We start from the raw sequence: 70,197 nt of genomic DNA, 5'->3' as shown, positions 1-70,197 counted from the left end.
CTTCCTTCCGAGGAGTGGTTGGTGGGTTTGAACTGCCAGCCTTCTGGTTAGCAGTCAAATGCCTTAGGCACTATGCCACCAGAGCTCCCTCCTAGACTCAGGAAAGAAAGAAAGAGACCTGTAACACCAGAGAAGGTGTGAGACAGCAAGCAGCAGCAGCAGCACAGAAATAGTGGCAGCAGAGGCAGCAGAACCAGGAGACGGGCAGGAGACGACACAGTGTACTTCCCAGTCCTTGGAGCAAGAGAACTGAGCACCTCCAGGCAGGAGGCTTGCTGGAGGAGTGGCACTTGTCAAGGGAGCTAGGCACTTATCGGTGGAGCTAAAGAGCTCTGTAAGACTTGTTCAAGAAGGGCAGAGATCAGGTCAACCCAAGAAGTCCAAGGGGTCAGGGAGATGCCTGGCTGTGGACACAGCTGAGAAGCTGTCCTGAACAAAGAATTGTATCCTAAATTGTGCCTGATCCTGAATTGTGGCTTGTTACTTCCCTAATAAGCCCCATAAACCTGAGTGTTGCCTACGAATTCTGTGTGGCCAATGCAACAAATTATCAAACCCAGCAGAGAAGTAGAGAGTGCCCTAGGAGGGACAGCTGGTGTCAGAATTGGTGAAAGGTGGGAGGCTGGAGATATGTTTGACCTCTACCTCACAAGAATCAGCTTTGGGCTGACGCTGATAATGATTCTCCTTCCCTCTTGTGAAGCTAGATGAGGTCAGACATCACCTCCATGCCATTTTTACAACTATGGTAATGTTTTCCCAAACTCTGTTCCACGGGAACATTAGTGTCACAAAAAAAGTTAACTAATGTAAAAAAAGGGGGGAAGGGAAGGTTCTGTGGTTAAGTAAATTTGAAAAATACTGCGTATTTTATCCTTCTCTGCCAGATTATGCACATTAGCAAATTAAGAATTCTGAGATGTCCTGAAGTGTATTCAGCTGTATTTAACAGAGTATTTCCCAAACTTATTTAACTACAGAATTCTCTCCCTATTAATATCTTACGAGACTCAGCAAATGGAACAGAGCTTGGAAAACTCAGCTAGGTTAAACTTCCTCCTACACCCAACCATGCTGGCCTCTCTCCTTCCTGCCTCAGCTAAGGGTACAATGAAAAGAATTTTAGACTCCAGCCCTGCACTCACTCTCACTTGTTATTTACGACCTTGGGCAAGGTACTTAGCCTCTCCGGGCATGTTCCTCAGTTGTAACTTGGGGGTCATAATTTCTATTAGCATGCCTACGGGCTCTCATGACTGAGATAGTAGAGGTTCACATGTTGGGTAAACAGTACAGAGCTGTACACCATTGAAGGGTTCTTGCCATGTCTTTTGTATATGACTATACTCAGTCACCATTACCCATCTGTCAGTTTGTCATACTGCTGCACGTTGCTATGATGCTGGAAGCTAAGCCACCAGTATTTCAAATTCTAGCAGTATTTCAAATACCCAGAGTGGACAGGTTTCAGTGGAGCTTCTGGATGAAGACAGACTAGAAACAAAGGCCTGGCAATCTATTTTTCAGAAATTAGCCAATAAAAACCCTGTGGATCACAGCAGCATATTGTCTGCTATAGTGCTAGAAGATGAGCCCCCTTAGGTTGGAAGGCACTACACTAGGGCCTCAAACATGCCACTGATCACGAAGATGGCACAGGACTGGGCAACATTTTGTCATGTTGCACATGGGGTCGCCATGAGTCAGTGCTGTCTCAAGGGCAACTAACAACACAGTCAGTGGAATGCTGTGTAATATTGTACCTGTTCTTTGCCAAATTTTTCTTGCATGTGTTCTGTTTCCTAAATTACTATGTGAACTTGGGCAACTCAGGACCCTCTCTGGGATTCAGTTTCCTCACCTGTAAAATGAGAGTTTGAACCCTCTCAGCACTGGGATCTAGTAAAAATCATAATAAAAAATCACTGTCATTGAGTCAATTCCAACTCATAGTGACCCCTCCTTGGGTTTCCAAGGCAGTATCTCTATGGAAGTAGATTGCCTAGTCTTCCTTCCATCTAGTGGCTGGTGGGTCACCAGCCTTGAATCACCAGCCTTCTGGTTAGTAGTCAAATGCCTTAGGCACTACACCACAAAAAGTAACACTGTAAAAATAACAGTGTAAAAAGTAACACTCTTATGTACCAAATACTTTACAAGCATCACCTCATTACTATTCATAACAGCTCTATGTGGTAGAGCCTATTATTTGGCCCTACTTCACAGAGGAGGAAACTTCAATTCAGAGACCCAAAATATGCCAAAGGGCTCAAAGCTATTTAAATGGTGGAGCAAAGATTTGAGCCCATGGGAGCTCTGGTAGCATAGTGGCTAAGGCATTTGACTGCTAACCAGAAGGCTGGCGGTTCAAACCCACCAGCCACTCCTCAGAAGGAAGATGGGGCAATCTACTTCCGTAGTGATACTGCCTTGGAAACCCAAGGAGGGGTCGCTATGAGTCAGGTCCGACTCGACGGCACATAACAAAAACAACAACAACTGATTCCAAACTGCACTTAACCAGCACTATTCTGTCACTCAACATAGAATTCTGGCCAAAGAATCACCTTTTTATGGTGTTCTTGGCTAGATCAAGACCGGCTGGCAAGTGGGGAAGAGGTATTTGCAGACCGCCTCAGGTTCTGATCTTAGTTCTGCTGCTCAACTGTGCATTTTCTAGGTTTTACTTTTCTTATGCGTAAATGGAGGTGTAGGACTAAGTCAGTGGTTAAAACAAGCTCACTTGTGGAGCTTGCTAAAACGACAGATTCTCCTCAACATTCTGAAGGTATACGTCTGGAGTGGGTGCGGGAACGTATTTTTATCTAACGCCCAATTTGACAGCGATGGAACCAGTGCTCTAAACGTTCTGATTACCCCGCCCGGGTCCCCCGCGGGTGGATGTAGGGTTCAGGCCAGACCCCGTCTAGATCTGTGGGATCCACTGTACCCAAATCCTTGCGTGCTCGACGTCAGAGGGTGCGCGACGCGACCTCCCAGACGCTCGGCCCTGCGTGACGTTAACAGGCGCGACTGGCCGTCCCTTTTCCTTTCTTTGCCCCGCGAGGTCTCGCTGAAGCGAAACTCAGCGTGGGAAGGGCGAGGAGAAAGAAGGAAAAATAAGACCCAGGAGTTCCGGCAGGGCCTCACAAACTCACCTGCCCGTACGGATAGCTGGACATGGCGACTCTGATGTCACACGTCTGCGAGGGGCGGGGCTTCCTGTTCTCCAACCCACCCGCATCTCACTGGATGTCCGCGACGGTTCCTCCGTGGGGCAGTCGGTTGGCGGATATGACGCTACGGGATGGCTGTCCGGAGCTTCCCTGAGATGCCCGAAGAGCTAATGAGTGCCTGGATGTTTCGGCAGATCTTGTTTGTGGTACTAACGCGCCTGTTCTTCCCGTTCCTAACCTGGAGTAGGCCCGTTGGTCAGGCCCGAGTATTTAGTGAGAAGTTTGGGTGGGGTGTTGCTGCGGCGGCCATGTTATAACCTGGCAAATGAGATGAATCATAGTAGCATAGTTACCGTTGTCACTTCACGTTTCTGCCTGAGGAGGGCCCAGGCGGTTGCCGTGACAACGGGGAACAGACGGAGGCCTCCTGGAAAGGATGGAGGCGGGTGGCGGATGCTGGAAGTCATTTCTAATGTCAAGACACCCCAGTGCTAATTAGTCATGAAGTCGGGTACGACTGCAGACCTGTACTCTCTGGAGAAGAAAATTTAAAACTGGGAGGAAAATTAGATTATCTTGTGCCTTTATTTAATAAATGGAGAAACTGAGGTCCAGAGCAGCAGTGATTTGTCCTAGTTCACAGTGGGTTAGCGGCAGTGTGGTCTTAGTCATCCATGGTCAATGGATGCCCAGTTCTAAACAGCAAAGTCTTCAGTGACGCCCATAACAGGTCAAATCCTGGTTACTAATGGACCTCACCGGAATGAAGATGGGGCAGTCTACTTCCGTAGTGATACTGCCTCGGAAATCCAAGGAGGGATCGCTATGGGTCGGGTCCGACTGACGGCACATAACAACAACAACAGCAATGGACCTCACAGCACCACATACTATGCCTCTTCCAGGAAGACCTGAATCATAATTCAGTCTCTACACTTGTTTGTGTGCTTATTTGGTTAAGTTCTCGCATGTGGGCAAGGATTATGTCTGTTTTGCTTACCTTTATATCTCCAAGTACCTAGCACACAAACAGTGCCTGACACCACTTTTATTTTGTTTTTAATAAGTAAATTATTAGATTCGTGTTTATGAGGTGTTATCCAGTCCAGCCCAAGTATATAACCATCCAGCCAGTGCTGATAATGCTTTCCTGTTCAGCAGCCTAAAATGACTCCTCTTCATCCTAGCCTATAAAATAAGGCCCCATTTCTTCATGCTGGTACCCCACGCCCCTCACAGTCTGGCCCAAGCTCACCTTTCTAATTGTGTGTCTTACAGCTCCTGTCTATCTTCTACTCTGTACCTCCTATGCTCAATCCCACCATTCTGCACTTTTGCTTTGGAGTGAGGATCTTGGTTTCAGCACTTTCTAACCTTATGACTCTTTGTCTCACCTACTTTGGTCGTGTCAGAAGGAACCATTCCCTGGAGAAGGATATCATGCTTGGTAAAGTGGAGGGTCAATGAAGAAGGGGAAGGCCCTCAATGAGATGGGTAGACACAGTGGCTGCAACGATGGGCTCAGGTATAGCAAGGATCGTGAAGCTGGGACAAAACCAGGCAGTGTTTTGTTCTGCTGTGCATGGGGTCGCTATGAGTCAGAGATGGCTCAGTGGCACCTAAGAACAACCACCACCACCACCTTATGACCTTGGGCAAGTTTCATAACCTCCTTGAGTCTCCATTTCCTCACCTGTTGGAAACAAACATGTAAAGAGATTTGAAAAATTAGGTTATTACACCTGCTTATGCTCAGCCCTATGCTCAAAGCACTTCTTTCACACGAACCAACAGTCCTCCCATCTTCCAGTCCCTTCCTCCACATAACCCTCTTGCATTCCCCTCAGTTAGAGAGTTTGTCACTCTCTTGCCTGTCTCCCTTTGTACTTGGTACCATCACTGTGCTATATACCAGCTTACCTGGTATAAGAGTTCTCTTTGATTTTTTCCCCCCAAAACCTGTTTCTCTTCTCCATCTCAAAATTCACCCCAATCCTCAGGTCAGTATTTAGGCTCATTCTTGAGTCCTCTGTTTCCACCCACTTACCCCTTCCATTTGCACTAAATAAACCCATATCTGCCCTGCCCTTTTCCTCTGTTTGCACTATCACCCTAGTCCAAAAAACCACCATCTGTGGCCTGTGTCTCTACAGTACTCTCCTGAGGAATGTCCGTGCTTTCACTCCCCCTCCCACTCTATTCTTCATAAGGCAGCCAGAGTAATTGTCTTAAAATGTAAACCAGACAATGTCCTGGACTTAAAGTCATCCAGCAGCTTCCTGTTACTCTTAAAATAAGATCTAAACTCATCCATGTGACCTTCACAGCCCTACATGACCTGGTAATAAAATCTAAACTCATCCCTTTGACCTTCATGAACGTACATGACTTAGACTGCCTGCATCTCCAGCCTTACTTTCTGCCCCTGCTGTCCTTGGTTCACTCTAGCCATGGTGGCCTGGTCTCTGCCCCTGAAACAGAACAAGCTCATTCTTTGGATTAGCTCTATCCTCTGGTGTGCCCTTCCCTCGATTCATCACTGGTTGGATTCCCTTTGTCATTCAGGTCTCAGTTCAAATATTTCTTCATTGAGATGCATTCCTTGATACCACATCTAAAGTAGCATATGCACACACACACACTCACACTTCAGGCAGCTATCATAGCACTGTGTCATGTTTTTTCATACTTGTCACTATTTGAGTTGTCTTCTTTAAGGTTTACATGTATATCTTAAGGCTCATGAGTATAGTGTAGGATATTTCTTATTCACTCTTCTATCCCCAGCACGTAGAATATTGTCTGGCATGAATTCAATAAATGCTGGTAGTTACTATTATTATCATATATTGAGTGTTTATGGGTTCCAAACACTATCCTAAGTATTATGTGTTCAGTTTTCACCACAATCCTTTGAGATAAGTGCTGTGATCTATTTATAGTGAGAAGCTGAGGCTGAGAGAAGCTAACTGACTTCCTTAATATCAAACAGATAATAAATGAGGAAATCATAATTTGCACCCAGGTCCAAACCCTCTTTACCCAGTGCTTGGAAATCGATAGTCATGTTTCCTTTACCTTCATATCCCTCTGAACAATGACAAGTCCGAAAAATATAGGGGGAATTGAATTATAAAATCTCTGAAAGGAAGTTGTCATGATGTCTAGGCTGAAAGTTAAGAGAACATTTGCTAAAATAGTGATACCTCACCTGCAAACTGGGGTCATGTGACATACACTTATTTATTCCACAAATACATGTACTTACTGAGTTCCCACCACTTGCCAGGTTTTGTTCTAGGCATGAGGATACAATTCCTATGGTTAGATAACTGGGCTAGACTGGATAATATCTCATAACACTAATTTATTCACATGCCCCACCCACTACCCCCAGCTCCCTCTGCCCAGCAAAGGCTTCTGAGGAGAACTTTCTGCTGGAGCTCTGTGTTATTTGGGTGCATGGGTATGTGAGTCATCTCTCAGGCAGGCAGAGACCAGCCAAAGCCAGTGGGTCCAGGGGTATCTCTCTGTGGACTTGGAGCAGGCCCAGGTTGTGCTGATCTTGGACAGGGCTAGGTGAAAGGGAGAGAAGGATCTTCCAAAGACTGAAAAACAAATCAACTCATTTCCAAAACCTCAACTACCTGAGGCAGATAGAGGTGGGTGGGGAAGTTCCTGTTATTATTTCAGCTTCAGCCAAAGGGGAAAACTTGGATTCCAGCCCTTTTTAGAGCACAGAGCAATTTGCTGAGCCCTGTGGTTGACCCATTAGAGGTGAGGCAGAGCTTGGTAATGGAAGGCCCATCCACTGGAAAATATTGCCTCCCCTAGAGACACATCATCCCTGTGGCCTCTTGGCTCAGCTTCAAGCTCTAGTGTTGCTTACTGAGAAGAAATATCAATATCCACCTAATTATTCTGGAATTAATTCTCTCAGATTCCAACTAGATCCAATTTCCAAATTTAAATTCCAGTTGGACTTTGTGGATCAGAGGGTGAGATGCAGCTTTCACTGAACCAACAGAAGAATGAGAACAGCAGACTTGGCAATTTGGCCACATGCCCCCTCCATTATGGCATCACATGGAGACTCTATTTATATATTCTATTCCTGTAAATAAAGACAACAAAAAAAGACCTAGTCTCGTAAGAGGTTAACACACCACGTGTGAAGAAAGTCTAAATTGATTTGAATCCCGATGATGGGCACATGTTATGACAAAAAGATTCAAATTCCAAAAGGCATCAAATTTGGGATTTTTCTCTGCAGAACAAATATGCAGCAGCCTTTCTCGTCTTACAGAGCAGAGGGTCTCTCAAATTAATCTCGCCCCCCCCCCGCATTGCCGTCCAGTTGATTCTAACTCATACAGACTTTATAGGACCAAGTAGAACTACCCCCATAGGGTTTCCAAAGATATCAATCTTTCAGAAGCAGACTGCCTCATCTTTCTCCCACAGGGTGGCTGGTGGGTTCAAACAGCTAACCTTTTGGTTCATAGCCAAATGCTTTAACCACACCACCACCAGAGCTCCTTTAAATTAAGGACCCTCAAGTCCATTCTTCACACTGCTGTCAGTGACTCTGCACATCCTTGCATAAAACTTAATAGTGGCTTCCCACTGTCTCTCCTCTGCTCACGTTCCCAATTCTAACAGTACTGCACTGTCTCCGGTCGCTCTGCATGCTGGGCTCAATCATCTCAGAACCCTAGCACATGCTGTTCCCTCTGCCTGGATCAATCTCTCTGTCTAGACAAGGTTGGGTCCTCCAGCTGGGTGCTCCCCTGGCACCTGATACTGTCTCATCATCCAATTTTATTGTAATTACCTGTTTAACTATATGCTCTCCTTATAGACACTTAGGGGCAGGGATCATATCTATGTCGTTCGCCTCTAAATCCCCTGAGCCTAGTACAGTTTCTGGCACAGAGTAGAAAGAGGAAATAGATTATCAAGTTAGACTTTGCCAATCTGAATGATCTGTGTGTTGCCTTAAAATCCTGAAATAGACTAAGAAATGAAGACAGAAAATAATGGGGGGGGGTGATGAAAAAGCTACCCAAAAGAATTGCAGGCAGGGCACCCCTCCTTCCTTTCTCTTCAGCTTCCCCAGCTCCAGAAGTTATGAGCAGCAGCCACAGATTTTTTGCTGACCATGGCAACAGAAGAGACTATAAAATGCAGCTTTCCATCTGGTTCTTCATGGTCCAAGAAAATACAGCAGTTTCGAACTCCAGGGAGACAAGTACTCAAATCATGAAAGCTTAAACCTAGCCTGTCATAGAATCCCCTAAGAGTAGCATGAATTTGACTCAGGAAGAAAAGTGGAGAAAGCATCATTTAGTCTGTAAGGATTGATTCCGTGGTGGTCCTAGAGGGATAGATTTGATGCTTCCTCATAGTGAATTTCCCCTATGGCCTTCAAAGGCAACCTGCTCAATGCAACAGCTGGTCCTTGCTTCTCTTCCTTTCTACTCCCGCCAACACGCTCCTTATCATGAGGCCCATCATCAGTTAGCACGCTGCAGCCTGGGTGGAAAGTGGAAGCTGGTCTTCCAATGGGAGCGCTTTAACATCTGTCCTCATCCACTATCCAAAACCTGGCTGCAGCTTCAATGCAAAGACGATGTGTTTGCTTTTTAATGATTTATGCTAGGACCAGGGTTAACTGAGAATGGCTGGTGAGGAATGAAAAGCCAGCAATAGGTTGGGCTGATGGTATTTGGGGCCCAATCGGAACAGGAAATTTTCAGAAATGTGCTGGAAATGCTAGCTCTGGAGAGGTTTGACAGCTGGTTTGAAGGCTTCAGGCAGTTTGGATAAGCACAAGAAATTTGGGTGCATTTCAGAGCCTGCTCTGTGATCCTTTTGATGTATATCCAACTCAAATAACTCTGCCAGAAAGCCAGGGCCAGTAAAGAGGCTTTCTTTGGAAGCCTCTCTGGATGCACTGCTGCTTTCTCATAGCCCATCAGGACAAGAGATCTGGAAAGTAGGAAAGGAAGACGCTTGAGACAATGTTTCTATAATATTCTATTTGCTGTCTTGTTTTTCTCTTCTCAGTCTGTATATAGATGGAGGAGACAGCAGATAGATCATCAAACTCCCAGTGGACTTGGAGGGCCAGGAGCTTAGATGTGACTGTGGCCCCGACCCCTCTGCACTAAGGCCACCTGACTGGTTTCTGAAGGCCTAGGCTAAGGTATACAGGAAAATCACCACACAAGTTAGAACAGCAACAAATAACAAAGGTGCCATTTGCAGTCCAGAAAGTCATTGCCTGAAGCACTTCTGGAGAGCTGACAACAGGGCCATGAATTGGTACAGGCAGGAGGTTCCATCTCATTTCCTGGAGAAGCATTCCCTGGTTGCCTCAGCCAGCAGCTGGAGCCTATCTTCCCTCTGTTTGCACAGCCTCTCTAATCAAAGAATTACTGGAGCATCAAGAAGAGACTGTGCTTGGAGGTGCTTCCAGGCAGAGGAGCACACCTCAATATAGGTGGTGCAACCTGGTTTGGCTTTGGGTCGCACATGTAAGAAGTGAAGAGGGTGGGCAGGGCATGAGTGGGGTACCAAACGCCAGTTTATTTAGGGAAGCCAACAGGTAGGGGGCTTTCTGAGCTGGAAGTGGACATCCTCAAACCTGCCTTTGGCTCACTTGCCAGGAGAGGCTAAGTGATGCCCCTTCTTTAACTCAAGAGACGTGTAATGTGAAGGACAGGACACCAGGCCCTGAGGACCAAAGGATGAATCAGAAGTCTCTGGAGAGAAGAGCCGAGCAGCATCCCACAAGTCGACTGGTTGACCACAGAAAATGAGGGAAATGCCTTTGTTGACCCTGGGACCAAAGGACAAAAGAAGAAAGAAAGTAGGGAAATGCAGCCACAGCACCTGAGAACCCCACTGGAAGTGGGACTGAAGATAGTTTTTTGTTTATTTATTGTTAAAAAAAATATTAACAGCAATTAAAAAATAAAAACATTCACAACCCATCACAGAGTCCTGGGAGCTTTGGCCATTTGTTTTCAATGGAGTCCTTCATCTAACAGTGAGTGGTGATTTCAGCCAAAAGGCCCCTTCATGTTTTTCATGGGCGGGTACTGCTGCTCCATTGGCATGGCTCCAAAGCAGTCAGAGGGGTTACAGTGACCAGTCTTGCCTGGCTGGCCCATGGGGCCTGGGGGCCCAGGGATACCTGGGATGCCTTGCTGGCCCATTGGTCCAGTTGGACCTATCTTGCCATATCCTGGAGGACCTTGGGGACCTAGAGAGGGAAGAGTCAGAGAAGGAAAAACAGGAGACACAAATCAGAAGAAATAATCATCATAGTACGTAATGCCTTATAACTGATGACTATCTCTCAGGTTACAATGTGTTTTCAGGAAAACCTGATCTGAGCCTAACATTAACTCAACAATAGCAACAGTACTACCAGCTAGTATTATCCAGAGTATCCATATGCCAGGCACTGGGATAAGTACTTTTTATGCATCATTCACAACAGTTCTCCAAGAAAGGAATTATCATCTCATTCTGTAGATGAGGACACAGGCTCAGAGAGGTCACACATCTGGTAAGTGGGGAAGCTGGGTCTCAGAGCCAAGTGTTCAGGTTTTAGGCTACACAACCAAGTATGCATCTTAGAGAGCCACTCTGAAGGGCTTCATGACCTCCTCAAGGTTACATATCCAGGAGGATGCTGAGCAGGACTTGAACTTGCATTCCCTGGCCCATATCCTGCCCAACTCTCTTCCACTGTGTCATGCTAGCACAACTTAGGACTTGAGGGCAAGGAATGGGCCCTCCACTCTCTTCTTTACCCCACAGTGTTTTGCACACAGCAGTATTACTCTTACTAATTATTATTACTAATGTTGTTGATTGGCCTGTAGTGATTTGGGGTTCTACACAACTGTAAATAGAACATAAAGAAAAATGCCAGCTTTTCTTACCTGGGGGGCCAGGAAGACCACTCTCTCCTGCGATACCAACACCAACGTCTCCCTTTTCACCTTTGGTACCGGGCAATCCTAGGACAAGGGAAATAAAATAAGTTTTATTCCTAGGCAGGAAAATGACACATCCATCTGGATTATTTGGAACACACACACAAATACCATATTCACAACAGACCTTGGGTAATACTCATGACTGTCCCAAAGAGCTACGTGTGCCCCTCAGGGGACCAGGGGGCAGAGATACCTCTCATTCCTGGCAAGCCTTGCCGTCCTTCTCTTCCAATCTGACCAGGGAGCCCAGGTGATCCTGGAGCACCAGGCCGGCCTGGGGCACCGTCCTTCCCTGGGGGCCCTGGTCGTCCGGGAGCTGCTGCCATCTCCACAGGGAACTGCATCCTGGAGGTGTAGTAAGCCATCCTCTCTGTAAGAAAAGACAATGACAGGTCACAGGATCCCAAGGATCCAGAATGACTGAAGATGCTACAGATTGGCCACCAGCATGGAGCCCAAAGCTGTCTTTATTCAGAGGGATGCCAGGGCAACGAGTATGAGAGTCGATCTCCTCAGTGGTCTCCCATGTCCTTGCCTCCGCACTGTTTCCAATGGTGATCTCTGGAGCACCAATCTGATTAAGGCACTTTGATCTCTTTTCTTGAATACCCTTCATTAGTTCACCACTGACTTCAGGATAGTCCAGAATCCTTGCCTGGCATCAGGTGATTCCCAAGCTCGATGGTGAGCCCCTTCAGGACAGGGCCCATGTTATCCCAGTATGGTCTCTAATCCCCAGAACATCAAGGTAGACTCAACAAATGCACAGAATGGTCTTACAAGGAGAACACAGGAAAAAGGCTTTAAAAAGCCACCAACCATCCTACAGTCACTGTTCCTCTTTCAGGGCTTACTTCATGCTGCCTCATGTGATAGTAATTTACCTGCCTGTCTCCTCTGCTTGAGTGGGTACTTGGGAGAGGGCAGGAGGGAATCATTTTATCTCTGAACAGAGCAGGTGATAAAGAAGGTCTGAAGTATAATTGTATGTATACCTGTAATCCCAGGCCTCTAAGTGTTGTTAGGGGTGGGCATTGAGCTTTAAGGAAAAGGAGGTCAGGGCGGGTGGAGAAGCAGCTAGGAAGGGCAAGTGGCACCCACTGCTACCCAGCCAGCTGCCAATTACCATCAAACATTTTAATGATCTCTTGTCTGATGAACCTCTTGATTTCATCGTAATTCACCATGTCTCCCTGAGGAAAGAGAACAAAACCTATCTCAATCAGACTTCCAAGCTTGGTGCCTGCCACCTGGGAACAGACTTCCGTGGAAATAAAGGATGGGGAGGGGACTTCCCAGGAATTCTTAATCCAACATTCTAGCCCCATGAAATGCATCTTTCTGGGGAGTGGGTCCCACGACCACCCACATGCTCACACACAGTTGAGAATCACTGTTATCGGGATCATGCTCCTCCCTGCAGAATGTCAGCAGGAGCTGGACCCATGCTCCACCCCACAGGCCTGTCCTCATAGTCCCATGGCTTCCAGCCTTTCCCCTTACCATGGAGCCAGGTGTACCGGGCAAGCCAGGGCTCCCCACAGGCCCTGGAGATCCAGGGTGGCCTCTCTCTCCAACAGGGCCTGGTGGCCCAATAGGCCCCATGGAGCCACTCTTGCCAGGTCCCCCAGGCATTCCAGCTCTCCCCTTCTCTCCTGCTTGGCCCTTCTGTCCTGAAGGCCCTGGATCACCCTACAATGATAAGAAGTCACAGTCTAGCATTGCCAAGTACTATCAAGTCTACCTCATGATGTCTCAGCAATCTGTCCTTCCTCTCCATCCCCCCACAGGGCCCACAGCATCTCCCTCTGACGACCACAGCATCCTGATGGGCCGTCCTGCCTCACTTCCTTCCTACTATTCACCCTCCAGACCACCCCTAGGGCAGTCCTTCTAGAAGACAGTTCTCATGGTGTTACTGCTGCTTAGAAAGTCTGACGGTTCCCAACTGCCTCAGGATAAAAGCCTAACTCCTTGGTCAGACATTCAGAACCAATCCTGATGTGGCCTTGATCATACCTTCTCCAGCCTCATCTCCCTGTCCTTGCACCTCTAGCCATACCTCACTGGTTATAATTCTCTAACTCTGCCATGATATCTTTGTCCTCACTGCCTTTGTATAAGCAGTTCCCTTGCCTGGAATGTCCTCCCCCACATCTCTACCAGATCATGCCTCCTACTCAGCTGCAATGGTCTATTCTTATGCAGCCTCTCTTGCCTCCCCAAGCTGAGTTGAGTACTTCTCCCCTCTGATCCCACACTGCTGTCTAGTCATCTTCTGTCAAACTTGACAGACTCTAGTATAACTGAGACTGGACAGTAGGGAGCGCCGATTGGTCAGGGGCTTCTGTTTACCCAAAGCCAGGACAGAGGGCCTGCAATGTAAGCTAGATCAGGTGGGTGCTCATAGAATTAATAAATTAATAATCAATCCATTAATTAATGAATAAATGAACTAGAGATTTTCATTCTTCCAACGACAGCTAAAAACCCTCGAAGAGCCTCATGTGAGAAGTTTTCAGACACAAGGTTGCTCCAAGTCCTGCCCACTGCTCCAGGTCTAAAGTCATAGCTTGGAGCTAGACTTAATTCATGAGCTTCCCTCAAACCCAGGCAATGTCCACTCACCTTTGGACCTGGAGGTCCATAGAGTCCTTGTTTTCCAGGGGAGCCCTAAAGGAAAGCAGAAGTCAGGGATCAAGGCAAAATTCAAGGGTCAAGTACAGACAGCATCCCTGAGCCATCCTGGGGAGGAAGGTGCAGCACAAGGACCACCTTCATAGCCCCAAGCTGTGTCTAGCTGGGATGGGACTGTGAGAAAGGACAGCAGCCTTCCTCCAACAGACAGGTTGAAAGCCTGCAAAGGAAAATGATGTCCCCTGGGGCATGGCCTTATTCAGTCATGTTGGTTGGGTCTCTTCTCACAGACAAAGGGAAGTGAGAAGAAGTCAGAAAGAGAGGGCTGGTATATCAGGTCAATAGGGGGCCTTGTAAGAGCTGGTGTCCAGGGAATATTTGTTTGGGCCTTATTATTATAAAAGGAGCCCTGGTGGTATGGTGGTTAAGATATTTAGCTGCTAACCAAAAGGTGGGTGGTTCGAACCTACAAGCTGATCTATAGAAGAAAGATGAAGGAGTTTGCTTCTGTACAGATTTATAGCCTTGGAAACCCAATGGGAGTTGCTATGAGTCAGAACTGACTTGATAGCAGTGAGTTTGGCTTTTAGTTTGGTATCATTATTATAGTCTCTCTTGATCAGGTACACGGTAAATAGAGAGAGAGAAACTGAAAAATAAGTCTTATTCCCATCCTTGCCCCTTAATCTCTAATTCCTCTCCCCAGGGCAACAAGGGCTCTTGGTTGGCTGTATATCTGTCCAGAGATAGTCTGTGCATGCTGAATGAATGATATCTGTGTATACTAAATGCATGAAGAGTGGTCAGGGAAAGGAGAGAAGCAAGAAGCAGTGCCCCCAAGGGAAATAGAGCACAACAGTACCTCTTTGCCAGGTGCACCATCTGTGCCAGGCTCACCCTAGGGAGTGGAGAGAATGGGAGATGCGATGAACTCCAGCTCGCCTTGGGCTCACGTGCCTCACCTTGCCCACTGGGCATGCCCAGTCCCCTGCCCCACAAGGACCCACCATCCTCCAGCTCTCACCCTTTGATATTCTGGGCACAGACTGTGGAAACTTAGCTCCCCAGCTCTAGCCCCACCTCACACCCCAGCCTGATGCCAGAGCCCTAACAGATGGCTCCTAGCTGCCCCCAACTGTGAGCTCTATGAGAGAAGAGCAGGCTGTGACTGCCTGGCTCTTTGCTTGAGACCTTGAAACTTCACACACTTCCTTCTCTGCATATATGTTGTGTTTGCTGAGTGAACACATGAACTGTGAACAGGATGTCTCTGTCTTCCTGTGAGGTCTCAGAGATCGGCCAGAGTGACTCTGAACCTGCTCCTTCCCCAGGATAGGAGAGGCTGCCACTTTTAGTGGGGTGCTGGGAGAGAGGATTCTGTGACTGCGTGGCATGGTGAAGTCATTCTGGGCACTGGAGGCTCCTGAGCCTACTGGCATGGAAAGAGGGAGACTAGAGGACCTGACCAGGGCCCTTAGCAGGAATCAGACTGAGTAGGAGTGATGAGACTGGGACTCCTGGTAGATGGGCTGGCTGACCACCCCCACACCAGCTGGAGCCATCCACCCCATTCAGGCCACCACCCTAGTGTCAGGCAGGGGCCTTAGTCATTGTTACTTCTCCCAGAAGACAGTCTACTTGGGTGAAAGCACCCTGCCCTAGGGGCTAGGAGACGAGATTCTGCCTCAGCTCTCCCAGATACTTCCAGCCCTGAAACTGGCTATCAGTTAGTTCCACCTGATGTGGTTCACCTGTTGGGAACTTTGGAAAAAGGTAGTAGTGCAGAGTGGCTAGGGACACAAGTTCTGGAATCACATAGACTGGGGGTCCAGTCAGAGCTCTTCTGCTCACTAGCTGTGTGACTCTGAGCAAGCCACGTAACCTGGCAGAGCCTCAATTTCCTCATCTGCAAAACAGGGACACTGAGACCCACTAAATAGTCTGTGAGTACAGATTAAATGATAAAATGCATGCCGAGCATTTAGCTCACTTAGGTACAGCACAAGGTCAGTGACCAATATATCATAGCTCTTAGTATTAAACATTAGCTGTGACTGAAGAGTGGTTTCTGGGAAGCTTAGATAGCTACAGCAACAGGTTCCTGGTTCCTGACATTTACAAAGGTTATCTGTGATTACCAATGAGCTTCCCTCAGGAAGGGACAGGGGCAGAACAAGGCCCAAGCTTCCTCTATCCAATGAGGGATTGGCATAAGGCTGAGGCTGGTCCATCACAGAGGCAGTGATCTGTGCAGTAGGCACAAGGCTTGTCTTTTCTTCCCAATAGGATGTGGCCCTCAGCCACAATCTCCATCCTACGCTCTTGCCATGCTGTTGGCCGCTGACTACCTCTCCTTCCCCGGAGACCCCAGATCTGCAGCACTAAACTCAACTGGCAAAGCCAACTGACTCTTTCCCCATGAGGCTGTGGGGCCTTACCGGGGGACCAGGGTGTCCAGGTGGGCCGGGCTGACCCGGAATGCCTGCAAGTCCTCTTTCTCCAGTGGCTCCTCTCTCCCCTTTCAGGCCCTAGAGAGCAGAAAGGGGATAGTGAAGGGGAAGGGTAGACCCCCAGATATCCCCAGGGAGGTACCCCATCATGTGCCTGGGACTGTGTTCCCACCCACACACTCCCAGGCCCCATATGGGGAGGTGGTACTCTCTGAACTAGTGCCAGGGCCCTGGGGTGGCCTCCAGTCCTCTCTGAAGGCCTTCACCACATCTTGGTTGGGGAGATCTTTGGAGGCAGCAGAGGCTGAAGCCAAGGGAGCAGGAGGAAGAGGAGGGGAGAATGTTCTTACTCCTAACCTCACGGGAAAGGAGCCCATAGAAGATGAAGACAAAACAGCTGGGACAGGGGGACAAGAGGAGCATGTCACTCACCATTGCCGAGATCCCAGCTGGCCCTGGCTGGCCCGGAGGACCTGGTGGCCCCTAAAGAAAGATGAGTCAATAGGATGAAAAGAGGTTCCAGGAATAAGGGACCCAGGAAGGCAGAGAGGGGCTGTCAGAAGAAATAAGCCCTAAACTTCAGCAGCTCCATTCTTTTCCCTGAACCCTTCCTTCCCTTCTGGTCTTGCACTTGACTGTTGACAGAAGAAGATTTGTACCCAGAGCACAGGGCTGTAAGGCCCTGAGCACACAGGACCCTCACTCATCCTGCCTTCAGGGACCTGCTGAAGGGATGACCTGGGGAGTGGAGAGAATGGGAGATGTGATGAACTCCAGCCCACCTTGGGCTCATGTGCCTCACCTTGCCCACTGGGCATGCCCAGTCCCCTGCCCCACAAGGACCCACCATCCTCCAGCTCTCACCCTCTGATATTCTGATATGAATCACGTAGACTGATGAATATCAGAGGGTGGGCACAGGCAGAGGCCAAGCACAGCAAAGGCCAGAGGGAGTTAACTAGGTGGGCTTGGTGTCTTCTGGGGACTCCTGCTTCCTAAAGCTTTGTGAGAGGAATAACAGCCAGGAGCTGGGTTGAGTAGCAGTGGAGTAAAGGGCACTGACCCCAATGTCCCCGCAGATCAATGCTGTAGCCTGGCACCAGGCTTTCTTGGCTGGTCTCCTACTGTTCCCCTTACACTTGAGAGCAATGACACGCCTCATAATTTATCAAAAATACCTAGGACTATTCCCACCCTGCCTGGGGCTGGGGCTGTGTCTGAAATGCCACCCCACCATGGTCCACATTGTTGCCTTTGACATACAGCTCAACTTGACCCCTCCCTGGTCAGAGCTGACACCTCTGAACCCCAGGGCATTCAGTTCTCTCTCAGAACACTTTTCTCCATACTCCTAGAATGAAAATTCCTGAGGCCACAGACTTGGTTCTACTCCTCTTGAGTCTTCTGGGTGGAAAGTTTCAGAAATGGGGCAGCCAGTAGGGTGAGGAGGAGCCCTGTGCCCCCTCATCCTAGCCCCTCATGAGCCTCCAATGATGACACAATTCAGAGTATGTGACTCTGGAACATTCCCCCTTATCATCTATAACCTGAAGGGACTAGGCTACATCTGAGGTTACCAATTCAGGGCCTCTGCCCTTTGAAATCCACAGACATAGTGATAGGGATCTGAGAGTAACTTTTTTTAGTTGCAAACTACTTTTAATATTTCAAAAAGCCTCCTGAAAAGAAAGGCAATATACCAAAAGTGAGTGACCAACACAATAACACTAAGGAAAAGGAAGAAACAGAGAGGTGTACAAGAGGTATAGACAACAAAAATAAACCCTTTTACACACACAATACTGCATTATCAGTCCTAAAAAACATTAATCTGTGGTTGGATACACAGGTAGACAGGCTGAATGATCAGGTATGTCTAGGCAAAAGGAAATATACCCAGGATCATATATAAGTAAGTTTGGCAGATGATATTTCTACCTACATATTTGTATATGCTATAAGAATGTCCATATATATATATATATATATATATATATATAATACAGCTAACAAGGAGCAAAGTTATGATAACTTCTTACCCAGAGCCAAACACCTTGAGAGAACAAGATGTTGGACCTGTGGCCTCAGGATTATGGTCGTGAGGGACATCAAGCTCAATTGGCATAATTTACTACACAAAAATATTGTTCTATATCCTACTTTGGTGGGTAGCAATGGGGGTCTTAAAAGCTTACAAGTGGCCATCTAAGATGCAACAATTGGTCTCTTCTAGTCAGGAGCAAAGAAAAGTGAAGAAAACCAAAAACACATGGGAACAATTAGCTCAAGGGGACTAGTGGACCACCTAAACCTCAACATACATGACCTTGAGACCAGAAGAACTAGAAGGTGCCCAGCTACCACTATCAACCACTTAGAAAAGGATATAATAGGACATCCTGGATAGAGTGGGAGAAAAGCGTGGAACAAAACTCTAGTCACCCTTCGGGCCTGGAATTGAACTCATTCTCATGGCTTCCAGCCAAACAACAGACGGGCATAAATGGTGAACATTTACACCAGGTAGGTACACTCCTTAGAACAATCAACCAAGGGAGATCAGAAGGACAGTATTTGCACAGGAAGACAGCTAAGAGGACAGGAATGCATAGGAAGGACGCAGGGGAAAGGTAGCAAGTGAGAAGAGAGCTGTTACTTGATGGGGATTGCAGTCAATGTCATGAAACAGATTGTGTATGAACTATTGTATGGAAAATGAATTTGCTCTATAAATGTTCACCCAAATCACAATTAAAAAAAAAAAAAAAAGCCTCCTGGAAATGGTACAGCTAGCCACATGGGGCTGCAGTAAGATGCCAAGGTATTATTCAGCTGGGTGCGGGTATACTGATCAAAGGCGGTGACTGGCAGTCATCTGTTACTAATGAGTAAAGTAGACAGGAGATTCATTATTGCTTGACAAATGTCCTCCAAGTCGCCTTATCCCACTAAATGACACCACCCACTCACCCAGTTGCGAAAGCCAAATGTAGGAGTCATCCTTGAGTTCTCTCTAACCACCACCACCCCCTATCTAGGTAATTAGCAAGTCCTCTGCCTCTAAATATATCCTGAACCTAACCACTGCTCCCCACTCCACTACAACCAACCATCCACTGAGGCAAAAGCCTCCTAATTCATATCCCTGATTCCAGGTGTGTGACCTCCCAAACTCCTGAGCACAACCCAAAGGCCTCCCACAATCCCCATCATGCCTTTCTCTCTAAGCTCACCTTGCTCCTTCCCACTCTCGCCCTCTCACACTGCACTCCAGCCACACTGGGCTTCTGGGATGCCCAAGTACCCCTAGCTCCTCCCTGCTATAGCCTCTCTATATCAGCTGCTGATACAGGGAACATTCTCCCTCCAAGCTGCTCAATAGCTGGCTTCTTCTCATCTTGCCTCAAATCAAATGTCTCTTCTCCAGTAAGAGTTTCTCTAAAGTTGACTCCTTCTGGGAGTCTCCTTCTGGGGACTCTTGCTTCCCAAAGGATCCCACTTCCTTTCTGCTCCGTGAGAGGAATAACAACCAGGATCTGGGTTGAGTAGCAATGGAGTAAAGGGCACTGACTCCAGTGTCCCCACAGATCAGTGCTGTACCCTGGCACCAGGCTCTCTTGGCTGGTTTCCTACTGCTCCCGTTACACTTGAGAGCAACGACACACCTCATAATTTATCAAAAATACCTAGGACTATTCCCACCCTGCCTGGGGCTGGGGCTGTGTCTGAAATGCCACCCCCACCATGGTCCACATTCTTGCCTTTGAGGTAGTGTCACATCACTGCCTGATGCTTTTTGCATTGATTTATTTGTTTACGGTGCCCACACAAAAGTTCTATGAGGTCAAGGGGCCTTGTCTCCTTTTTTTCATGCTATGGCCCCAATGCTTTGTATTGGGGTATGGAGCAGGTATGGAGCACTGGTGATGCTATGGTTAAGGCATTGGGCTGCTAACCAAAAGGTAAGTGGTTTGAACCCCTAATTGCTCCTTGGGAGGAAGATGAGACAATCTACTTCTGTAAAGATTTATAGCCTTGGAAACCTGATGAGGGTCGCCATCAGTCAGAATCAACTTGATGGCAGTGGGTTTTTTGTTTTGTTTTTTTGGTATAGAACAGGTACTCGAGAAATACTTTTTGAGTAATTGAATGCCCTTTGCTGGATAAGTAAACTCTAATAGGCACAAAATAAGAACTTTGGGGAAAGCCATCAGACTGGGTGAGCCCAGAGCCCCTTACAGAGCTTCCAAGTCCAGCATCTCTCCTGGGATGGGTTCTTTCAGGTTACCACCAGCTTGCCCATCATCATCCCATTCCATCCCATCTTAAGAGACCAAAATAATTTAAAAACATTTTAACTCACAAGATGGCCTGGGGGGCCAGGTCTTCCCTGGGGTCCCATGGCACCAGGCTCACCCTGCAAGAACCAGACAGAGAAAGAAATGACACGGAAACAGACTTATTCATGCATATGTGACCATGAGGCAGGAAAGGGCTGAGCAGAGCAGCAGGAACTCTAATGGCCAGAGACCCAGGCCAGGCCCTGGCTTCAGACCCCAGCCTCCCAGAGTCTGAGGGGCTGACCCTGTCCCATGAGTACTGGGACCCAACAGCCTCTAGGAAAAGTCACCATTAAGAAGAGGGAGAAGGTTCAAGAAGTGCAGTGTTGGGTGAAACGTCCCCAGAAGGCCGAGGAGAGAGGGTTCTTACCTCGGCACCAGGCCGGCCACTGCTGCCAGGAGGACCTGGTTTGCCACAGTCACCCTAGAAGACAGAAAGGCAGCTAGAGTTCATCAGACCTCCACTCAGCACCTCCCACCCCAAGGTGACCCTGCATTGGAGGGATCTGACACCAGCCAGAGGTTAGTTGATAGAGAAGCCTTGACCCAATGTTAGGCACCAGTAGCTTCAAGAGGCATGGATGCTGGGTTGACATCTCAGTCAGGGGTCAGGTGGCACCTCCACCCAGGCTAGGCTGCCAACTCTGGAGTCAGGCCTCATGGAAAGCAGAGGAAAACCTGCCTGGTGGAAGTCACCAGGCTCTTACCTTAGGTCCTGGGAGGCCAGGATGTCCTGTTTTCCCTTTGAAGCCCTGGTAGAAAAAGCAAGGAACTGTCATGCTTGTCTGTCTCTCATCTCAACCAGCAGCCTCACCCCACTCCTCCTTCCTCAGGTTAAACCACCCCAAAGCCACAGCACAATATGCAGGAGGATCTCGATTAGAGCTGCCCACTCGCTCAGGCAAATTCTGCAACTTCTCAGCCTTTGGGACCACCAAGTCCCAGTTTCTTCCTGCAATTCAACTTACCGGAGGTCCCATGAGTCCAGGGGGGCCAGCAGGACCAGGGTCCCCCTAGGGAAAGAGACCAGGGGCATTGAGGCAGGGGTCTTGCCCAACTTGTATCCAACTCATTCACTACTGTCTTCCTCTTTCTCCAGCCCTCCTCCTCCAGCTACTCAAGGATGGAGGGAACGTCACATGGGGCAAGGGGAAGACTCCAAGACTGGCTCAGTCTCTGGCTGTGGATGCTGGGTGAATCCTGGCCCCGTGCTGGGCCTTATGTTTTCTTCTTTTGGGTACAGAAGGGGTTGAACTTGATGTTCTGCCCTTTGCCATGGCCCCATGCCTTTCAGATTCTCCAACAAAACCAGACTCCACGAGCCAGGGCTTGCTCAAGTCCTTCCACATCTGCAGCCTGATTCTTTCTGACACCCAGCCTAGTTTCCTTGGCTGGGTACATTTCTGGATAGAAATTTATTCCCTTTGTGATTCTGCCTTTGTTGAAGCTCAGCATGTCCAACTAGGTTAAGACTACCAGGAGAACCGAGAAACCGAAGGGCTCTGGTACCATCAGAGGTAGAGTGTGGTGGGAAGCAGAGAGAGGGAAGGTGTGGGCACCCACTGGCAAAGGGGGAGGCGCTCTTGAGTTCCCTTTATCAGGGTTCCTTTGCCTTTGGCACCTGGAGAAGGAAGTAGGAAGGGGGTGTCTGCCTTCCCCAGCTACCATCTTACCCTCAAGCCAGGCTTGCCGTCCTTTCCATCCAGACCGTCCAAACCAGCAGGGCCCTGGGAACAGGAAAAAGAATTTCTGCAGGTGCTAGAGACCTAGGAAGTGAGAGGGCTGACCCAGCCCCTCAACTCTTTCCACCCCTCACCCGACTCCTACCCTTACCAAATACGCACATAAGCACACACACATGTACATGCGCACACACACACGTATACACATACTCACACCACATGCCTGCCAGGCTAACAGGGCCCACACTCACCTGAATCCCAGGAGGTCCTGGTGGCCCAGGGGAACCAGGCAGTCCTGATGGGCCTCGAATCCCTTCACTGCCCTGAAAAGCAGCCCCCCGCCCCAATATAGCCATCAGGGCCTTGCCTCTCCTGGGAACTAGGCTCTGGGCCAGAGGGAGGAGGTCTGGTGACTACTGGAAGTCAGAATAGCTGGTTTCTAACTCAGTTCTATCCTAACCTAACTAAGTAGATTACACACACCTTCCCAAAGATCTATCTTCATCTACAAAGGATCCCCCTTCCTGGCTGCTCTGTGGGGAAAGGACAGAGCCTATACAGTCCTGCATCTTCTTCAGGGCTGGCCAGGTACTGGCTCAGAGTGGTCAATAACGTGTGAACTGAAGTCACACACTCAATTCACACTGGGCCTAGCAACATGCTGAGCACTATGTCGCCTCTGATGTCTCCAAGAGGAATAAAGGAGGCAGGGCGCTGTTCTCCAGGAGTCCGCAGTCCAGTGAGCATCCCAGGCCCACCACAATCAAGGGCAACGTAACATAGTCTATGTGAAGAAGGGACCAGGTTAGGGAGTGTCACCAGCTTCTAGACTGTGAAGGATGTCTTGGATTCAGGCAGGTAAAGAAGGAGAAAAAGGAATGCCAGGGGGAAGCACAAAGGATAAAGGTTTGGATGGGGTAACATGCCCGGGCTAGCCAGGGGCCTTGGGGCAGCCTATGTGAGAGGGTAAGGGTGGAAGAGGAGCCCAGGGAAGTTGGAGTCTGATTGGGAAGGGCTCTACAGGCTGTGCTAAACTTTACTAAGCGGACCAGTAGTCTTCAAACTGTACTTCTCAGAGCCCTGGGAGTCCCCGAAGGAGCCTTGAGCTCTGAGGATACAAAGCAAGGGACCAGAAGCTAGGACTCCAGGACCCTGGCCCTGGCCTTTGCCAGAGTAGCTCAACTTGTATCTGTTTTTAGATTGAATCTTCACTTAAGCTTTTGTGTGAAGTTAGGGCTCAGGACTACAAAATAAAGTTTGAAAGTCACTGCTATAGGCACTAGGGAGCCACTGAAGGTTCAAAGCAGGGGAGTGATGAGACATGTGAATTAGAATGTTCACTAGAGGAAGGGGAGGCAAGCAGGCCAGTGGGGAGGGCTTCTGCAGTCCCCCAGTGGGGAGAGAGTGGCTTCCCTGGGGCACTGGCCATGGGAGTGGTTAAACTGAACAGGAGAGGAGAGACCCAGCAAAGGGGAAAAAGAACTTGGGGTTGGGTGGGTGGGGGCGGGGCATTGCAATGCTACCAGTCACCGGGAGGGGTCAGCACAGCCCCAAGAAACGTCAGCTTCCAACAGAGCTGGGGCTGGGAACCCCTGGCCAGATGTTTGGGATTCTCCACAATGACCAGCCTAAGGAGAGTAGGCTGCCATGAGGCACTGAGCCAGCTGACTCTCTGTGACCCAGAGGACTCTAACAAGGGCTGCCAACCAGGTCCCCATAGAGAAGGGAAGGAGCTGACATCCACCACTGCCCTCTAGCTGACAGGCTTTTGGCTTTGGGGAGGAAGTGAGGGTCCCTGGGGCTCTCCTGGACTGGGAGAGACGTCTCAGCCCTGCCGCTAACTCAATGTGCACCCACCCCTTGGCTGCCCGTGGCCTCTCTGGTCCTCAGTTTTCTCATCTGTACAATGAGTAGTTGGACCAAGGCGGCCCTTCTTCCTAGTCCCTTTCAACCCTGAAGCACTGTGCTGTGTGTATTTTAGAGGAAAGAGGCTCTACACAAAGCCACAGGCATCCTGCCCCTTCCTCTGGGCTATGGTCAGAAGTCAATCTTGGGGGGCCTCTTACCCGTCTCCACCCATCACATCTGGGAAGCCCAGAGGCTGAGCTAAGACAGGGATGTTAGATTCAAACCAAGACTGAGCTCCGTCTCCAAAGTGCCTTAAGCCAGTATATGGATCCTCAGACTGCTACTCCTTCCCACTCTTGTCACCAGGTCACAGGCCACTCCCTGCCCTCTCTGGGCCCTTGGAGAAACCTAAGCATGGCCACATGAGAGGCCGTTCCCCTTCTAGCCTGGCTTCTTCCACTGTTGTTAGACTCAAGAGGCAAATACCCAGAGCTCTTCTTGCTGTGGGGTGTCGGGGGCTCCCAATTTCCATGGGCTTCCCTCAACACCTTGCCCTCCCCCTTGAGGAGGTGAGGGTGGCCTGGACTCCGTATTGCATTCTCGTTGTCCACCTCTCCCTACACCCCTCTGCCTCCTCCCCACCCATCCTCCCTGCTTTATCCCCTCCCAGGTTCTCAGTTGGATAGAGGCCAGCAGGTATCCTGGGCCCAGCTCCCATCCCTAGGAGCCCACTGGTCTGCACAGCCCCCGTTGCTGCCCTGTAGTCCCTGGACCTATACTGAAGGTCTCTTTCCCCCAGAGTCAGTCTTTGAATTCCCCTAAAGGCTGAGGCTAAGGGTAGGGCAGGACTTCAGGGCTCAGATCACTGCACTTTGGCCAACTTGGGGACCTACTCACCTTCTCTGCTTGGGGGCCAGGTGGCCCTGGTGGTCCAGCTTTGCCTGGGAATCCAGGGGGACCCTATATCAATAAAGGAGCAGGTAGGAATGAAAATAGGGCTTCCTCTTGTTTGTGTTGCTTTTAGTTGCCGTAGAGTCGATTCCAACTCACGGTGACCCCATGTTGTGAAGAGTATAACTGCCCCATCATGTTTTCAATGCTGTGACCTTTGGAAGCTGATCACCAGGTCTGACTTCTGAGGTGCCTCTGGGTAGGTCAGAACCCCCAAACTTTCAGCTTGTAGTGGAGTGGTTAACCAGGGACTTCTGTTTGTATTACACTGTTGCTAATGCAGTCCATTTTGGACTTCCTAGAAACACCATCAAGGAGCACTGGGTCTGGCTCCCTGGCTAGCTGGGCTGGAGCCCACCCAGGAGGCCCTGCTCTCTAGGTCCCAGCTTCTGGAATCAGGCCTGGCCACCCAGGCTGTCCTCCGTTTCTTCCCTCCCCTTCCCAGGCTCATCATCACCCAGCCTGGCCTGGTCGGGCCTGCCCCTCCCAGACAGGACCACATCAGACAGAGCTGGCTTTGTGTCCACTCACCGGCGGGCCTGGAAAGCCTGGTTGGCCTTGAAACCCCTATGGGAAGAAACAAGGGACAGTTTGCTGTGCCACCCCCTGTCTCCTGCCTGGCTGCCCAAGTGGAAAGAGCAATAGGGTGAGGCAACCCCAAGTCCCCAGGGCCTGGGCACAGAGGGAACCCAGCCCTCCCCTCTGCCCAAGATGGCCAATGGTGAGATTCTGTGCATGCATTAGAAGGTTACAACTCCAGGATGGGTGGGGATGAAGATGCTGGGGCTGGTCACCCCCCACACCTGAGGGTGCCACCAGGCTGGAGGACCCAGTCCCTTCTTTTCCTCTCCCCAGTCATCCACCATGGTCAGGACAGGCAGCCAGTCCCAGTCACCCACTCACCTGGTCGCCCTTCTCTCCTGAGTTGCCTTGGGGTCCTCGCTCTCCTCGGGGACCCTGTCACTCACAGAGAACAACACAGCTAGAACCCAATCTTCCTTCTCTCAGACCCTGGAGCAGGACCAGAAGTCCACATGTCCACATCCCCCTCCCTCACTCACCGCTGGGCCTGGAGGACCTGGGACGCCTTCAGATCCTGGAGGCCCCTGCAGACACACAGGAGCAGAATCAGTCACTCTGGCTAGAGAGAATGGGACATGAGGTGGGCACACAGAGTAGGGGATGTGATGGAGGCCTATCTAAACCAGCAGGACCCTGGTCTATGTAGTCCTCCTCTCTCTTGCCTGAACTACTAAGCGAATTTCCTCAGGGGTCCCACCACACCTAGCTCACTCTGATCTAGCTAGAAAACAGTGGCCATTTTCTCCTCCCCAGCACAGCTGATTCTATCACTGCTTTCCTCAAAAACTTCTAGAGCTCCCTCTGCTAATGAATGAGGGGCACACTCTCCACCAGTGCTGGGTTCTGTCATCTGACGCCAACCACCCTTTCCTATTTCCTGGCCCTCTCCCTTTCTTATCTTCTGCCTTGATCTCTGTTCAGCCTGCACTGTTCAACCTGAACTTGCTCTACGCATCCACACCTCAGAGCCTCTGCACACACTGTCCTCTCTACCTAGAGTGTCCTCTGATCCCCCACCTTCCTGGGTCTCTTGACACCCTGCCAAATCAACAGATGGCTTGGGCTGGCCCTGCATTGCTCCCACCCATGGTCTCTCCCACTGTGATTCCCCAGGACACACAACCACGGGGCTCCCTCCCTACCTCTATTCAGGTCTCAGCTCACATGCTATCTCCTCAGAGAGGCCCTGACCCTCCATCTAAGTAGCACCCCGCCCATGGCCTCAGTCCCTTACCCACTCTATTTCCTTCCCTGGACTTCACTCTCATAATTCACGTGTCCCCATTTATCCATCTGCCACCTGCTCCCCCCCCCCCCGCCCCCCGAATGTGAGCTCCTTGAGGGTAGGGGCTTGCCTGTGTTGTTCACCACAGTGTCTCCAGAACAGAGCCTGGCCCCCAGCAGGTCCACGAGAAATATTTGTTATTGAATGAATACCTGGCAGGGTTTGCTGAGTGCCACGGCCCCCTCACTGAAAGGTGAGACTGATCTCAATCTGGCTGATCCCAGAGCTAAGATGTGTTACCTCAGACAAACCCAAATTTCTCACCAGACAGACTTGAGTTCAGGTCCAGGCTCCATTACTAAGTAGCTGCAGGGCCCTACACGAATCACATCACTTCATAATAAGCCTTGGTGTCCTCATCAGATACCACCACCAGCTGCCATGCTCAGCATGGGGCCTGGAGCGCACCACCAATAAAGTGACCTGCCCAGGGGTGGAGGCCGTGGTGGAGCCCAGTCAAGAATCTGGCCCTGGTTCTTGCCAGCCTGCCCACCAGCTAGTCTTTGCAGGAGATGAGGAGGTTCTTGCCAGCTGACTCCTGGCCCCCCTTCCCCTTGGCAGCCCTGGCCAGCCTGTCTCCATGAATCCTGCTGGGAGTCTCCTCACAGCTTCTGCCTGCGCAGTAACCAGCCTGTGCTGACTGCTTAAGACGCAGCTGGGGCAGCTCAGGCGGCAGGAGAAGCTGGGGTCATGGTCTTCTCCTTCACAGGCTGCCAGGAAAATCTCTAGTCTGCAGTGGCGGAGGCAACAGGGCAGAGAACAGCTCCCTTTGAAGCCCTTCCTGCCACCCCCATGCTGAGCCGAGACTCACCGATTCTCCCTTCTCTCCCGCAGGCCCCACATAGCCACGCTCCCCCTTGATGCCCTGACAAACAAGCAGAGAGAGAAAGCAGAATTAGCCCTGTGGCCTGCCATTCATGGCACTAATATGAGGGGTGGAGACTGCAGCTGGCACCCAGATCGGCACTTAGAGGCAGACAGCATGGAGGAAGAGACTGGGGAGGAACAAGCAGGCTCCTCTGAGCATGCCACTGTGGTCCCCCCTGCTGCCATCGTGGCCTTAGTGGACAGTGAGGACAACATCCCCAGTGGGGCCCTGCATGGGTCTAGTGCCTCTGCTCTGTCTCCCCAACTCTCCCAACCCTCTTGAGGAAGCTGATTTTGGTTCTCACTATGTCTGGGCATCTCAGGGCACTATGAGAGTCTGGCTCTCAATGTGTGCAGTTGCTGGAATGGGCCTCCCAAAGTAGAGCAGTGGGGCCAGGCCATGCTACCAAGGGGGCCCACATGCCTGCAGGATAGGTGGCCACGTTATGGGCAGAAATGCTTGGGAAGGAGGGAGGTGGTTTTGGAGGGTGCCTGCTGATGGATGCCCAAGCCTGGTCCTATCCCAACCACCACCCCAAGGCTCTGATACCCCCAGGGCCAGGATCCTCTTACTCACAGGTAGTCCTGGGGGGCCCATGGCACCTGGGTAACCAGGCTGCCCCGGAGGACCCTGCAAAGAAAAACAGACATAATGGACCACACTCCGCCAAGAAACACAGGTCTGTTCCCATATCCCTGGGCAAAAGGATACCACAGCCAGAATATCAAATGCCAAAAGCTGCTACCCAACAGGTAGCCACCCAACCCAGTACAGCCACCATGCTGGTCCATTTCCCCAAGCCCAAAGTTCCTCAGCCGTGACCACTACCAGCAGGCCTGGCACTGGGAGCTGAATAGAGGAGAAGGCCAGGGCACAGGATGATGAGGACCAGATAGGAGGGGCTGGGAGGGACGAGTGCTCACTGCAGGGAGAAGCAGGAGGAAAGCCCCAGGTATGCTGGTGGAGAACAGGTAACAAGGAACTGGGCACACATGGATATCAGCCTCCTTTATCCTGAGAGAATCATGGCTGGGGGCAGAGACCCTCCCATCTGCCACTCAGTGGCCACCCTCACAGCCCAACGCCTGTCTCCCCCAGGCTTTTCTATCTCTATTCCCACAGGCCTCTTCTTACCGGTTCCCCCTTGTCTCCTGTCAGGCCCCTGAGGCCTCGCTCTCCTTGAAGACCCTTGGGGAGAAAAATCATGAGAAACTGCAAGGAAGGCAGCCCCACCCAGCCTCTGACTCCTTCCCCCTGCCCTGCTGTTCCCATTCTAGGAAAAAGTGGCAGTTGCTGGTGGCTCATAGTGTCCCCAGCAAGGTGACTATGGGGGGGACGGTGCCCCAGAAAGGTGACTGTCAGAACTGTAAGTCCCACATATGAATGCCTCTCAGGAGCACAGTATATGCCCCCCAGGTGGGTGATTCTCAGAAGGTACCTCTCAGGCAGGTGACGGTCAGTGGCAGGCCCTACAATGGTAACTGTCTGAGGAGCACCTTTAAGAGGTTGACAGCTATGTGCTCCCCCTGAGGGGCAAGTGTCAGGACAGGTGCCCTCAGAGTGATGCTCCCCACCAAAACGTATCGCCGGATGCCCAACACTTACCAGTCCAAGCCACCCCAAAACCAAAACGCACTTTCTTTTAGGGATGAAGGGAGAAACAAGGGAGGGCTCTCTGTCACTTTGCACGGTGGAGGGGATCTCAGTTTCCATCAGCACCAGGGCCACCACCCTCACACCTCACCCTGGACTCATCAGTTCACCACGCCATTGAGAGCACCACGTCTGCCCTTCTCCCCATGCCCTCTGGAGACGGCGCCCACACTTTTCCACAACACAACACAGATGGCTGGACGGACAGATGGCCCCTTCACCCAAGCAAGCAGAAACAGACAAGGTCCTGCCAGAGACGAGGGCATGGGGACAGATGGAGCTGCGACGAGGAGGGGCCCCGCTCCCTGCGCCTCCATCACCAGGCCTGGGAGGAGAGGAGCCAGGCCCCGAACACGCAACCTGACAAACAGGAGGTTAGTTTCCATGACCCAGGAGGGAGCAACACTGAGGACGGGATGATTTAAACACACCTGTGACCATGACGAAGGCAGAGCAAGTAACGACACCTGGCAGAGGGACTAGGCCAAGACGCCGGGCACAGAGGGGCAGGGCCCCACAACACCCAGAAACCCACTGGCTGCTATCACGTCCCCAGCTTTGAAGCAGACTGGGACCAGAGCCAAGGAAGAGGAAGGAGCTGAGAGTTTCCTCTAGGATGATGGGAAAGGTGCGGGCATGGCTGCCTGGGGTGCCTCGGCCAGCCCTGCCAAGCAGCAGGGCACCGAACCTGTGCCAGCCTGCAATGTGAAGCCCTAAAGCTTTGGCATCTCTGCTGGGCTCTGGGCCAGGTGCCTGGCAGGGCCCCAAGAACTACTTTCAGTAAATCTTCAGTCAACACCGAAGGTGGGAGAAGCAAGAGGCAAAAGTGAGAAGGGAAGGAACAAAGGGGCCCCGAGAGGCACCAGCTTAAAATAAGAAGTTAAAGCAGCTCAGGAAGATTTAGGGAGAATGATGTGGGATTGTGGATCGAGGAGAGAAAAGGCAAACGGAAGGGGGTAAGAGAGAGAAGATGAGAGGAAGAAAGGCAGAGAAGAGAGAGAGGAGGAAACGGAAAGAAGGCAGAGACTGAGAGAACGTCCAAGCTGCTGAGACCTCAGGGAACCTGTGTCGTTAGCCACCGTGCCTGAAGGGGGACAATGAAGCACATGGAGAAGGGAGGAGTGAGGCGAGGGCACAAGAGGAAGGGAAACACGCAAAAGCCACAGAGACCTGGCCAGCAGGGAAGGGGAAGTCGAGCAGTGCTAGATTCTTACAGGCAATCCGGGGGAGCCAACGGCACCAGGAAAACCTGGGGGGCCCTGGTGGGAGAAACAGGCAGGTCATGTCTCACAAGTACAGTAACCTGGGCAGTCTGGAGCTGGGAGTGATGGGGAGAGGAGGTCGTGGGAATATTTTCAACACAGCTGAAAAAAGAGACTCGCTGGCAGCTTGGCCCAGAAGACCTCTGCTCTGGCCCTTGGCTCCAGGAAGAACAGCTTGAGGGTCAACAGAGATGGGAAACATGCTTAGAGTCAGACAGTTCTTCCCCAGGCTAGCGGAACAGCCTCGCCTGAGTAGAAGTCCATTTCTTTCTGCCTTGCCCATCATGCCTGTCACCTCACCGCCATAAAAATGGCTCTCAGACGGCCCCCACCAGCCATTTTTCTACAAAGAAGATATTTTGTCTTCCAGCTTTTCCTAGTCATGTCCGTTTTCCTACTGTACCAACAACTCAGAGCACTCCAGGGTAGGTGCCCCTGGTCTGATGCTCCTGGTCTGGTCTTTGTAGACCTTTCCTAGAGCAATGGAGGGCAGGTCCATCTCAGCTCTCTTCATATCATGGGGGCATGAAGAGATCTGGCCAGGCTGCAAGCCTCCCTGACTGCTGAGAGCATGAGCCAGACGCCTAGGCCTTTCTGTCCAGGGTAGCCTGGGCCCACTGTACAAAACACAGCAGGGTTGTGGGGCAGTGGAGAAGTAAGGATCTGCCTCTGAGGACCTCTCAGAGCAGGCCAGTTGCAGGGGATTCCACGGTGAGAGGGAGGAAGTTCCCTCCTTGTGCCCTTCCCAGGTTCCTGAAGACAAGCCAGGAGAATGGTCTGGGTTTTATGATCCCTTTGAGAACTTCACAAGTAGGCCAGGGAACCACTGATACTTACAATAGGGCCTGGAGGACCTGGGGAGCCCCTCATGCCAGGCGGACCCTGCAAAGGAAGCCAAGGGAAATGGGATGAAACAGTTCAGGTCCCATAGGAACCTCAGTGGTCCTTCCTCCCTGCTCCCCATAGCCAGAATCAATAGATGACTGCTATCAAAGCAGGACCATGGTGTTAAAATGGCCTTTCATCCCATTCATTCATTCACAAACACTTATTGAGCAGCTTTTATGTACCAGGCACTGGCCCAGGTGCTGAGGACACAGCCATAATCGAAATAGATAAGAACCCCTGGCTCATAGAGCTTACATTCTAGAGGGAGAAGGAGACAGTAACAAACAGGGCATGGCTGGCACACAGTTGGTGCTCCGTAGACAAATGTAGAATATTCCGAGAATGAAGTCAGTACACAGCATGTCAGATGATGATGAGTGTGATTCAAGGAAGGGGGACTGGGAGGTCTGAGGTCATTGTGGGGGGTCCAGTTTTAAATAGGATGGTCAGGGAAGGCCTGACTAAGAAGGTAACATCTGAGCAAAGAGCTGAAGAAAGAAGGAATAGAGCCATGAAGAAGAGTGTCCCAGGCAGAGGAAGCAGCTGGGCTGTGGGGAAGGAGTGTATCTTGTGTGTCCAAGAACAGTGAGGAGGCCAGGGCAGCAGACAAGGTCAGAGTTGTGAAGGTCAGAAGGGGCCCGAGTCATGTAAGGCCTTGGTGGCCAGTATAGCATTTCCAAGACCAAGGGGGAGCCACCGGAAGGGCAGAGAGGAGTTCTGGCAGGAACTAAATGGCTCTCAGGTAACTAAGGGCTGTGCAAGCAGAGGCACCAGCCCCCTCAGGGCCCTTTTTGGAGAGGGTCTCACCTCTTCTCCTCTCTGGCCTGGCAGACCCGGAGGACCAGGCAGGCCAGGGCTCCCAACACAGTCTGGGTCTCCCTCGATGTTGTCCCCCTAGAGTGGGGATGGAGAGGGTGAGATGGTACAGTCAGAGCCCTGTACCCCAGGGGCAAAGATGGGGCGAGGGGCCCACTCACCCGGGCCTCCTCAGCTCGTGGGCGCTCTCTCTCGATGAAGCACTGTGGAGGTCAGTGAGAGGTGCCCTGTCAGGGGAGGGCAGCCAGGGAACTCACCTTGCAACAAGGCTGCCTGCCCCACCCAACCCCCTACCCTGGCACAGCTGTCGAGGCCTGGCACGCCAGGGATACCCTGGTCTCCCTTCTCCCCTTTCTCCAGGATGGACACTGGGTGGGCCGTCTGCCCCTGGGCACAGTCCCCGCAGATGCTCTGACAAGAGAAAGGAGAAGACCATGAGGCGTGGGTCAGAGAAGGGTAAGGTGGGTGGGATGGGGGACCCTACTCAAGACCCTAGAGCAAGGAGCACCTTGCCCGGCAGCACCCCTACACACATACTCTCTCCATCCCCAGCCCCTTCCCTGGATAGCTTAGCTCCATCCTCAGGGGACTCAGTCCCAACAACTGGCTTTGAGTTCCCTCCAAGAAGAAGCTTGGGTAGGGCCAAGCCAAAGCCACTTTCCCAGACAGGCGGTGGGAGGAGGCAGAGGGGCCTGTAGAGGCACCATCTGCCCCGGCTGTTCCTGCAACCTGCACCCACTGTGAGGACAAGCAATGAGAAGTTGAACTGGGAAGGCTGGCTCTAATGTGAGCTTCTCTGCCCAAGGGACAAAGGAAACTGCTGCAGGAGGAGCCAAGCACTTTATAGATGCTCCCTGGCACGGGGCCTGCCCTCCATTCCCCAGGGCAGACCCAACTGTTCACAGCCTCCTTGGTCAGCTGGGCCAAGATTTTTCTTCCTGGGGTTTTAACCTTCTTTGGGTCACAGACCCCTCAGACTTTGATGGAAACTATGGGTTCTCTTCCTGAAAAAATAAAACCAACTAGTAAACACTGGCCTACAATTTCAGAGAACTCAAGATGCCTGGAGTCTATCCATGGACTGGCAGGGTGTCTATGGACCCAAGGCAGGAACCACAGCTCTAACCTTCACTGTTCACTGCAAAGTCCAATGATAATGACTGTCATTTACTCATAACCCATGCGCCAGGCATTGAATAGGCCCTGGTTCATTATCACATTCAATCCTGACAACTCAGTGAAGCAGGCAATCCTATGAACATTCTGAAGATGAGACAGACAACATTAAAGAGGTCATGTGACTTGTCTAGGCTAAGTGGAAGCCTAGATTGGACCTTGGTCTGTGTAAGGCCAAGGCCCACAGTCTCTCCACAAACCCAGGCTCTTTCTGGTCTGTGGATATGAATGTATGTGCTGGCTGGAGCCTGGTCAGCCCCCTCTTGGGTGGCATCTGACCCCCTTTCCAGACCTCACTCACTTCCTGTTTGGGACCCTCTGCTAAGCACATGAGTTAGAAGCCAAAAGATGAAGTACTACAAGGAGAAATGTCAATTTTGCATCTGCAGTCAAATGACCACCTGACCAGGGGCAAGGCTTGGGAGAGCCCAGGTTTGGCAGAGCCTAGGGGAGAAGAGCTGGGGTTTTGTTGCCACAACCTGCTGTGACCCATCATGTAACACTGCCAGGAGGTTAATCCAACTCAGGCTGCTTCTGGAAACATCTGCTGTCCAGAGCAGGGGCAGGGCAGGTAGTCCCCATCATCTCCCTTACCAGGACCCACTGGACTAGTAGATGTCCACAGCACTGACTGGCCAGTGCCAGGAGAGGGTGGCCAGGACAGAGGGGCTCTGGGAACTAAGACATGGGGGGACTCCAAGGATGCTGAGCTGCAGGAGAGAAGAATCCAGGGACACGAGAGTATCTGAGGGCAGCCTGAGAGTTTACTGTGCTTTCATCTCTAGAGGTGAACCAGTGAGGAAGGACTGTGTGGCCCTTGGTCAGGGAGGGTCCCTGGGGAAATCCCTGCACAGCTTGAAGGCCAGACCAGGCCACAGACCTCTCATCTGGTCCTGATGCTGTCTGTACACTCTGCCACAGGCCGGCTCTCCCACCAGGTCCCAAGTCTGCTTTTTCACACCACTAAACTTGTTTCTCCAACCCCACCTCTCCCCAGATTCTTTCTGGACTGACCAGAGATGGGCTGAAGCCTTCTTCCAGGCCCCTGCCCAGACTCATCATAGAACATAACCTTCTTACACCCCCCACTGCCCCACCACCATATATCCGCACAGCCATCCTCTCCCCTCTGTTTTGGAAGCTGTTGAACCTTGCCCGGCCTGACCACAGTGGTATGAGCCTCACACCCAGCTGCCATGGACCATTTGCAGGGTTGGATTTGCTGACAGCACCCAGCACGTGGGTACCTTTGCACAACTGTTCAGATGCTCATTCAGCAGAGATTGAATGAGGGTCTGTTATGGGCCAGCAGGCTCCGAGCTAGGCCCTCTTAGGTAGAGGCTTGTGAGCTCTTTCTGTAGGTGCCACACAGCTGAGCACTCACTATGAAAATCCTCTTAGGAGACACCCCCCTCCCAGTTCCTGCTCTTTTCTCTCTTACCCTCTTACCTTAAGGAGTTGCTGTTCAATTGGCAAGGATCCCTGAAAGAGACAGACACCTGAGCTCAGGTAGTTGCATGGAGGGGAGAAGAGAGACCTATGGGATCAGGGAGAACCTGGGAAAGCGTCCTGCCATCCTGGCTTCTCTAAGCCTCAGGGGACAGAGAGATGAGGGGCCCCCCACTGTAGCTAAAGGAGCTTCAAGGCAAGCACAGCCCTGGGAAGAGCAAGGAGGGGAATGGATGGAGAGGTCCAGCCTGTACCTACCAGTTCTGCAGTCAGCCCAGGCTGTCCTGGTAAACCATTGTTTCCAGGTACTCCCTGCAGCCAAGGAGAGACATGAGTGAGTGGACTCCACTCTCTAGCCCACTGGTTACCCTGCATCTTTCTCATCATCCCTGCTGTCTCTCCTTATCAAGCCTGCAGAGCTGAGAGCCCTGCTGGGCACAAGACTGACATCTGATCTGAGACTGAAAGTTTCCAGATCCTTTGAAGGGCAAGCCAAGCAGGCCCAAGGGGGTGTCCCCCAAAACCAGTCCAACAGGGAGTTTCCCCCCAGAAGTCAGGGGAAGGTCAGAAATTGGGCTGCAGGCTTTCCAAATAGTAAGTATTGTTTCTTCATGTGCAAAGCACTTTTCCTACATTTTCTCATTTAATCGTCATTGTTATCTTGGTGAGCTAGATGTTATCTCCATCTTAAAATGGAAAAAAAGAAGTCAGAGAGGGTAAGTTAACTTGCCAACGGTCAGGAAGAGCAAAGCACAGAGCTGAGATTCAGAGTGAGGACCGGTGGCTTCCAACCCCTCTCTTAACCACTATTTCAGCCTCACTCTCAGAATACTCGTGCACACAGCAAGAGGGCAAAACCTTACGTTATGTGTAATGTTTGCAGTCCCTGGATGATGCAAATGGTTAACACACTCAGCTACTGTCCACCCAGAGGGGCCTCAGAAGAAAGCCCTGGCATTCTATTTCCAAAAGGTCATGGCCATTGAAAACCCTATGGGGCATAGTTCTACTCTGACACACAGTGGGGTCTGCATGAGTTAGAATGGACTCAATAGTAATTTGATGATGGTGGCATAACAGCCAGTTATTGAAAAAAAATTCTGTACCTCTATTTCCTGATCTGCAAAACAGGGGATGTTTATCACTTGGCTTAAAGGAGATAATAGCCATAAAGAACTTAATACAGAGCCTGACATCCAGGATGCTCCCTTTAAATGTTTGCCATGCAGACTCTCTCTTTCCCTCAGAGGTTCACAATGGCATTTGCATATTAAATACTCCATGAAGGCAGGGAGCATTTTAGGTTTTAAATCCCTGGTGCCCGACATGGAGGAGGAGCACATTAAACACGCCTCGACTGAACGCTCTGCTGCTGCTCCCCCCCCACCATCACCACCCTGCTCTGCCTGCGCAGGATTTCCTTGGCTCACTCAGAGATCTGGCCTCTCTTCAAGTCCCGGCTCCCAGTAACAGAACCCATCACCCCACCACCACTAGCAGCCCTCCCGATTTCAGGCCAGGGGCTCCCAGGACTGAGTCAGCCCTGGAGTCAGCCACCCACCCTGCCACCTTCCCGCGCCCCCTGCAGGCCATCACCCAGCACTGCACATTCTACGTCCTGAATGAGTTAATACGCGTAATATTGTTAGAACATAACGTCCCTACCATGGGGAAAGCACTTTGAAAGTATTCATTATTACTGTAGTAGTCTTAGTTGCTGTCGAGTTGCTTCTAACTCATGGTGACCCCATGCGTAACAGACTAGAACTGCTCCATAGGGTGCTTTTGGCTGTAATCCTAACCAAAGTAGATGGCCAAGCCTTTTCTTTCAGGGTGCCCCTAGGTGGGTTAGAATCACTAACCTTATTATTCAGGCCCCACTCAGTCACTCTCCACTGCCCCTGTGTTAGTTTAAGCCTTATACTTTGTTTTTCTTTCCTGCCCTTCCAGAATTAACAGCCCCGCCCATTGGGCTATAGAAGAAATGAGTGTAGGGACCAGAGTCAAATCCCCTGAATTTAAACCTAAACTCAACTGCTTACAGAGCTATATAGCCTCAGGCAAGTTTCTTAACCTCTGTGCCTCAGTTTTCGCATCTGTGAAATGGGTTAGGATTAAACGAGATGACAGAGTGTTGCAACTATGTGACCTTGGCAAATAAGTAGCACATAGCTCTGAGCCTGTTTCCGCTGCTGAGAGAGTGGGTGCTTGGCCCTACTTTCTTTGAAAGGACTACAGGAGGGGGCCCATGTGATAAGGCCCTGCACCCCGCCTGGCACAGAGCAGGTGCTCAGGTTGTGGCAGCCTCGACTTGGCCTCAGGCACTGGCACCAGACCAGGACTCTGGTGCCTGGACAGACGTGACAGTCACTCCTTTCTGCCTCATTCCCCCAGCATGTCTTGGCAGGATTCACACTACATCAGCTTCAGCTTGTTAATGGGTCACTTTGAAACGACTCTCATGCTGCCTCCCATTTCCCCAAGCAAACTGCAAGCCTCCTTCGGACAGATTCCTGTTTTCTGCAGTGCTGAGGGATACTCAGTAAAGGTGTGGGTGGCCCATGGGGCCAGCTCAGGGCTCCCAATGGACAGAGAGATTTCCATCAGCAATGCTAACTCACCAGAGCAGAACTCAGCCCAAGGAGGCAGGGCACGGTCTGCCTGGGGTGGGCGACGGAATGTATGAAATCTTTGAGGCAGAGGCGAGTTATCTGTAAAAAGCTTCCATGTGATCCAGCTCTGCTTTCTTTCCCCTTTTTTCAGATGAGAATCACTCTTCCAGGGGCTGGGAGCCCAACACCCAGAAACCACTGTCTGAGTTTCCCAGGACCTCGGGAAAATGTGGCCTGGCATGCAAACTGTTGGGGAAGTGTCCTGAAAGGCAGTGGAGGAGAGCAGGCAGTGCTCTGCGTGGGGACGGCCCCGTCCAGCACCGCTACTTCCCAGCCAGATGACCTGGGACAAGACACTTCATCTTTCGGACCCTCTGTTTGCCGGGCTGTGACCCAGGGATAACATGCTCTTCCTACTAAGGTTGATGTAAGGCTCAAGTGAATGAAAGAAGAGATGTAAAACAATAATAGTAACAGTGGTACAGGTAGCCCCTGGGTCATGAATTTGCTCCATTCCTGGGTCTTTAAGTCAAATTTGTAGGTAAGTTGGAACAGGTGCATACAGTTCTTACTTAGCCTTTAGTGCAAGACAAGGCTCAAAGCCTTTCCAGTGATTTAAAAGCTGCACATGCAGCAAGTGAAGGTGATTGTGATAAGAATTTGTTGCAAGTAGGGGTTGGTTCAATGGTTTCAAAGTGAGGGCAAATTTGAATTGACAGAACATTAAAGGGCAAGTACAGGTGGTCCGTCAGTCAGATGTTCATAAGCCAGGGACTGCCTGTAGTAGAAATGATGGCTAATGCCTTCTAAGTACTTACTAGATGCCAGGCAGAGTTCTTGTACTTTGTATATATTAACTTATTTAATACTCACAAAAACCCCATGAAGTAGGTACTGGAATTATCTCCATTTCAATGGATAAAGGAACTGGGTCATAGAGATGTTAAGTAAGCTGGCAGAGCTGGGATTCAAATTCAAGTCACCTAGCTCTAGAATCCGGCTCTAATCAGAAGGCCATCCTCATCTAGACTCCACACTGCCTCCTCGCCCCTCATGGGCTCTGGCCTCCTTGCTGTCCCGGAGCCTACTCAGCACATTCCCATCTCCTGGCCTTTGCACCTGCTGTTTTCTCTGTCAGAAATGCTCTCCCTCCACATACTCACTCCTCATTTCCTCCAAGTCTTGATTCAAATGCCACTTTCTTGCTCTCAAACCTCATCTTTCTTGCCTGCTTCCCATTTTTATCCTCATTCTCCGCTTAACCTTCTCCTTAGCACATGCCAATTCCTAACATACTATGCGTTTTATTTATCGATCTTGTTTATCACCTGTCTTTCCTGCTAGAATGCATACTCCAAGAGGGCAGGAATTTCTATCTTGTTTGGGCCACTGCTATATCCCCAGCACCTAAAGTGGTGCCTGGAAAACAGGAGATGAACAAAAATATCTGTTGCACAACTGCAAGCTGAACACTGCTCCAGAACCGTAGGGCTCCATCCCTCCAGGGTGAGGGATTTTTATCTGACCCAGATTCTAGGTTCCTGACAGCTGGCCAAGGCCTGAGCTTGACCCTCTCAGTGGGGTGCCTCTTCTAGCATGCAACAGCGCTTCCTCGAAAGGGGCTGGGACTAACACAGCCTGTTCTAAGGGGTCAGTAGGCTCTCCAGGCCACCCGGGAAGCAGGAGCCCAAGGCGTGGCACAGGGATGTGGTTGTGCCTTTCAAGCAGCATCCCTGAGCCCAGCTGGGCTGAGCTGCCCAACCCCAGGAACCTGCCTGACTCCCAACCTCCTTATCCTCTTCCCTCCTTTACCTGCAGCCCAGGCATTCCAGGGGGGCCTGGTGGTCCAGGAACACCCGGGGGACCCTAAGGGAGAAAAGGAAGAATCAGACCCAGAAGAGAGCTCTGCCCTGTTGCTGGGCAGTGGAGCAGGATGGGCAAGCCGTGGGGCGCTGGCGGACGGAGAGGAGAGACAGAGGAGACAAGCGACACACACCTGCGGGCCCGGCTGCCAGGAGCTGCCCATCCAAAGTCCCGGAGCACCCTGGGTGGGAGTGGGGGTCGCAAAAGAAGGGGACAGGTTATAGGCAACGTCCACACCAAGCGCAGGGCTGCGTGGGGAGGCGGCTGGCTGGGGCGCAAAGCCCTGCAGAGTCCTTGGCATGGTGGGCACGAGGCGAGAAGCCAGGCCTCTCCCCCAGGCTGGGGGTAGAGCTCTCAGCACCACTTACCGGCATGCCGGAGAAGATGGGGTCTCCCCGAAAGGGGCAGGAGCACTCCCCTGGTTCACCCTGAAAGACAAGAGCCTCTGTTAGAAGTGGACAAGAATGAATGGCCACGTCTGGAAGAGAGTGGGCTCTGAAGTATCTATTCCTGGGCAACCTGTTCAACCTCCCTGAACCTTAGCCTCCTCATCTTAAAGATGGGGAGGATAATACTAAACGCATACGCTGTCACAAGGCTGAAATGGATTGATGTATCTAGAGCCCCTGCCACACGGTAAGCACTCAGCTGAGATCAGCTCCTGCTATTACGGTCGTGCTCTGTTATATCTTCATCTGTTGCTGCACAGGTATTCTCACCTCCAGGACAGTCACAACTTGACTTAGCTGTAGCCTCACTTTCCTTGGCCCAGCCTGGCTTCCATACCCTTCTCTCTCTGCCCTCACAGCACTAGTCCTTCCAAACTCAGTTCCTGTCCCTGCTGTCTGGTTCACCCCCATTTAGGCAGCTACCCTCACGGAGGCCTTTGAGCACTCTGAGTCTCCTGTGATCCTAGGTAAGCCCTGGGCCAGCAACCACACAAAGAGGGGTGTATTTAGGGCCCCTGCTCTCTGGAACCAAGGTGCTAGTGGGTGATAAGGAGGCCAGAATGACTCCTCAACTCGTCCTCCAGTTCAGGGCAGCTACCTGTGCGCATGCCCCTTGGCCTAGCTTCCCCTGGGTGGTGGAGATGTCAGGGCTGCTAAGTCCCCCAGAGTTTTGGTCCCAGGCCTTTGGGACTCACCTTCTCTCCCCGGGATCCCTTTTCACCCTGCAGGGAGGAAATACAGGGAGGTGAGTGGAGAGGGGTGCTGAGACAGGGACAGCTGTGGCTTCCGGCTGCCCCGAGATGCTGTACTCACTGGCATCCCTCTGTCTCCTGGAAGCCCATTTTCTCCTTGCTGCCCATCACGGCCCTGAAGGGAGAGAGCCCAGGATCAGTGGATGAGGATGGACAGCAGCCAGCCATCTGGCCTGCCTGCAGAGAAGGGTGGTAGGACAGACAGCGGGCATGCCAGGACCCTCTGGAGCCCACACCCCAGGCCTACATTCTAGAGGAGGAGACTAAGGCACAAGAGGCAGGAGGATGGAAGACAGAGTGACATTTCCTTGGTCCTTCTGGATGCAGTGAGCCAAGCACCTATCAGAGAGCATGAATGGAATCCCCACTCCCAGCCCTGTGGAGTGCTAGTGTTCTGTTTTATAGGGGAGGAAACTGAGGCCTGAAGAAATTCCATAATAGGCCCAAGAACAACCTGTCCCTAGGTCTGTCCATCCCCCATGTCCCTGCTGTCTCCTCTCTACCTCTAGCAAGTACTCAACACACATTCCTTCTGTCACAAAAGTTATCCCAGTTGACTTAATTGGGAGGTGGGAGTTGCAGTTCCTGTTTTATTGATAAGGAATCAGACTCTAAGGTGTCACTTAGCTAAGGTCCACACAACTAGTGAATGTGAGACTGGGATGGATGACTTCCCAGGTCGGATTAGGTTTGGAGAGCATTCCTGGAGAAGAGCAGTTTGGACAAAGTCATGGAATGAACTCAGGTCCAGAGAGCCAGCTTGGTGGCACAGAGGGCATTCTGACAGCTGCCTTCCCTTGAGACCCTCCACCAGGACCACATCTCTGCCCTTCCTCTCGTGTTCCTGGGGCCCGCAGGGATCCTGACTAGCCATCTCTCCTGGTAACACAGACTGGCTGTGTGTGTGCTTGGGCAAGTCCCTACCCACTCTGGGCCTTGGTACACCATTGTAAGAAAGCCATGGGTGATTACCAAAGAAACCAGAATTTCTCTAGAGATCCCTAACAATAGAAAAGAATACAGTTCACTAGGCGATGTTCAACGTCACCAAAATTATACATTTGCCCGTGACCCAGCAGGCACAGGCTGGCTGAAAGGTAGAATTTCTTTGATTTCAGCTGGAATTATATCATCTTGTAAAACTCTAGTGGGTTCATGTGGTGCAGAAGCTGACTCTTGTGTGAGTCTTTGATAAATAGAAATGAGGAAATGCATTTATTATTACTTAATCCATGCAATTTGTTCAACAGACACAATCCATGAGAATCACTGGGTGGGGACAGTAATAATGAGCAGGCCTTTGAGGGTAATGAGGGGGAAGCTGCTGACTTAGATCCGTGCTATCCAATATGGTAGCCATTAGCCACATGTGGCTGTTTAAACTTAAAGGAAGGAAAATTACTGAAATTAAAAACTTAGTTCCTCGGTTGCACCAGCCCCCTTTTAAGGGCTCACACATGTCTCGTGGTTAACATGTTGGATGGCACAGAATAGAATATTTCCATCACCATAGATGGTTCCGATGGGCAGCACTGGTCTAGATGATCCCTAATGATGCCAAAGTTGGAAGGGGTAGGGTGGTTATTTTACAGGCTATGAGTTAGACCGACTTGAGTTCAAGTCCTGGCTCTGCCTCCTCACTGTCTGGGCGTCAGTTTCCTCATCTATGAAATGGGGAGAATAATAACACTCTCCCACAGGGCTGTTGTGAAGATGAAGTGAATGACTGTGTATTTAGAGCTTAGCACAGTCACTGCTCAGAACACTGTGGTGATCTTGTTGCTATTACTCTTGGGTTCCCCCTATACAGCATGGTCTTCCCTCCTCTGAGGCTGTGCAGGGCTAAGGCCGTTCTCCTCCCTGTGCCCTCTTCCCAGCATTGTCTTTAGGGAGAGCCTGACCCTGCAAGAGTAGAGAGCCTAGAGAGGACACTTACCGGAGGTCCAGAGACACTGGCACCAGGGGGTCCTGCAGGTCCAGTGGCTCCTTTCTCCCCTGGAGGTCCCTGTGAATGAGGGACACAAATTTGAAGTTAGCTACAATCCAGTGTGTGGGACACATCAGACCACGTCTTGGGCAGCCCTCTTGCAGGCACCACTCAGCCCCCATGTCCCCTGCACCCACCAGGATCCTCTGAGGCATACAAGCCCAATGCCCAAGAAGGCTGAGGCTCACCTTGGCACCCTTCTCCCCAGCGGGGCCAGGCGGTCCCCGAGGTCCTGGAAGCCCCTGTAGATGGAGGTACAGTTAGTTATCCCCTACTCTAGAGTCCCCCTCTTGTTCCCAACCCACCTCCAGGCCCAAGGCAGGCATACCTGAATGCCAGGCAAACCCTGGGCTCCAGGCTCCCCCTGCAAGACAGAAAGGGCAGACTAGGGCACAGCGGCCTGGCTGACCTTGTCTGGGATGGGACATCTGCCAACCCAAACTCAGGAGAGTTCCCTAAGAAGATTCTAAGGGCCAGAGAGGCAGGGAATGGAACAGAAGCAATGGCAGACCAGGAATGCTGCTCAACCCCTCCCCCAAGTTGTGCCCATCTGGGCAGTCAGAGCTCTGTGGTCTTTGGAGCAGATGGCTAATGGATGTGGGGGCAGGAAGTAGGGGTGGGCAGGCAAAGGCACAGCTGGAGACTTACCTGGGGCCCCTGGACCTCCATTCCTGGAAGCCCTGGCTCTCCCTGAAGAGACAGAAGAACAAACCCTGGCTCCAGGTTCCCCTCCCACAGTTTGCCTCCTCTGCAGCCCAGCCCCAACGCCTGGTTCTTACCCTCCTCTACTGCCACCCTCTCCTGACCCTGTGGTTCATCTCCATTTCTCACCCCAGGCCCACACTGCCCCAACTCTCCACCCTACCCTAACCCACACACACCTGCAGCCCAGCCACATTCACACCTACCTGTGTCCCCTTCAGCCCTGGGGGCCCTTGAACTCCTGGTAGACCAGGCTGGCCCTAAAAAGCACAAGGCAGCCCATAGAGTTCCCACAGGGGAAAGGGAGGGCAGGAGGAAGAGAAGAAAATTCCAAGTAGGGAAGAGCCAGGGACAGGCAGCCAAACTCACCGGTTTACCAGGCCTGCCCACACCTTCAGGGCCTTGCTCTCCTTTGGGACCTGGCTTCCCAGGCTGTCCAGCCATGTCAGTTATCACCCCCTGAAGACTGGGGCAGGCAGTGCAGCTATCACCCTGGTCAGAGATGGGCACGGCCCAGGGCATGTGAGCAGAGCTGGCAGCCGGGCCAGGAGTAGGCATCAGAAAGGAAGTCCTTGAGACCTCCTAGAGCTCTGACCCTCCGCTACCCCATCTCACCCCGGGAAGTTGAAGTAGGCTCCTACACTCCCCGCTTTTCTCCTCCCTGCCTAAGAGAAGAGTTTAACCCAGTGAGTCTGGCATCCTCTGAGGCTCATCTCCTGAGCCCTCCCCTGACCCACAATCCTTCCTCCTGTGAGCACTCCACCTTACATTTTTTGGTTCCTGCAGCAAGATACCTCTTGCCTCACTGACCTTTTCTCCTTTTGGCCCTTTGGGGCCTCGGATCCCTGGTTCTCCAGACAGTCCTGGCTGACCTACAGTGCCCGGTATCCCAGGGTCTCCAGGATTCCCAGCATCACCCTGTAAGGAATAGGGGTCAACGAGGGCAGAGGTGGCCCAGCTTGGGGCAGGTTGCCTTCTTGGGACCTGCAGGCACTCACAGTGGTTCTCTGGGACTGAAGGCTGGGGTTGGGAAGAGAGTGGGGCATGAATGGACCCAGGCCATCAGAAAAGGCAGTGGGAGGGACTGACAGGAAGTGGTTGAGACAGGCCACCCAGGGGCCCACCCAGGCTCTCTCACCTTCTGCCCCTTCATTCCTCGCTCTCCAGCCTTGCCCTGAGGAGAAAGCATTTCTGTAAATACACTGTTTCATACAGGACGCCCCTAAGTGCCAGCACTGTGCTAGCCCCAGGGGATACGAAAGTGAACAAAACAAAGCCCCTGCTCACAGTCTAGGGGAGCAGTACTGCACAGGTTAAGAGTAGACTCGATCCAGACTCCTTGCTTGGATGACCCTGGGCAAGTTATTTAACCTCACTATGCCTCAGTTTCCACATCTGTCAAATGAGAATGATAAAAACAGTATAAATTCTAACCCACAGGAGTCTTGTGAGGATCAGATGAGCTAACATATGTGAAGCAGTGCTCTCTTGGCACATAGTATGTATTGTATTAGTGTCTGCTGTTGCTATTAAGGCAGCAACAATCATAACCATAGTGGGCACTACCATCTACTGAATGCCTACTGTGTGCTGCCAAGTGCTTCACACACATTTTTGCTAAGTTTTATAAAAGCACTATGTGTCAGAAATGGAGGGGCCACGAAGAGAAACAAACTGCTCAGGGTAAAGTTTCAAGTTAGTAAAAGGCAGAGCTGCCATCTGACCCCAGGTCTAGCTACTCCCAGGCTGATGCTCTCTGTGCCCAATCCAGCATGCTGTGTCCCAGGACAAGGGCAGAGGCCTGTCAGGCCAGCTCCCCGCTAGAGACAGAGGCACCAACCCCTCCACATACTCCCACCTACCACCCCACCCTGCTTCCCAGGGAACCCGGCCTACAGCCAAGAGACCCAGGCAGGATCTCTCACTTCTCTTGAGTCCTTCCTGCTCCCTGGCCCCAGAAAGCCCAGGTACTCACTGGTTTTCCTGGCAGGCTAAGGCCTGAAGGCCCAGGTTCCCCCTTCTCTCCAGGTGGGCCAGGCAGGGCCACCACATGTCCATCCCCATCCTGAGGCTTGAGCACGACTGGACATGGCTCACAAGGCTCTCCCTGCCAAGCAATGACATTGGGTTTAGGGGTTCTGCAGACCCCCGTGCACTAGCACCAGGCTCGGAATCTGAGGTTGGGGAGTATAGCCTGGTCCTAACGGCACCTGTGATGGGCATGAGGTACCTCAGGAGAGACTAGGGAGAACAGGTGAGGAATGGAGGTGGGGGCCAAGTCCTTGGGGGTTTTGAACACCATGCAAGCAGTCAGACATTACCCTACAGGCAGAAGGTTTGCAGTGCAGCAAGATGAGCATGAGTGGAGAAAGCATACCCTGGCTGCAGCATGGAGAATGTCCCCAGACTTACCTTCTCCCCTTTGGTGCCTGCTGGTCCCACTGGCCCTGGTAGCCCCTACACAAGAAGAAGCCTGTTGATGTCCAACGTCTTCCAGGTAATGCCGACACGCAGCCCAGGTCCACCATCTCCCCAGAGATGGACATCACCTCCCTCCTTGTCCTTCTCCCCTGAGCTAGTGCCATCCAAACCACACTCACCGGACTGCCAACTGGCCCTGCATCCCCGAAATTACCCTGAGAGCAAAGCAGAGAACAGAAGGTCAAAGACAGGATGGGCTATGGATGCCAGAGCAACCCCAAGCCCTTTGGGACCTCGAGACCACACCCTCCTTTCCTGGCTAGGGAAACAGAAATGTATTTCCACAAGCTCAGCTATTCCAGTCCCCAGCCTGACTTCACAGCATCTAGCCCCAGCCCCATACCTGACCTGGCACACAAAGATCATTAATTCATTTATCTAAAAGCTGTTTATGGATGTCTACCACACCCCAGGCACTGGAATAGGTGCTGGGTATGTAGCAGTAAACAGCACAGATTAAAAACCCCTTGTGGATTTTATCTACTTATGGAGGACAATAAAATCTCTAAAAGGAATAATAATTTTAGATGGTAGTGAGTGCTATGAAGGATATATAAACAAGGGGGATGAGATGGAGTAAGTGGGGGAGGCCATTGTAGACAAGGTGGTCGGAGAAACATTAACCATACTTATTACCAGAAAGATGAGAATAAGAGCAGCCAAAGAAAGAATAGGGGGAGGGTGGGGAAGAAAAAGGAGTCCCTGAGTGATACAAAAAAGAGCTCTGGTGGCATAGTGCCTAAGGCATTTGACTGCTAACCAGAAGGTTGGTGGTTCAAACCCACCAGCCACTCCATGGAAAGAAGGTTGGGCAATCTACTTCTGTAAAGATTTACCACCTCAGAAACCCAATGGGGGTTGCTATGAGTCGGAACTGACTCCATGGCAGTGGGTTTGGTTTTGGTTTGGGTGGTACAAAAAGTCAACATGCTTGGCTGCTAACCAAAAAGCTGGTGGTTTGAGTCTACCCAGAGGCCTGGGGGAAAAAAAAAAAGACCTGGGGATCCACTTGCAAAAAACCAGCCATTGAAAACTGTATGGAGCACAGTTCTACACACACACGTGGCGTTACTAGGAGTCGGTATTGACTCGAGGCCAACTGGTTTAGAGTATTCATAAACACAAAGAGGCCTTAACATACTCCAGAGTGGAACAAGGGCCAGGGTAGCTAAAATAAGTAAGCAGTGGGGAGGAGAGTATAAGATGAGTTTGCAAAGTTAGGCAGGGACTAGGTCACCCAGGGTCTTGTGATGCATGGCAGGACTTTGGTATAAAGTCAGTCACAGAAGGATGTTACATAGGGAAATAAAACACGAGAGCTTCAGGGGAGGCAGGCAGGCCAGCAGGAGGCAGCCGCCTCTAACTAGGTGGTGTGATGTGGAGACGGAGAGGAGCAGAGGGAATTGAGACAGTTTGTGGGCAGAACTGTCAGCACTTGCTGAGGGTCTGGAAGGAAGGGATGATATGGGGAAGGGAGGAATGTAGGGTGACAGCAGGTATTGAATTTGAGGATCTGGGATATGCCATTTACTGAGATAGAAAAGACTTTGGGAAGAAGGGGGCAAACGCTCCATTTGCAACCTGACAAGTGTGACTTGTCTGTTAGAATTGAGTCTGAACATATATTTCAGTGTTTCTCCCCCTTGAGCACTATACACCCACTGAGCCCTTCATTTGAGTAACACTGCATTATAAGTTCAATGCTGTCACTTTTCTCTGATGCAATCATAAATATGAGTGTTAACAAGGACACTGAAATGAAGTGGTCCAGCCACTGTTATAGATTCTGCAGCCAGACTTCCTGGACTCGAATCCCAGCTCTGTGCCTAAATAAGTGCATGACTTTGGACAAACTTATTTGACTTCTCTGGGTATCTGTTTCCTCAGTTGTAAAATGGGAATAATGGTGTTCCTACCCCATAGATTTTGGTAGGATAATACAATTTAATACATGCACAAGCACTTGGACCAGTGCCTAGCACATTGTACATGATAAAGCCATCAAGTCAATTCCGAACCATAGCGACCCTATAGGACAGAGTAGAACTGCCTCATAGGGTTTCCAAGGCTGTAAATCTTTACAGAAGCTGACTGCCACATCTTTCTCCCAGCAGTAGGTTCGAACCGCTAACCTTTCAATTAGCAGCTGAGCACTTTAACCACTGTGCCACCAGGGCTCCTGTACATGGTATAAAAATATTCTATATGATTTTCTTATAAGGTGGTATTGAATATGCTTAACTGCTTTAGATTATCATTTAATTTAAAAATACAACCTTAAGGAATTGTCTTGGAGAATGGGGGGGCTCTCAGGAATAAGTTCTTTGACTCCAGTTCTCAGAACTAGAGGGATTTTTTATGTATTTATCTTACTGTGAATTTGCAGTTTGATCTCTTGTCTGTGTTGCCCCTACTTCTCAGCCACCAGCCACCCTCCCCTTCCCCTCCCTGTCAAGCAGTCCTGGTGCCCCTGACATCTGACCCAAATCTCACCTTCTCTCCTTTTAGCCCTGATGGCCCTGGAGCCCCAACTTTTCCCTGAAAAACAACCAAGTCAGGGTCAAGGCAGTCCCCCAATTCCCATCCCTCCACTATTCCATGGGTTTCATTGTCCACTCAGAAAGAGAAAGGTAAGCTCAGAGTTATGAATCCCATGGGTAGCAGGACAGTTACTTCCAGTATGCAAATGGACCCTCAGGTTCTAACAGGGAGTTCCAGGGCAAGTAGTCGAGCGAGCAAGCGAGCAAGCGTAGAGCAGGGATGAGGGAGGGGCCTGCTCGCAGGCCTGAGACATCTGCTTCCTGGTTTCCCCTCTGGCCCCTTCCCTGAGATTTAGGGCCCAAAGAGTTAGGGAAGCTACCAGCATGACAAGGATGGTTGGGCTGGGAAGAAGCAGTCACTCACCGGAAGGCCAGGCAAGCCAAAGCCAGGGGCACTCACAACGCCTGTGACCCCTGTAGAGGGCCTGAGATGCTGTGCCTCCACACCTAAGCTGCAAGATAAGCAGGACTCCCCCTAGGCATGGAAGAGATGGGGATCAGAACGTTCCCCAGTAGCTGGAGGAGACCAGCAAGGGGCTGGGGTTCCCTCACCTTCTCTCCTTTAATGCCTTGGATGCCAGGGTCTCCCTGCAAGGAGGAAAGGTTTGTGAGCTGAGACTGGGTACCCCAAGCTTCTTGGCCATATATAAGGATAGCAACATCACCCACCACAAACCCTTCAAACACCCAGGGGTTTCCGGCCGGAACCCCAAAGATAGGGCTCATCAACCCATATGATATAGATAGGGAAATGGGGCCAGGGCTGAGCTTCGCCAGTAGAAATTCCCCATACATACCCGATCACCTTTTTGCCCAACAGTTCTGAAGCCCTCCTGAAAGAGAAGGTCCGTGAGGGTATGGGGTGGGGAGTCCAGGCCAGGACCCCTGCCCCAGACCTGCCCACTTCTTACCCCAAACCCAAACCAATAACCACTCCCAGGTAGAGGGCAAAGGTTCACTCACAATAAGGACTGGTTCCAACCCAGCTTGCCCAAAAGGCATCCTAGAGCCTCCTCAAGAAGTCTGGTAGGTTGCTATGGAGACCTGGAATGGCCCTCTAGCCCAGTCCTAAGCACTATGGTTCAGCCCCTTTTTCTTCCCCACATTTAAGAACTCGGACACTCTGCTCATAATCTCTCTATGGTCAAGAGAAGTACCCAGCTTCTCTGTCTTCTCTATGATCATGCTCCTTCTTCCTCTCTATGATCATGCCCCCATTTTTTTTTTTTTTTTTTGTCAGGGTCCCTCAATTGCCACAATAGCACTTACCCTGGCTGGTGCAGGATCACCTGGTTCCCCCTTGGGCCCTGGCTTTCCAGGGAGCCCCACAAAGTTCTGAAACCCATCAGGTAGTGTTGGGCACACTTCACAGGGGTCACCCTAAGAGGAAGACAAGGCCATGACAGGCCAAGGCTGAGACCTTGGGGAAGGAAGGGGCCCTATGCCCATCCCAGCTCTAGACACAGGTGGACCAGTGCCCTAACCTCAACATCAAAGTGAACAGCAAGACCAATGGAGGGATTTTCTGTTCAACTCATTCATTCAACTTATGTTTCCTAGACATAACAAAACTACATCTTCACAACAAGCCATAATGGTTTATCATGCTCCACTGTACAGATGGAGAAACCTGGACTAAGAAAGAGGCTAACTGACCTGCCCACATTCATAAATAATGTATGTGGCAGAACCCAGGGTTTGAGCTCAGCTATCTATTTCCCAGCCATGCTCTTTATTTAGCAGTCACAGGTATTTACCCCAGGGACAAAGGGGGGTGGAGGAGGGAACTGCCCTGAGGATGGTCCAGCACCCCTGGGCCCAGGTCCCTTGATGCTTACTGTCACCTTCAGGAAAGGGCTCCCACTCCCACCGCAACCTGGGGCAACCAGACCTGGGACTCACCTTCTCTCCCTTCAGGCCTGGTATCCCTGGTTTCCCCTGTTGAAGATGAAGCAATGAGCATTAGTGCCAGGGCTGAGGAACATTGATGTGTCAAGAGAGGGCCCGAGGCCCCAACCCCTCCTCCCTCCAGAAGCCTTGACAGAGCTGACCTGGGCATGGTGAGCAGTGACCCCCCTCCCCCACTGGTCTGGGGTCACTCACAGGTTTCCCACCAGGACCGTCCTTTCCTGGAGTTCCAGAGCTGCCCTGTGGTCAGAAGGAAAAGTTAAAGGGAGATACTGGTGGCCAACATGACTTCAGCCCATTCACCCCTTCCACAGCATCCTACCCCCTCCCCAGCAGGGCAATCTCTGCCAAATCTCCCATCTCCACTGGATCCATTGGGTCAACAAATGCTGCCTGTTGCCTCTTCTTTTCCAGGTCTGACACAAAACCTTCTAGTTGCAAAGGAAGGGAGAAAATGAGGTATTGTGTATTCCTACCCTTGTGTAGCAGGTTAAGTTGTGACCTCCAAAGTTGTGACCATAGCAAACAGACAGACATTCCCAAGGCTTTCTGCTCAAGGCATAAGGCCTTAAAATGAGTTTGGACCCTCAAGTTAAGATCATTCTGGTCATTACTAGCCTAGGTTTGCCTATCCTCGTGCCTGGAGCCCCAGGCCAAGGCTCCCACCTCAGCAAGTCCTCAGTTAGGAGCACAGGCTACCATGAAGGACCTGGCTAAGAAGAGCCCAAACTCCATCAGCAAATGCCTGGCCCTTTCCCCAAGACACACCTGCTGCCCAGCTGCCCCATGTGCAAGGGCTTCTGCCTGTGTTTACCTTGTCTCCCTTAGGGCCTGGCGGGCCACCTGGATCCCCCTGAAGACAGAAACAGGGTCAGGTATTGGCTTCCCAGGGGCCTCTCACTGCAGTGAAGCCTACCCTGACCCCTTCCCTCAACCAGGACCCCCAGGACAGAGCCTTATCTCCCCCACCCACAGGCCAGGGAAGAAGAGGGGTCTCTGAGGAAAGGATAACAGGTAGGGCACAGGTGTACTCACTGGGGTCCCAGGCAGTCCTATCCCAGGGGGCCCAGGGAGCCCAGGAGGTCCAGGCTCTCCTGCCAGCCCCTCAGGCCCAACAAAGCCAGGGTCTCCCTAGCACAGACATAAAGTGGGAGTAAGAGAGCTGCTGCCTTGGCGCCACCATTCACTCTCCACCTCACAGACACCCCAACTCACCTTCTGCCCTTTGGGCCCAATGACACAGATCTCTCCTGGCCGGCCCTGTAGGAGAAGGGGTGTGTAAGAACAGTCAAGGCTTAGCACCTTCCTGGGGCAGCAGTCACTGCCGGGACAGGTGAATGCCCCCTCAATGGCCCTCCCCAAAGCCAGACCCCATCCCCAGTGCCCCAAGGTCACTTAATGTCAACCTCTGGGTATCAGAGGTCAGAGGCCTCTAGGCTGGAGTCAGGAAGCCTAGGTTCAGGGTCTTTTCTACTCTTTTTTTCCTCTAGCCCTCCCCTCCCTGGGCTATATGCTAGCATCAAGATTCCAAGCTCCCATGTTGGGGCTTATAGTAGGGAAGGGTCCCCAGCACCGTACATCTCGGCCTGGCTTCCCCGGCAAGCCCTTGATGCCTCCGTCTCCCTTCTCGCCTTTCTGCCCCTGGGGAAGAAAGAGGCAAAAGGATTGGGATTAAGGGAAGAGGCTGGACGGACTAGGGTAGCTCCACCTGGGGGCAGGCCAGCTGCCTTCTAGACCACTGGTCTCTGCTTCTTTGAGGATGAGTGGCTTCAGTCACCATGAGAGGACAGACCACAGGAAGAACTTCCAAACCAGCCAGGGTACTCATTTGGGGAACCTATGGCATTCTCTCTGGGTCTGGGTGGATATTGGACAAGGCAAGAGGACAGGGAGGCACGGGGATTCTGTCAACTTTGTTCCCACTGATCCCATTCTCTAGTCTCAGAAAATCAGAACCCAGGTCTCCCAGGAAGATTTTAGGCACCCCCTCCTTATGGCTTTGGCCCCCAGGACTCCCCGATATCCAACCCTCCAAATCCAGGCCTACTACCTTCTGGCCTGTTGAGCCTGGGAGTCCTGAAGGTCCCTGACATGAGGAGAAGGACACAAAAAGCAGAGGTGAGGAAAGGAGGGTGAGGTTTGGCCTCAGGACCCTGCCACCCCGGCCCCATCCCTGGTCCCACACTCACCAAGCCTCCTGACTCCCCCTTCTCTCCCTTCGGGCCTTCTGCACACTGAGCAGGGAGACAGGTATTGAGAGGCATCCAGGGCACAGCCCCAACCCCAGGGCCTGACCCCATACTGGCCCTGAAGCAGGCGTCATCTCCAGGTCTTACCTGAAGTGGGGCATCCGGGGAGATCCTAACACAGTCATTGCCCTGGGAGGAGGGAACAGGGGATCAGAGAAGAGGTGGGCCTCTAGGGGGAGTCATCCTAGACGTGTTTTAAGAAGGATCACCACCAGTTGCCGACAAGTAAGTCCAACTTATGGTAACTCCTTGTGTCAGAGTAGAGCTGTGCGCTACAGGGTTTACCCTGGCTAATTTTTCAGAAGGAGATTGCCAGGCCTTTCCTCCAAGGTGCCTCTGTGTGGACTCCAACCTCCAATGTTTCGGTTAGCAGCCAAACACATTAACCATCTGAAGACTTTGAGGGACTTTGAGGATAGGCCCAAGAATCCCACATCCCAGGTGTCCCTGAAAAATAGAGACTTCTACACACTAACCCCTAGAGAGATCCAGGCCCTCATCTTGCTTTGGGGCCAGGAGGCAGGCTTCCAGCTAGGGGTGGTAGCTCATCATCCCACTCCCCCCACCCCCAGGCACCACAGGGAAAAGTCCTCTAGCGGGCACAGCTGCAGCACTTACCTGAGCTCCCTTCTCTCCCTTGGGGCCTGAGGGACCAGGCAGGCCCCGTTCACCTTTCCCTCCCTGTGGGTGAGACCAGAATGGGGGCTAGGACCAAAGGGAGCAATGGGACCCTCAGAGAACCCCCCTGCCCCTACTTTTGCCCCATCTCTTCTACCCACCCCAAAACACATAGGCATGTATATGTGCACACATGGGCAGTCCCCAGCCCCCACCGCACCCACTATACACACAGCATATAGATTCCATATGCCTTCCTACACATGCCCTCCTATGGCTGTATTTGACAAATATACAGTCTCATGGAGAGGGTACCTCTTTCCCCATCCCTATCCCCAAGCACATAGCTCAAATGCTACCATACGCAGGACCATGTGCACACGTATGTGTGGACATACATGTGAGGCAGCAGAAGCCCATGATTGAGTGTCAGCCTGCCTGTGTTCATGTCCTGCCTCCACTACTTGCTAGTGTGTGTGACTTTGGGCAAGTCTCATCCCCTCTCTAAGCCTCCGTTTTCTCATCAGGAAAATGAGGATCACGCCAGCACCTAGCTTGTGGGGGTCGTGATGGGGACAAGATGTGACACCACAACTCAACTCAGAGCCTGGCACACAGTGAGGTGGCCCCATAATTACATGATACACTCACAAGCTCGGCCTACTTCTGCACATGTGCAGCCTGCCACCTCACTCACAAGCCCGGCAACCCCGTCAGGCCCACAGGAGCACGGGTTCACCCTCTCCTGCCCTGTGGGCCACACACATGCCAAGGTGCTCGTGCAAACAGTGGCCCAGAGATGCATGTGGCCATACCCACACACAACCACTCTGACACATTCAGTCACACACATTGTCATAGCTGGGCCTCAGTTTCCTCTGCAGTAAAACAATAGTACTCATCCCCCAGGGTGTGTAAAGAAGATTCAGGAAGGTAATAGCTACACCTGTGTGGCCCAGAGCCTGGTCACAGTTGGGCCTCAGAAAAGGGCAGTTCTTAACATCCTTTTACACACACAACCCTCTGCTCTCTCCAACACACTCACACATAACCACCCCACACACAGCCATACAGGCTCAGGTCAACACACTGTCACAGGATCACTTGCTCCAGGGAGGGCTTGGGACATCAAAGAGGGCACAAGTGTCCTCCTCTCTGCCTAAGACTCACCTTGGCACCAGAGGGACCAAGCGTGACCTGAGAGGACAGAGGAGAGAGCATTTTATATCTCAGGGAGGGAGAAAAAAAAACAAGGACCCTGAGAAGGCAAGCAATTTAGCCAGCATCACACAGCATGGTAGCAGGACTAACAGCCTCAACCCAGCCCCTGCTCTGCCTCCTAGGCCAACCAGAACACTGGCTTTATTTCTCAAGGCTGTCAACTTGCAGAGCAATCTTATATACCTCCTTTAACCTTCCTGGCTTTGGCTCTGCTCCCCGTTACTCAGAAAACATGGCTATCCAGCTGCTGTGGTAACCACTGTACGTCTGGGGATCAGCAGCCTTACCAGATTTAGAGGGGGACTGGATGGAAAGAGGGGCAGGCAGCAGAGAGGGTTCCTGATATCCCCCATGGTCAGGGGGCTCAGAGCTGAAGAAAGCTGGGGGTGTGGCCTGCGTGGGCCCACACGGCGTGCCAACTCAGAATGTCAGGCTGTAGGAAAGCAGTGACTCACTCTGCCTACGGAAGAGGTACAGTTGGGTACCAGCTGGGCTGGCCATTGTGGACCCCCAGAGGAAGGCTGGGCCAGAGCCAGCTGGATGGGGGAGAGGAGGGGAGTATGCTCAGGCTTGGAGCAAACATGTGATTTTAGAGACAGTGTGAATTGTGGAACCCAGAGCCAACCCTTCCCCTTCTCTAGGCCCCCAAGATGACGCATGAAGACTTTCTAAGCAGAGCAGGCCTAATCCTTGTGGGAGCAGGAAGCTGGGGTCAGCAACTTAGATCTTGACCCTGCTCAGCCACCACCCACCGCCACTCCACCCTGAGTCCCGATACATAACCCAGATCACAGAGCATGAGGCCTCCTCTCCTGCAGCCCTGACTTGGCAGGGCTGGGGGTGAGGGTCAAGCCCAGCTCTAAGAGGGACCCGCAGGAGGGGGTGTGAAAATGCACAAAGACCCCCTTGTCCTCAACTAGGAAGGTGCCACCCAACCTGCACTATACCTACTCCCAGCCTTGCCTGCCCAGTGCCCAAGCCCCACCCAGCCACCCTGCACAGCCTCCATTCACTCACATTGCTCTCCTGAGCGCCATGGACACAGGGTGGGCACTGAAAGGGAAGAGTAATGCTGGAAGGGCAATTGTGAGGCCCCAGGAACAACCCTCCCTGTCTTCATGCCCCCCAAGCCCACAGAACATCCCATGTGCTCTGAATCTAAGGCAAACAGGAAGGCAGGAATCCCTGCCGCTAATTACCATCAACTTGGACCCAGAGCCATTTTTCAGATGAGGAAACAGAAACCAGATGGGACCCAGAAGCCAGGGTTCTTGTGCTGGAGGCCTAGGCTCTCCCCAGAATGCCTGCGGCCGTTTGCTGCCAACTCAGCAGCGGTGTCCAGGGCTACGCCCCCTCCAAGAAGAGGCAGCAAGCGGACCAGGCCCAGCATCAGGCTTCCACAGAAGCCTGGGAGCTGTGCAGCCATCCTGCCACCCCCATGCTCAGGTTCCAGTCCCCCAGAGTCTTGTCGAAAATGTTCAGGCTGGCACCTCCTCAACCAAGCCCTTTCTGCCAGTCCACATGGGGGCTTACCTCACCAGCTGCTGTCTCCTGATGGGCCTGGGAAGAGGGAGGGCATGGGAATGGGCAGGAAATTCAGAGTCAAGCACTGCTTCTAACACCCCTACCCAGAACCACTAGGGGGTGAGTGCCCTGGATAGTGCCAGGGTGCTGTGTTTAACCTGCACGCATTCATCCTTCTTTCTCAGAGCTGGTAGCTACGTATCCCAAGCTCTCCCCAGGCGTACAGGGAAGTGGCAGTATCTATCCAAGGGGCTTATAGAGGGCAGAGGGGCAGAGCAAGGGCTCCTCCCCTGCTCTACCTTTGTTCTCCTTTCTGCCTTCTGGCTGATTCTTCCCGACAGCTGGGCATCCACCTAGGCAGAGAGAGCAGAGGGAAGCCCTTGAAGGGGAAATTTCTAGGGCCCATGATGAAAAGGGGCACCCAGAGATTAGGCACCCCAGATACCCCCTCAGCCTGACACCAGGTACCTCCAAGGACATTAAAGTTCTGCTCAAGCTCCAGGGGCCTCCCTCACAAGCCCCTGTCCCTCTTCTTTACCCGCCTTCCTCTTCCCCCAACCCACGTGATGTCGGAGAAAACAAGACCATGAATCAATGGGATCCTGTGTTCCTGAAGCCAGACTGGGCATGATGCCCAGGTGGGCAGGGAGATTGGATTTCCCTGCCACCCCCAAAGAGCATGGGCATGGGCAGCAGGGCAGCTGGCCATGGTGCTGGGCATACAACCAGCCTGGCACTGGTCAGCGCTGGGCCCAGGGGAGTGAACAGGCCCTGGGGGGAACAGTACAGATTGGCCTCTGACCTTAGGTCATGGAGGAACTGCTTTGGGGTACAGGTCTGTTCCTGCCCTTACCAGATAGGTCTGGGGTGACAGAGCTAGGCAGGCATAACGCTCAATGCCACTATGTAGGCAGGCACAGGGTCACCCAGTAGGCTGTCTCCCAGCCTCCCTGAATCCTATAGGGATGGTATGCAAATAGGCGGGGGGCTCCCTTTGCCCTTCCATCCACGGCACATGCCAACTGACCCTGGTGGCAGGGCTCAGTCAGATCAGAGGAGGGTACTCACTTATGCTTGCCTGTGCCCATGTCTGCTGGCCACGCCCACCCACCTTGCTGTTTTGAGGCTCCTCCAAGCAGAAGCAGCGGGTGTAGACCTTGCCCTCCGTCTGCGGATTGATTTCAATGAGCTCATTGCTCTGGGTGTCCCGGCGGGCCTTGGAAGTCTCTGGAGAGCACTATCCAGTGTGGGAGAGGAAGTGGGTCAGTACAGAGAGCAGACAGCCCCTCACTCACTCATGCTAAGATCATAGCCATCTCTCCCTGGCCCCCCATCTCCAGCACACCATGGCCCTGGGCGGTGCGCCCCAGTCGTGCTGGGGTCAGACCACTCACCCCTCCTGGTGAGATCTCACAGCAGCCCTCCTCCAGCACGAGCTCTGGGTCACAGTAGATGTGTGCCTGCTGAAGATCAAACTGCAGGGAACACACAAGAGAGTTTCTTTCCATTTTATCAAATAGCTCTGTGCCCAGGGTCTCAGTGAAGCACAGAGATGACATCGCCCTAGGGTTTGACTTTAGGAGATTTCCAGTCTGGCCTGGGAGACAATAAAAAAATAAAACTGTCCTGGAACCTGGGTGGTGCAAATGGTCTGTGATTGGCTCCTAACCCAAAGGTTGGTGGTCTGAACCCACCCGGCAGCCAGTGGAAGAAAGGCCTGGCAAACTGCTTCTGTAAAGATGACAGCCAAGAAAAGCCTATGGAGTGAGCTCAGTTCTCCTCTGTAACACACGGGGTCACCATGAGTCAGGGGCTGATTTGACAGCAGTTATTAAGATAGCTTGGGACAGTTCAGTTAAAACAAAAATGCAGCAATTACCAAAGGCAGAAAGAAACTGCAGTGCAGGAAAGAGGAATAAAACATACAACTGTTCATTTTAACTTAGGGCAACAGGAAGGAGAAAGAGGTTCTTTTCAAGGTGGACAATGAAGGGATGTAAGGAGGCTTCGCCAGTATGGAGGTGATAACATAGGTAAAGGCATGGAGCTGTGAAAGTGCTAGGTGAGCTGGATGAATAGGGTGGATTGACCAGAGCAGAGCTGCATGGAGAGGTGTAAGGAAGATGTTGCTGTAGACATTTATAGAGACTAGATCAGGAAGGGCCTTGGATGCCAGCATAATACATTTAGGCTGCATCTGCAGGGCAAGGGGAGCCACAGAGGATTTGGATCAGAAATGGGTTCTGGGGAGCTCACTCAGACTCCCAGAAGGTAGGAACAAAGGTCAGGGGACAACATAATACTCACCAAGACGGGCTTGCCCTGCTCAGCATCCAGGCCCAGAAATACATGGCCCACAGGCCGCATGGGTTGCCGGGGCCCCAGAGGCTGGGAGGAGGCCGAGGTGCAGTCTACATGCACAGAGGCCACACGTTCAGCCACACTCAGCACTAGCTTGTGCCAGTGCAGGTCGAAGAGCTGGGGCACTGGGAAGATACAGGACACAAAGTCTCCATCTTGGCCCCGGGCTCGGAGCTCCAGGCTCTGCTCTTGGCTGTTGACTTCCAGAGAAATCTACATGGAATTGGGAAAGGGGATAAGACAGAGAATCAGAACTCCTAAGCCATAGCACAGCAAAGGCAAGAGTCCTCAAGCTCATTTCACTGGAGAGGAAACTGAGATCCAAAAAGGCTGGGGTCACAGAGCAGTAGACACTGAAAGAATGGCACAGTTACTGGGAGTGGCCACGAGGGCAGACACTGGGCTGGAGTGGGGAGGTCCCAGCAATCACAAGCTGGGACGGAGGTTGGGCTGGGCTCGTACTGGCTGATGCCTCTAGAGGCAATGGGGATGAGGGTTGGGTGGCGCTCGGTGGGCTCACCTGTGGGTACCCATCTCCATCAGTTACTTGAAACAAGTACCACGTGCTCTGGTGGGTGTGCTTCTTCAGCAACAGTGTCAGCACCAAGGCAAACTCATCCGGGAGGCCCTGAGGGAACACTCGCCTAGGGGTGAAGCAGGGAGGATGCACTGAGGCTCAGCTGAGGCCCAACTAGTGCCCACCTGGGTCTTCCAGTCTAGTGAGACACATGCAGGTGCACATGTGCTGACACATACACACATACATTCCTTTATTCCACACACACGTGTTGAGTGCTGTGTGCCAGACATGAGCTTAGCCTTTGGGGACACAGTGGTGAAAAGACAGAAAAGGTGCGACCCACATGAAGCCTTCAGTCTGATGACAGAGACATATCATAAGACTCCCCAGAATGACTATTTCATGACCATTGTGGTATGGGGTCCAGGGGCTCTGGAGAGGGTGATGGGTCAGTGTTGGCGGAAGTTCTCTGGAGGAAGTGATGTTTTAGCTGAGTCATTTGGTCTTTCCATCACTCTCTTAAAGAGTAAATGAGGGAAAGGTGAGCTTTCCCGGAAGAGGAAATAGCCAGGTAAGCTCTCCTGCGGGCAGAGAGGCTGCAAATAGTGGGGAAGGTTCAGCGTGACTGAAACAGCAAGGAAGAAAGGGAATATTCTGGACACTGAAGCTGAAAAGTTTCTCAAGGGCCAGACCACCCAGGCATTTGTGGGACTTCAGACTTCACACACACATGGGCACACACACATGCATAAACATAAACCCAGACACACACACACATGCACATATGTACACACTCCAATACACATGACTCTTGCTAGGTGTCCACCCCCACCTTGGGGTTGTCACAAGTCTCAGAGGATGCAGACCTCCCCATTCACTGCTAGCAAGAGAAAGGGGAAGGAAAGAGGATGGATCTGCCAGCAATCCCCTTCTGCCCACCAAGCCTCAGGACCGGCGCCAGGTTGACATGCAACAAGGGGAGGGAGGAAATGACCCACAGCAGGGCTCCTGGGCTTAGACTCCACATCCAAAGTCGCTGGGAAGTATATACTGGTACTGATTCCCAGTGGTCAAGCTGGGTCTTTACCTTATGGGCTGGGTCAATGGGGCTGCCCCCAGCCTTAGGATGAGAGGCCCCTTGGGGTTGCGGATCTTCTTGATGGCGGACGTCTTCATGAGGTTGAGTCGGCGGATGAGGTTGAAGCCTTCGGGGAGACACCAGATGGAGAGATCAGCTGGATAGGTGAGGAGGGCCACAGGCCACTCCAAAACACAGGGTGGATTAGAGACAGCGGCATGAGGCAGGCACTTACCTGTCACGTTGGATGATAAGTCACTGCTGTGTTCCAATTTGAGTCCTTCTTGCTGTGAAGGTGGGCACTGCTCACCTGGAAGAGAATTTTCAGGGGGGCATCAGGTGGGCTCAGGCTGAGGTACTGCATAGCCAGATTCTTAAGGAACCTGAGAGGAGCAAGGTTATAGTCCCCATTCTGGACCTTCAGCCAAGCCCTGCCTTGGGGCTATTCACACCACTTGTTTTCTGACCCTGGCTACTAGGGGAGCCAGAAGGACCCCCATCATAGTGACAGAAAGACTGAGACCCATAGACTAAGCCTGGCCTGAAGCCACCAGGTGAGTCTACAGCAGAGCGGGACCAGCACTCTGGGAACCCCAATGCCCCAAGAATCCAAGTCAGGGGCCAGGCAACCAAGAGAATGATAGAGCTCTGGGAAGCCCTGCTGTTGCTGTTAGGTGCCATTGAGTCGTCTCCAACTCATAGCGACCCTATGTACAACACAACGAAACACTGCCAGTCAGGTACCATGGAGAGCTATTATATACTTGTGCTCCTTTCATGAACACACACCCAGGGAGGGGGCAGAGGAGCACTTCAAGAGCAAGAAAACATCAGGTTCATGTGCAGTTGTATTATAAGTCACATGTGCATGTCTGCACATGTGTAAGTTACAGATGCCTGTGCCACCAGGAATGCATATGAAGTTGGTACATGTGTTCACGGTAGTGGGTGGTGCTCAACTTCCCACATCCAAAGCAGATAAGCATGACAGACATAAGCCTGAACCACCAGAGAGACTTTTCACCTGGATAGCTATTTTGTGAACCAGAGAGAAGAGACTGGGGATCTCAGGGAACCACAAGCTCAAAGGAACCACCAGGGCCCTGAGGTGCCTCCTGACAGCACACATTAAGGGGATAAGGACTCCTACAGAATGTGATAGTTTAACACAGGGCTCTAAGGCCCTGAAAGGACAGGTGGGCAGCCATGAACCTGCCTCCTCCCTGGGGCGAATGAACGGAAGTGTGTGTGGGGGGGGTGGTTTTACAGTAGGAGGGATAGAGGCTAGAACCACAAAGGCCTTCCCGTCAATGTCGGGTAGTTGGGACAAGACAAAGAAGATCGCTGCCGGAAGCTGGTAACTGGACTCTTTGGCTAGCCTGGCAGGAAGAAGGAACCCTGGGTTCCTGGGCTCAGTGACCTCACTGGAGTCCCCCACCCCCTGATCTGGCCAGAAAGACCATCACTGTCTTTAGCATCAGCAGCAGCAACGGGTGACTCACCCCTTGGCCATGGGCCCAGATTCCTTACAGATGTTGAAATTCTCTGCCCCAGCCCCCCAGGGGACCTAGTGAGGGAGCGGAGAAGAAAGCATACACACACACACACATGCAGACACACATACGTGCACACGTACATGCAGCACACACACCTGCAGGCCATCACATGCACCCTGGGGGCACACTCCCTCTCATCTGCCCTCTGGCTTCCCTGCCTCCTTGGGCTGGATTTGGGTTATAGGAGTTCTGTTCTTATTTGGCTAGACGGCTGAACTACTGAGCCACCCAGAGGGCACCCAGCAGGGCTGGGCAAGGTGCCTAGTCAACTTCCCCTGGCTCTGGGCCCAGGAAAGCTGCACCCTCTTTCCCATCCTGAGTCTGCTGGGCCCGGGGGTGGGCCTTTTATCTGAGATTCAGGGCCAGCCATGGAGGAGGAGGAGGAGCCTGTGGTCTGGATTTCCATGGATTCTTCACCATGAAAAGGACTGAAGGGGCCTGGACTTCATTTGAGATGCAACTTCCTTCTGCAGGGAGAGCTCATTCCCACTCCACTGGTTCTGCTAGCACTCTGTGCATAGGCTGGGTATACATATTGGGGTGGGGGTGAGGGCTGTTCTCCCACTCACAGAGACACGGGGATACATACCGATGCACAGAGAGACAATGAGATGCATGCAAGGAGACACTCAGAGACACAGAGACACACACAGACAGAAACACAGACATACTCTAGCTTACCCTTATACAGGGAGCTCTGGTAGCATAGTGGCTAAGGCACTTGACTGCTAACCAGAAGGCTGGCGGTTCAAACCCACCAGCCACTCCTCGGAAGGAAGGTTGGGCATTCCTACTTCCGTAGTGATACTGCCTCGGAAACCCAAGGAGGGGTCGCTATGAGTCAGGGCCGACTCAATGGCAAACAACAACAACAACAACCCTTATACAAGCTGCATCTTCCAACACTCCAGGCCACCCTGAGCCCAGCCCAACCCCCAGACTCTCCCACAAATGGCCACATGACCCAAAGGCAGGGTCATGTAAGTGCTCAGGACCCCGGGACCTCTGGAAAGCCAGTCACAGGCCTATAGCACCCTGACTTTCCTGTGTCATCTCACCTGTATGTGTCCCATAGCTGCAGGAGGCCCAGAGACTGAGCAGCCACAGGCTAGGAGCCCAAGATGCCCACATCCTGATCCAGAAAGGTTGGCTGCAGCCACAGCACCTGAAAAACAGAGGCTGGGAGATGGATTCCTGGGCTCACGCAGCACAACTCCACACATGGGCGAGAAGCAGCCAGTGCATGGGGTCCAGGCACTGGGATTGGGTGGCAGGAAGTCTAGCCAGGCGTCAGTCCCTGTCAGGGGCCCAACAACAGCCCTTGGGCTAGGATTTGGGTAGGGGTGATATTCAAAATATTTAACCACTGGTATGGCACAGACACAGACCAGCCAGAACAGACTGCTGGCCGGAGCATTGACACAGGGTCCAGGCAGCACCCTGCTGTGCCAGGGATAGTTGCTAGATGGTGAGGAGGTTTAGAGGATCCAGGAAGGTCAGAGCAGTTGGAATAGTAAGGCGGGCTTGAGGCTGAGACTGTTTACCAAGACATTTGGAAGTATTTCAGTATTTTAACAACCTGTGCATTTTACTGGTATACACAGCCTGGTACCTGGCCAGCTGCACCCAGTTCAGCCCAGGCAGCCCTGCCAGGCACCAACAAGGTCAGGGGCCACTGACTGAGCAACTCTGCTGGCAGGCCTCAGAGGGTTGTGTGGGGGCCAGGGAAGCTTCTCCATAGGTACAGTGGGCAGGAGAGCAGGTCACCAGGGCTCAGGACCTCATTGCCAACCCCTCCTGCTGATAGATGCTCGTCTTTTAGTTTTATTAAACTCTGATGGATGGGCTCAGATAAATCAATGCAGGCTCAGCAAGTGCCCAACAGAGCCATACATCATCCAGCCTCTCCTGGGGCAGGCAACTCAACATGAACACACAGAGCCATGCACGTGTCCACAAGACACACACACAGACACATACATGCTAATGTGTGCATGTGGGCATGCTCCAACACATAGAGATGCATGTACACAAACATAGATGAGCACATCAGTGTGCACATACACACATGCACACAGCCAGCCTATGTCCACCCCGTCTGTAGGCCTTCCTGTTGGGAAGATCTTGTGCAAGTCTGACCTCATTCCTTCCAGCTGTGATGGAATCCTATTTCCCCTCCCTCAGTCCTGGATAGGGTATGGGACCCCCGCATTCCAATATATTCGTAAACAGGACTCCAGTGCCCTCATTTCTGGGGAAGAACTGGGCCCCCCACACTACTCACTCCCCATTCTAGCACTGTGCACGTCCCATCTCTCAAACCCTATACTGGCCTCCCAGTCCTACCAGCCAATGGAAGGGCTGCCAGCTGTGGAAGGCATGTGGAGGCGCGAACATGGATGTGCTTCTGTCCCCTTCTGACACACAATTTCTGGCCTCCACTCCCCAGGTCCCAACTAGGATTGGTGGCTACAGGAATCGGAGAAGAGAAGTCTCCCAGATGGTCATCCAACACAATGGCACAGAGAGCTTTGTGGGCAGGGAAAGTCAGAACCAGATGGAGCTTAGAGCTCATCCCACTAGAGAGGCGGTGACTGAGGCCCAGAGAGAGGAAGCCACTTGTCCCAGCTTACACAGCAAGTCGAGGGTAAAGGGAGCCCTGTAGCCCAGAGCCCTGGGGGGCAGCCCACTCCACCCTCACTTACCGGTGGCCGGGGGTTCCCCCACCTTACTGAACAATCCAGGCAACCCAGGGCACGCCAGCCAGGAGAGGCAGGGCCCGGGTTCCTCAGACCCGCCCAGCGTCCTCGGTTTCTCCCAGCCGCAGGTTTCCAGCTTCCCGGGGTCCCGAATTCTCCGGCCCAAGTGCTGCCCGGCGCACGCCTGCCTGGGACTGCCGGCCACGCCGGGTGGGGGAGAGGGGGCGGTTCCAGGGGACTGGGGGCCTGCCAAGGCCGCTAATGGAACACAGCTGGACCGGCCCGCCAGGCCAGGAGGGCGGGCAGGCCAGGAGGGGCTCCAGCGGCGGCGGCGCAGAGGCGGCAGGACGCGCAGCCCCGCTCCTGGCTTGGCCATGCTCCCGGGCCCGCCCCTCCCACTTCGCCGCCAGGTGAGCGAGCGAGCAAGGCGGGACCCTGCGTGCCCAGAGCTGCCCTGGAAGGGGGCTCTCGCAGGCAGGCGGGCGGGGAGGCCTGGCCATTTAAGAGCCAGCCTGGAACTTGAAGAAGGGCCTTCCCTGTGCTACCCTTTCACCTTTCCTCGCTGGGCCCCCAGAAGGCTAGGGGAGATGAAGACCCTCCTCCCCAGTTTCGTGGCATCCTTGACCTGACCGCCTCCCAAAAGCTCTGTGGTCAGCTTTTTCCAGTTCCTCGGGCTACCATTCCCAGTCTGTCCCGCTGCCTGTCTGCACTGGGAGGGTGTGAAGGGAGGAACACAAGGGTAGGCGGTAGGGGCTGGGAGGTGGTGGTGGTGGGGGGGTGCGCTAAATTAACCCCTTCCTCTCTGGCCCAAAAGGAGCTCTGGTGATGTAGTGGTTAAGGCATTTGGCTGAAAGGTCAGTTATTCAAACTCACTAGCCCCGCTCTGCAGAAGAAAAGATGAGGCAGTATACTTCTGTAAAGATTGACAGCCTTGCCACAGCCAGCTACCTCCAGAGAGCCAGTAGTAGGACTTGTGGGCTCAGGACCATGGTTGCAGGGAACATCAAGCTCAATTGGCATAACATACTACACTGCTAACCAGAAGGCTGGAGGTTCAAACCCATCAGCCCCTCCTGGGAAGGAAGACTGGGCAATCTACTTCCATAGAGACTACGCCTCAGAAACCCAAGGAGGGGTCGCTATGAGTCAGAAGAGACTTGACAGCAGTGAGTTTGGGTTTTTTTTTTTTGTTTATATCACACTTTGGTGAGTGTTGAGTGGGGTCTTAAAAGCTTGCAAGCATCTATCTAGATGCAATGATGAGTCTCTCCTTGTCCAGAGCAAAGAATGAAGAAAAACAATTGGAAACAATCAGTCCAAGGGACTGGTAAACCATGCAATCCTCAGCCTATATGACCATGAGACAAGAAGAACTAGATGGTGCCCAGCTACCACTGTCAACCACTTGGAGGGGGATCAGTGCAGGAGATCCTGGATAGAGTGGGAGAACTGTGTGGAACAAAACTCAAAATCATGAAGAAAAAAAAAGAGACCAGGTTTACTGGTCTGCTAGAGCCTGGTGAGACCCCCAAGACTATGGCCCCTAGTTATCCCTCAGGTGTGGAACTGGACTCACTCCTGTGGCTTCCAGCCAAACAACAGACAGGCATAGGGGGTGAACATTTACACCAGGTAGATACACTTTTTGGAGCAATCAATCGTGGGAGAACAGAAGGGCAATGTTTCACAGGGAGACAGCGGGGAGGGGGGGAATGCATAGGAAAGAAGGACCCAGGGAAGAGGTAACTACAGGGAGGAAGTGGGAAGAGAGCTATTACATTGTGGGAAATTGCAGTCAGTGTCATGAAACAAAATGTATATGAAATGCTGTATGGAAAATGAATTTACTCTATAAACTTTCACCTACATCACAATAAAAAAATATATTAAAAAATACATTTACAGCCTTGGAAACCCAATGGGGGTCACTATGAGTTGGAGTCAACTGGATGGCAGTGAGTTTTGTTGGTTTTGGTTTTCTCTGGCCCAGAGAGGTAGAATGAGTCCCTTTATTCTTCCCTATGTCATGGGGATAGAAGGACTCAAAGCCCCATCCCTTGCTGTAGTTTTGTGGCTACAAACTTATTCTTTATGCCTCCATTTTTATCTGTAAAATGATATAATGAAGGTATTATACCTCAGAGTTGCTGTGAGCAGGAAATGAATTAAAATCTGTAAAAGTGCTTAGCACAGGTTCTGGCACATAGGAGAAGCTCAACAAACATTCGCTGTTATTATCATTATTATTGCCACCCCTAACGCAGGAGTGGGGCTGCAGTCTGGGATTCAAGTTTATATGTCAGTGGAGAGGAGGGGGATCACTTTATATGCAGGGCCCAAGAAGGGAGAGAGATTGAGGGTGGATGAGAGACTGAACTTCTAAGGCAAGAGAAGGTAACGTTTGTAGTTCTGCTCAGAGGCTGGAGGATGATCACGGTGACTCTCACAAAGGTCCCCCCTTGGAGGCGGCGAGCAGATTTCTGGGCACTGATGCTGAGAAGCCATGGGGAAGTAGGTTCAAGAGTCCAATGAGTGGTAGGAACAGGTGTGGGGACTGAACGAGGAGCAACTGGGGTGCTCTGAAGGGAGGGAGTCCTGTAGAGGAGATACGTTGTAGTGGCAGCCCTACAGCCCTCCCAACCCAGACAGATGGGGGAAGGCCTGGGATTTCCCGCCTCTCAGTGGTGCTGAGTCAGCGGAAACCCTGACCACGGCCATGGAGGCGCCCCAATGTGGTCTCTGCTCAGAGCCTGGCCCAGATGTGGTGGAGCCTGGGAAGTGCTGAGCTCAGCAGGCAGGAAGTGGAGAAGGCAGGGCTTTCTGGGTGCTCTGGCCTGAGGGTGAGTAGGCATAGGCCAGGCCTGCCCAGGGGGTGCCACTCCAGTGATGGGCACTTGGAAAATAATAGGAAATACATATAGGGCAGGCTTCATTCAAAAAACATCACATATGTTAACTCCTTTAATCCTCACAACCCCATGAGGCAGAAGTCTATCCTTAGTTCCATTTTACAGATGGGAAAACCCGGAGCTTAGGAACCTTGCAACTTGCCCAAGATCACACAGCTAGTTGGTGTGGAGCTGGGACCCATACCCAGTGAGCCTAGTTTCACAGTATAAGCTTGGAACCACTATGCCATCCTGGGCAACTCCCACCCTCTCCCCATTTTTGTCCTAGACCTAGGTTCTTCCAGGTAGGTGGGGGTGGCTAGGGCCGGGGCAGCCAGAGCCAAGGATGGAGGAATGTGAAAGGAGTCCAGATGTCTTCCCACAGCACCCCAAGGATGCTTACAACAACATCACACCCAGGGCACACCCTACATCTGGATACATTATCATGGACACAAGTATAGAAGTGTCCCTTCTTCTCTCCAACATATATGTTCACGTGCAGAGAAACATGCAGGCAGGATGTTCTCACAACAGATGCATGTACAGACTGCACATGCATATGTAGATACTTATGTTCACACTGACACATCTGACCCCAGAAACCTTTACACATGCACTTACATGAATACCCTCCACATAAACTGGTACACAAAGACACACATATGAATACAGATGAGTCACAGAAACAGACACACATATTCCTGGACACACCCAAACCCAGGCAGGTAGGTAATTCTCAGAATGACACATGTACTTAGATATGCACACATAGACACATACATATACACATATAAATAGAAACCCACATGTGAATCTACAGACCTAATTCTTCATATATGTAAGCACAGAGAAACTTGCAGATGTATAGCACATACACATGTGTGCACATGGACACAAGTGACCACACGTACTTGGCCCCACAGAAGCATTCACTCAGGCATGCACACGCTGACACTGGTACCCATAGATCAGCATGCAGTATGCTGATACATTTATATGCATTTGGCCCCAGAAAGCTCTGCACACCAGCAAGCAGGGTATCCCATGGGGCTGGGCTCAGTGCCCTCACCCCAGATGGCATCACCACGAGGTAATCAACGCTGCTAATCGCCACCAGCTGCCCCAGGGCCTGCCTGCCGCTGCCAGGCGGGGCTGCCAAGGCCCCCTGGGGCTGGAGTAGGATGCCCAGATGTCAGGCAGTGCCCAAGAGCTCCTGCACCCCACAGCCCCAGCTGGCCACTGGGGAATCCCCATCTGGCAGGAGCAGCACCTGGGGCTGGAGGAGGGTACAGAGCCAGGTACAGGGCCTGGTTCCAGAACAGCCCAGGGACCCCATGCCACTAAGCAGAGGTGGCCTGAATGATAACCTGGTACAGCAGACCTGGGACCCCACATGCACAGGTGCACATCTGGGGCCTGGCGTGTGTGCACACAGATACAAGCACACAGGTATTCAGGCTTATTACTCATACCAAAACAGACCTGTTGATTATGTGTGCACACAGATACAAGCACACAGGTATTCAGGCTTATCACTCATACCAAAACAGACCTGTTGATTAGATCTGCTCCTCCCTGTCTTCCCCAATAAATGGGAATTACTTCCCAGTAAATGTCAACACAATTCATTCATCGCTCAGGCCAAAAATCTAGCACTTATCCTCGGCTCCTCCCTTTCCTCCACCACCCCCATCTAACCTTGATGATGTTATCTCCAAAACACAGCTCACATCCATCCACTTCTCTCCTCCATCACTGCTGCCTTCCTTAGCCAAGCCACCATTATCTTTTGCCTGGACTGTTGCAGCAGCCCCTACCTCATCTCCCTGATCCTTTGGAGCCCTTCCCACCTAGCAGTCAGCAGTCAGACCTTTCCAAACCGCTATCAGTTGATTTCACCTTCATGCTTAAATGCTCCAGTTCGCATTTCACCCAGAATACAATCCGAATCCCCCCCTTACCCTGTCTAGTCCTTCACGAACTGTTCTCTGCCATCCTGTCCAGATGCCTTCCCCCAAAAGCAGAAGCCTCACTGACTATGTTTCTGAGCCCTGAGTTTGCTAAGTTGATTTCCCCTTGGGGCTTCTGTATCAATACCCCTCTGTCTGGAAGGACTTCCCCCTGATGTTTACAAGCCCAGCTTTGTGTTCTCCAGGTCTCTACTTCATAAGTCACCCTTCTGAGTGGCCTTCCTGACCACCAAATCCACAGGAGCCCCAAGTCGCTCCCTATCACATCTTCCTGTTTGAAATCTCTGCATGTTGTTGTCATTGTTAATTACTATCCAGTTGGCTCTGACTCAAACAGACCTTATGTATAACAGAACGAAACATTGTGCCATCTTCATAATCTTTGATATGTTGAGCTGTTGTGCCAGTGCATCTCACTGAGGGTTTTCTGCTAACCCTCTGCTTTACCAAACATGATGTCCTTTTCTAGGGGTTGGGGTGCTCCAATCAGGTTTTCATTGCCTGTTTAGAAGTAGATCTCCAGACCTTTCTTCCCAGTCTCTTAGTTCAGAAGTTCCACTGAAACCTGTCCACCATGACTGTCCCTGCTCATATTTGAAATACCAGTGGCATAGCTTTCAGCATCACTGCAACACACAAGTATGACATACACCACAGTATGATAAACCAACCAACCACAGTATAACCAAAAAAAAGCTTTGGCATTTTTCTGTTAGTTCTTTCTCCACTGATAAGCACAGAGCCCTTTCCACCATTACTTACATTACCCACAGCTCAGCCTGGCACCTCACAGGCACCTACTGGGGAATTAGTAGATAAATGCACACGAGCACTGACCAAGCACTCAGACACAGACGCACACCCACCAACATTCACAGGAGGCCTGACACCTGCATACACGTGAATGTACATGTATGCAGAGATACACCCCACACACACACATAGCATCTGAGTCATGTAGGAGAGAATGAGACCAGAGGACCAGCGTCCCTCTGCCTGCCTCGGTTTCTCTAGGTCTCTCTGTCCTATCTCCATTTGACCCCCAGCTATCTCTCTCACTGGGAGCTCTGGTGTCATAGTGCCTAAGGCATCTGACTGCTAACCAGAAGGCTGGCAGTTCAAAGCCACCAGCCACTCC

The 70,197-nt window shown here is 51.8% G+C and overlaps 2 protein-coding genes across 2 annotated transcripts in view; both read right to left on the bottom strand.

The window, feature by feature from the left end:
- The window catches only part of PEF1 (penta-EF-hand domain containing 1), a 29,482-nt gene extending 26,300 nt beyond the window's left edge, over positions 1 to 3,182 (bottom strand). Inside the window, exon 1 of the mRNA XM_007954149.1 lies at positions 3,159 to 3,182. Within this exon, the coding sequence (XP_007952340.1) occupies positions 3,159 to 3,182 (24 nt within the window). The remainder of the gene's footprint in view (positions 1 to 3,158) is intronic.
- Positions 3,183 to 10,243: 7,061 nt separating this feature from the next.
- Positions 10,244 to 62,630, bottom strand: COL16A1 (collagen type XVI alpha 1 chain). The gene is made up of 70 exons (XM_007954124.1): positions 62,558 to 62,630; positions 60,179 to 60,253; positions 59,953 to 60,070; positions 58,866 to 58,989; positions 58,292 to 58,558; positions 57,379 to 57,459; positions 57,096 to 57,221; positions 56,284 to 56,337; positions 55,994 to 56,020; positions 55,478 to 55,513; positions 54,410 to 54,436; positions 53,240 to 53,302; positions 52,709 to 52,750; positions 52,562 to 52,606; positions 52,423 to 52,458; positions 51,951 to 52,013; positions 51,588 to 51,632; positions 51,408 to 51,503; positions 51,187 to 51,225; positions 50,568 to 50,612; positions 50,367 to 50,402; positions 49,734 to 49,844; positions 49,017 to 49,052; positions 48,829 to 48,939; positions 48,418 to 48,462; positions 46,044 to 46,079; positions 45,856 to 45,900; positions 45,419 to 45,550; positions 44,582 to 44,617; positions 44,254 to 44,361; positions 43,813 to 43,935; positions 43,650 to 43,703; positions 43,390 to 43,431; positions 43,070 to 43,105; positions 42,930 to 42,983; positions 42,691 to 42,759; positions 40,816 to 40,869; positions 40,698 to 40,724; positions 39,922 to 39,981; positions 39,687 to 39,734; positions 39,503 to 39,556; positions 35,337 to 35,390; positions 35,079 to 35,111; positions 32,748 to 32,864; positions 32,615 to 32,656; positions 32,445 to 32,531; positions 31,587 to 31,631; positions 30,702 to 30,746; positions 28,969 to 29,022; positions 28,411 to 28,464; positions 27,778 to 27,831; positions 26,161 to 26,205; positions 26,003 to 26,056; positions 25,631 to 25,666; positions 25,046 to 25,108; positions 22,552 to 22,623; positions 22,292 to 22,345; positions 21,587 to 21,631; positions 21,326 to 21,370; positions 20,989 to 21,042; positions 20,642 to 20,695; positions 16,711 to 16,761; positions 16,267 to 16,356; positions 14,691 to 14,726; positions 13,820 to 13,864; positions 12,695 to 12,883; positions 12,318 to 12,384; positions 11,385 to 11,561; positions 11,135 to 11,212; positions 10,244 to 10,446 (listed from the first exon to the last, which is right to left on the bottom strand). The coding sequence occupies exons 1-70, from the start codon at positions 62,628 to 62,630 to the stop codon at positions 10,244 to 10,246; spliced, it is 4,842 nt and encodes a 1,613-aa protein (XP_007952315.1).
- Positions 62,631 to 70,197: the final 7,567 nt, after the last annotated feature.

The sequence above is a fragment of the Orycteropus afer genome, unplaced genomic scaffold, assembly GCF_000298275.1.
Source record: "Orycteropus afer afer isolate SDZICR_OR568_19922 unplaced genomic scaffold, OryAfe1.0 scaffold00433, whole genome shotgun sequence".
NCBI lineage: Eukaryota > Metazoa > Chordata > Mammalia > Tubulidentata > Orycteropodidae > Orycteropus > Orycteropus afer.
This window is presented reverse-complemented; position numbering and strand designations above follow the sequence as displayed.

Excerpts from the sequence above, each read along its gene's own strand:
- COL16A1 (XM_007954124.1), bottom strand. The coding sequence starts at position 62,630 with ATGTGGGCATCTTGGGCTCCTAGCCTGTGGCTGCTCAGTCTCTGGGCC. Across the intron at positions 45,901-46,043 it reads CAGGGCCAGTTGGCAGTCCG|GGGCTACCAGGGCCAGTGGG; the intron begins GTGAGTGTGGTT and ends CTTCTTGTGTAG. Across the intron at positions 28,465-28,968 it reads CAGGAGACAAGGGGGAACCG|GGTCCTCCGGGGCAGCCTGG; the intron begins GTAAGAAGAGGC and ends TTTTCTTTGCAG.